Raw genomic sequence first — 67230 nt, forward strand, 5'->3', positions numbered from 1 at the left:
GCCCTCGGCGAGAAGCAGTGCAGCCGGCCCAGCAGCTCGGCCTCTAAAAAGCAGTACGTCTAGCGCTGGCTGCTGGCGCCGGGCCGGCTGCAGCGGGCGAGGGGGACCCGTCCCGGTCCCTCCTGCTTGCCAAGGCGCCGGCCGCGGCGGTGCTGCCCGCCCTGTGCCGGGGTGCTGGGCTGCCGGGCTGAGCGCTTGGCGTGGGGCACCGACAGGTCCGTGCTCCGCAAGGATGTGCCGCGGCGCTGCCAACGGAGCCCCTTGGAGCGGCTGCTCGCTCCTCCGGGAGACTTTGGGACCTGATGCTTCAGGAACGCGGCTGAACGCCTCCAGTTCCCCAGGGCAGAGCCTTTTTTCTCTTCTTTTTTCCCCTGTATACTGTAAACAAGGAAACCACAGAGAGACTTCCCCGGGCTGTATCTGTGTCAGGAGGATCCTCTGGGAGGATCGGCTGTGGGAAGCAGTTTGCCTCCAGCCCCACGGAGGCCCACAGCCACAGGGAGCACCACGTAACGGGTCCTGGTCACCAGCCGTATCCTATTTCTGTGACCCCTGGCAGCAAGCTAATGCCACCACGGCCAGCACGGTGTTTGCTGCAGGGCTGCCCCGCTGCCGGCAATGAGGGGAGGGTTAATGGCGATGCTGGCTCCAAGTGGGGGAAACTGAGGCAGCAGGCGGCTGGGTCGGCCCTGGTGACCCCATCTCTGCAGGGCCGCCCACTCTGCGGCCCTGGGAGCGCGACCCCCGTGCCGCGTCCTGTCCCTGGGCCCTTTCCCATGCGATGTGTGTCTCTAAGTTATTTTTAACCTGCCGGCCTGACGATGAAGTTTTCTGCCTTAAAGGTGCAGTCGTGCAAAGGGCATCGGGGCCCTGGGTAAAGCCGAGGGCTGTGTCCAGCCCAGGCCAGCAGCCCCTTGAGCCCTGTGGTTTTGGGGGAGGATTTAGCCTAGCAATTGCTGGTTTGGGGGGGGGGCTATGGTTTTTTTGTATTACTTTGCACAAGTCATCTCCTGCTGCAGCCGAGGTGCTGTGGGAACCTGCTCCGTGCGTTTCCCACAGGCCCTGCAAAGCCCGGAGAGGCGACTGCGGGATGGGGCATTGCTCCCCAGCGCTGTTTTGTATCCCCCCGGTAGACTCGGAACATTGCAACTTGTTAAATAAAACTGAATGAATTAAAAAGTGATGAATTGTGGTGCATTGCCGGGCCTGGTGCCTGGGGAGGGGGAATCCAGGGGGCCACGGTCTGCTCTGGCAGGGGCTGAAAGCACGAACCTCCCTGCGTTAACACCTTTCCCGCGGCCCTGGCGCCGCTGAGCAGCACAGCCCAGTCCATCGCACGGGGGCTGTAACGTGGCCCCGTCGTGCACCGCACCGCCCAGTGCAGGGCTCGGCACCGGCTCCCAGCCACCGCCGGGGCCTCTCGCCCCCCTGCCCCGGCTCCGCTGCAGATAAACCCGGTGGAGGCCGCGGAGCCGCTCGCTGCTGCATAATAGGTGGAAATGAGCCGCAGATAAAGACACACAATATGGGTTCGGGCTGTTGTTTAGTTTCTCCGGCCAAACGAGCCCAGGGCAGAGCCTGCTGCCTCGGACGAGGGCTGCTCGGACGAGGGTGTGACACGCTAAAAATACCTCCGCGTTGCTGAAACGTGGGTGACGGGGAGCCGTATCGCTGCCATCGCCTGCCGAAGGAAACCGGGAGGGAGGCGCCCGCGTGCGGGGCAGCATCCAAGGCCGGCAGCGGGCACGGCGGCCCCGGCCCTTGGCTCCCCTCCTTGCGGGGGTTTGGGAGCCGTGCCGTGCCGTGCCGCACGGGTGCAGGAGAGCAGCGGGGATCCTGCACGATCGGGGCAGACCCCTCTGGGGGTTAACCCTGCCCTGCTCCCCCGTGCTGCCCCACGGGACCCCTTTTCCCGCAGGGGCACGAGCCGAGCCCCGGGGAGCCCCGCTGCCGAGCCGTCCCGGCTCCGCGGCCTCGGACACGGGGAGGACGGGGGAACCCGAGCCCGAGCAAAGCTGCAAGCCCAGCAGCACCGCGCGGCCGGGAGGAAATGCCAGTGCGAAAGGTAACGGCGCAGCCGCCGCCGCCGGCCCCGCGGCCTGTTTACCCACCGGGCAGCACTTTGTTTGCTCTCCTCTCCGGCCCCGGGCTGATATTTTTGTTGGCGCCGGGGGAGCGTCACGCTTTTCCGAACGGCCCTGCAAGGTGGAAAACAAGACGGCCGAGAGCCCCCCCGCGCCGGGAGGCTGCGGCCGGCGGCGGCGGCCGCGCGGGGCTGCGATAACGGGGCTCCGCGTGCCGCTATTGTTCCCGTGTTGTGACAAGGCGGCTCGGGGCGCCCGGCATGACCCCCCCCTCCACCGCCGGGGCTGGCGCAGCTGGGACCTGCCGCCACCGCACGCCAACAACAACAGTGCGGAGCTCATCTGCGCCGCGGGAGCTTCCCGGGGTCGCCGGGGAGCGGAGCCGCTGGCACGAGCCCTCCCCCCGGCGGAGGGTGTGCGGCCCTTAGGCAAATAAAAGTTTGGGGCTGATAAGGCTGCTGGCTGCCCCGGCGCTGCCGCGAAGCCCTTTCGCACAGCCCGGGGGGGCAGATAGCGGCCCGGACAGACACGCACGGCCTTTCTCACAGCTCCTGAGTAAACAGGCTCCTCCGCTCGCTTTCTGGGAATCGCACCGCGGTCCCGAAGTCCGGCCCCCCCCATGCCACGACGCTGAGCCCGTGCCATCGCTGCTGCCCATTGCGCCCAGCTGCAGCCGCATTTCCAGGCAGCTCCCGTCTGCGGCATCGCGGGGGATCTCCCGTGCCCTGAGCAGGGGCGCTTTGCTCCGAGACAGTGTCCGGAGCAGCCACAACGCCGCCTTGCCGGGCCGGCCCAGGCTCTCCGAGCTCGGGAAACAGCCCGAGATGGCACGCAGCAGCCGCAGCACGTGCCGAGGTGCCAGTGCCATCCCTGGCGGTGGTGGGTGCTGGCGCCATCCTGGCTTTACCCCAGTTTCTCCCATTGGAGACGTAAAGTTTCTCATCCTGCCCCTGCTTTTATAACCCCCCCCATCACGCACCCGGCATGGCAGCCACACGGCATGTCCCACCGCCGAAATAACCGCCAAAGCAGGGCTAATTCTGCACCGATGGGTCCTGGAATAAAGCAAATGCCTGGAAGAGATGCGATGTGGTTGAATCAGAGGGAGCAAAAGAAGGAGGAAAGAGCTGGACAGACAGACAGGGGCCCTGTGGGTTGCACAACTGTGTTTCTGCCGGGTTCGTGTGCTCTGTGGGCACATCTAATGCCACCCTTGTCACCAGGAGCCCAGCACCCATGAAGCCCCCTCCAGCACAGCCCGGCGGTCCCGGCCCTCGGAGCGGGAGGCTCCCGCCTTGCTCCGAGTTGAGGCCAGTCAGAGCTGGGCTCCCTCCGCACGGCCTTGCCGTGGGCTGCCGCTGCACGTCCCGCTGCGCCCAGGAGCTGGCAAGGCACCAAGGGGATTATTTTTAAGCTTTCCCAGTGCACGGAAAAGAGCAAGCTTCTAAATCGGAGCCACTCACAGGAAGAGCAGCAGTGGGAGCAGAGCTGCCGCTGAGCGGGGAGGACGGGAAGAGGGCAGGGCAGGGACGTGCTGGGCGCGGGCACAGGCACAGCTGCATCCCCCAGCCTGCTGCAGCCCCCGTCCCATCCCGCAGTGCCCGGGGAGGGCAGGGAGCAGCTGGGGTGCTGGCAGGCAGCTCCACTCGCCCACTGGCCCCGGGGCCCCCTCCTTGTGCGGGAAGAGCAAAGCAGGCCCCGGACGCGCTCCGGCCCGTCTCAGCACCGCTGCCGCCAATGCACAATGAAGGCAAAGCGAGCCCCGACCCGCTCCCTTCCTCCCCCGGGGCCGTCCCTGGAGCGGGACTATATTTAGCACTCCAAGCATGGGGCACGCTGGGCAACGCGGCCCCCTCCCAGCGCAGCGGCCCCGGGACCCGCGTGAGAACCGCGGGGCGGGAGGAAGCGCGCTCAATAGCCGCCGCGACTTCCCGCATCCTGACATTGTCGCTCCTCTCCAGCCGCTTCCTCGCGCGGGGGGCAGCGGGCAGCGGTGGCCAGCGGTGCCCTGCGCCCTCGCGCCCACCCTGGGACCCCATCACAGCCGGAGCCCTGCTCTGCACCCGCTAGCCTGGGAGCTGGGATGTGGGGCTGCCCCTCGGGGGCAAACGCTTCCCCGGCTCCCGGCGGAGCAGCAGCCAAAGCAGCAAGTCCCTGGCTGGGAGGGCGCATCGGAGTGGCCCCGTCCTGCTCTCCTTGGTGGATAAGGCTCTTTTGCAGGGATTTGAGTTGCTTTATAACCTCAGCGCTGCTCCGGCCCCAGCGCTGAGTGGGAGAAACCTGCTCCGCAGCTCCCGGGAGCACCAGCCCTGCCGCAGCGCCCCGGCACCCTGCAGGAACCTTGGGTCCCGGCACGGAGCCCGGCGGCCGGGGTGATCCGTGGGCTTTGGCGGCCGGCAGCGGCGCAGAGGCTATGCCTGCAGGATCGCCTCCCTCCACAGCTGTCCCCAGGCCAGGGCTCGGGGGAGGCAGCGTCATTTAAGTGCTGCCCCGCTGAATAAAAGTGCTTTCGCTGTTAAAAGGCGCAGCGCCTGGGCCGTGGGGGCCTCGGCAGGAAAAGGGTCTTGCAGTGAGGGGGATAGGGCCGGGAGCAGATTCTCATGGGCTCAGGGAAAGGGCAAAAGCGGAGCCTGGGAAAAAAGCCTTGCGCACCAGGGACAGGGAGCAGGCGGTCCCCAGGGACATGCTGCTCGCTCGCCGCGCTGGTGCTGCTGGGTGAGCACGGCCCTGCACCCGCGTGCCGGGGCACAGCGCTGGCTGCCCCGAGCGCCTGCACGGTGCGGGGCTTGGTCTCAGGAACACGCGTGTCCCCAGGATCCTCCGCTCGTCCCCCGCTCCCCCACACCTCTCCCAGGCTCTCGCACACCGCAAGATCAGGGCCGTGCTGGAAAGGGACCAAAACGCTCCGAGCAGCCGTCGTGCCAGGCCAGAGCAAGGTCAGAGCGTCCCAGCGGCAAGGCCGCGCTCCCCAGCCCCGCGCGCAGCTGGCGCGTCCACGCGCTGAGCTAACCGGACATCCGCCACGGCGCCCAGGTGTGCCGAGCCTGCTGCCGGGGGATGCTCTCCGGGAGCAGCGTGGGGGACTCCGGGCAGGGGGGAGCAGGGCTCCCTCCACCACCTCCGCTCGCTCCTGCATCCTGCTTCCGGAAATAGCAACCTGCTCCTCTCACAAGCTGTTAGTGACAGATGGACAGACAGACAGTCAGGGACGGAGAGAGACACACACACACACACACACACAGTCACGGGCAGGGCATTCCCAGGGTGGCCCCGGCACAGCCAGGTGGCCCCGGTGCCAAGCTCCCCCCCTGTGAGCCACGGCTGGACGCTGGCTCCTGCTCTGCGGCAAGCAGGGACGGTGGATGCTGCAGCCACCGAGTGCGGCGTTTGGGGAACAGGACACCTTGCCCTGTAAGAGGGGACAAGAGGGGCCACCCACTCCCTGCAGGCACAAACATCATGTAGGTTTTCTCCTGGCTCAGCTTTGTCCCGCTGGTCGCGCTGGCGCTTTGCGCAGCTCCCGCTACGGCTGCCCCGCTGTGTTCCCAGCCAGAGGTGGCTTCGTTTCAGCAGCTGCAGGATTTAATCCCTTCTCCGCAGTGCACTGCAGGGGCTGGGGAGCCCACGGCAGCAGGGACATCCCCGAAGCCAAGGAAGCCCTGCCCTGACGGCAGGGAGAGTGTCCTCCCTTGACACATGCCACCGGCTGGGCCGGGTGGCGGGATTCCCTGCCCTGGGGCCAGGCTCGCCGTCGTCACGCTCCCCGGTGCGCTCGGCCTTGGCCAGCGCTGCTGGCACCTCTCCTCGCCACGCTCCTGCTGCAGCAACCGGCTGCACCGCGGCAGGAACAAGCCCAGCAGGTTGCAGACATGCCGGAACAGAACCGGTTCTTGGATCGTTGTGTGCAAGATCTGGAAAATAATTTTTGCCAGAATAGTTTATTCAATAAAGCTTCCTCTTGCACTTCATGAGCCATCCGTGGCTGCTCGTCCCGGCCCTGCGTGCTTGCTGGGCCCTATTCTTGTCCAGCGAGCGCTTCCCAGGCAGCACATTGTTGGGATTCAATGGGAGGAAGGGTGGGTTTACAGCAGCGAGGATTTAGGAGAACTGCAGCACTTTCCCGTGCTGCAACTGGTCTCTGGGAAGTGGCTTCACCCCTGCCCCAGTGTCTCCGTGGGGGATCACAGCTTGTCCTGACAGCTCTGCCGACCTCAGCCATGGGACCGGCCGCTGTCAGCACTGGGAACGCCGGGAGCCGCTAAATGCACAGAAACCAGCTGGAGGACAGCTGTGCTCCACGGCCCCTGGGACTGCGCTGCGCTGCAGCCGTCCGGGAGCCGCAGCAGGAGCCGCGGTCGGGGGCTCCTGGGGGTGGCAGCCCTCGGTGCCCGCGCAGCAGGATCCCTCGACGCGGCTTTCCCGGCAACTGCATTGTTTCAGCAAAGGGGGAGGAAGGTGCGGAGCAGCCCCCCGCCCCGAACAAAGCCACGTGTGGGCTCAGACAGAGGAAACGGCGGCCAGCGAGGGCCCAACAAAGCGCCATTGTGCCCTGCCGGCCCTGAGAACAGGCAGATCAATGGGCTATAAACAGCCAAGGAGTCACCCCGTCTGGGGGCAAACAAAGGGAGTTTGGAAGAAGTTTCCGACCTGGGTCCAGCTGGTCCCAGCTGGGGGAAGGGAAGGGCCCATTCCCACCCCAGAGCACAATAGGGAGCAGCCAGGTTGGGGCAGAAGCAGGCTAAGGCTATAGGCTACATCAGCCGTCCCGCAGGGGCAAGGGGATGGTGCCAGCCAGCCGGGGGGCCCTGGGCTGGGGAGCCGGGGGATGGCACAAGAGACGCTGCGATTCCCAGGGCAGGAGGCAGCAGCGGGGCACGGGGCACAGCTGGGACGGCCTTCGCATTGCCCCAAAACGCCTCCCGGACCCACCATTCCAGGCACTGCCGAACACGGCAAAGGTGCGGCACCTCCCCAGCTGCACCCGTGCCTCAGCTTCCCTGCCTGTTCCCTCGCAAACAGCAAGCGCCAAGGCCTGCGAGCTCTTGGCGACGAAGGGTCATGAGCCCAGCTAGAGAGCAGAGATCCAGCCCCAAGGACAGCGGGCTGAGAGAGAAACACGGATGGGGAGCGCAGGTAGTAAAGCTGTCAGCAGGGCCGGAGCTGGCCCAGATGCGGGAAGCGGAGAGCCCTTTCTCCCCAGGCGCTCGAGGAAGCAGGACGAAGCAATGCAAAGTGCTGAACTGGCTGCTGACATCAGGGCTTTGCACGAGACACAACAGATTTATCGCCCCCGGGAGGGGAAGGCCAGGCTGGGGCAGCGCCTGAGGCCTCGCAGAGAGACCAGGGGAAAAAACAAGCCCGGAGCCAGCGATAACCCGAGCTACAGCCGGCTCAGCCCCGGCAGGCGGCAGGCAGAGAGCAGCCAGGAGCTGAACACCGGGCCCGGCTTGGGCGTTGCTAGCTGGGGTTTATTCCCACAGCGCCAGCAGCGTCGAGGGGACACAAGACAGCACCAGGCTCGCTCCCAGCAGCGTTTCAGCGGCAGGTCTCCGAGGGCTCGTGGCCGGGCCCCCTCGTCGTGGGCTCTTCCCGCGCCTGCGTTTCTCCCACCTTGCAGCGCCCTGCTCAACGTCACCAGCAGCTGAGCGGGAGCCCCCGACCCCCAGGTCCCCACCCAGCGCTGCCACCATTCTGCCTTTGCAGATAAGGAAATGGAAGGCAAGCAAAGGACGTGGCCGGGGCAGCCAGGAGGGAGGCACACGGGCAGCGTGGGCTGCTGTTGCCTCCCTCTCCTTCCTGCCCCCCGTCACCCTCTGCCAGCTGTGCCAGGCCTCGCGGAGCGGGGGCCAGGCGAGGCCAGTGCCAGGCCAGGGAGGCGCAGCCTGCCTTGGAGCACGTCCAGGCCTTCTCCAGTTGTGGAAGAGGGAGGGAAGCCTCTCCCTCGCCCTCCCTCACACCCTCCTTCTGAGTGCTTGGAGCACAGGAACCTGCGGGCACAGAGGGACGGTGCCCCTCCAGCGCCACACGGACATAGCACGGCCCTGCGCCAGCACGGGAGGGAGCAGAGCGCTTCACAGCAAAGGCCGAGAGGAGCACAGCCTGCTGCCAGCACCACTGAGAGGTGCTCTGCACTGCGGAGATGTTTAGTGAGCTTCTCAAAAACACTGGGCGCAGAAACATGCTCTGAGCTGGGGTTTTGGCCCAGATTCTGCAATGCAGAAGAAGACACAGAGGCCCAAGGACTCACAATAGTTTAATCTGGCTGTTTCTGTGCAAGGCAGAGTTCTTTCATTCTCTACACATCTCCAGTCAGCCTCAGACTGGTCCAAAGTCAGAGCTGTGCTTGCAACCCCATGACAGGTGCAGAGCCAGGACCTCCACCCCCCGCACCCCCTTTCCCTGCTGCAAAGCCTGGAGGCAACACAAGGAAGAGTTCCCAGAAGACTCCTCCATCACCGTTCAGGCTCCTGCGGTGGTACGCTAGTGTGGTGCTGTGAGCTCTAGGAAGCATGTCTGGGGTTTACAAGAAGCTGATAAGCAGGATGGCAGGTCACCTGCAAGCCCTCCTCATCCCTCCTGCTGTTAGCCCAGCCCTTGACCCCATGTCACTCAGGCCCAAGCTCACTCCAGAAAGCTTTGCTCGGAAAGACACAAGTCTACTCCATTTTCGTACCAAAGAAGAAACCAAATCTGAAGAGATCTGGATGGAACCAGGCCAGGACGGTTTTGGGGCACGGGGACAGGCTGGGAGCTGAGGAGCTTTAAACACAGTCCATCTCCAGAGCATCATTCTCGTTGCAGCACGCCACCTAAGAGGAGGTCTGGCTGCTGTATACTGAGCGTGTCCGTCGGGTGGGCAAACCCTGACCAGTCACCTCTCCAGAGGGCCCAGGGAGGGTGAAGAGCAGCAGCGGGCACAGCAGATTACTCAAGCACAGCCAGGTGCTGGAGGACGTCCAGTGGAGCATGTGTAGGTGGCAGAGGAGTCCCCAGCATCAGGCTGAGGGATGCAGCTGGGCAGGCCAGTCAGCTGCAGCCCCCGGGGAACGGAGGGGCCCTCAGCCAAGCCCAGCTGGCCGGATGCTCGCTCTGGGTTTGCCCACGCAGCTTCGTTAACTCTTCTCGGCTCGGTTCCTGTTCAGCACCGCCCGGGGGGCGAACTCCAGTTTGTCCTTGAGGCTCACCACCTCGGTCAGGTCCTTGCCGGCGATCTCCTGCAGCTTGCGGTCCTCGCGCCGCTCCGAGATGCTCTTCTCCTCCTCGGCCGGCGGCGGCGGCGGGTCGCCGCGGAGGAACCACTCCAGGTGGTAGCCCACGGCGCCCACCACGAAGGCCACCGGGAAGGTGACGTACGGCGCGTAGGTGCGCAGCGCCGTCCAGAGCACCGGCCACATGGCGGCGGCGGCGTGGCCTGCGCAAGGGCAGCGACACGACGGTCACGGCCGGGCCCCGCCACCCACCCCCAGCCGCCGCCCGCCCGCCCGCCCGCCCGCGAGCGCCGGGCCGGGCCGGGCCTGCCCGTCAGCGCAGGCCGCGCAGGCCCCACGGAGGCACGGAGCCCCCCAGGGCGGCCGCCGCGGGGCCCTCAGCGGGGCCCTTCAGGGACCGAACCGCCTCGAACCGCCTCGAACCGGCCCCAACCGAACCGAACCGAACCGGCCCGCGCCCCCCTCACCTGGGCCCGCGCGCCCCGCGCCCCGCGCCGCCGCACCTCCCCCGGCCCCGCCCCCTTGCTCCCATTGGCTGCGCCGGCGCCGAGGACGCGAGCGCGGCGAAGCGCGGCCCCCCCCGCCGCGGCGGTGTGCGCGGCGCGCGGCGCTGCCCCCTGCTGGGCGCCGCCGGATCGGCAGCGCTGGAGGAGCAGCGCCCGGCGCCGGCCCGGGGGAGGGTCTGGGGGGGGCGGGCCCGGGCAGAGACCGGCCCCACGGACACCCCTCCTGCCCCACGGACACCTCCTGCCCCACGAGCCCCCTCTGCCCCACAGACCCCCTCTGCCCCACAGACACCTCCTGCCCCATTGACACCCCCTGAGCCACAGACACCCCTCCTGCCCCACGGACACCTCTTGCCCCACGACTACCGCCTGCCCCACAGACACCCCCTGACCCACGGCCACCCCCGGCCAGAGACCAGCTTCACGGAACCCCCCTCCTGCCCCACGGGCACCTCTCCTGCCCCATGGGCACCCCCTACCCCACGGACATCCCCTGCCCCACGGACATCCCTGGCCAGAGACTGGCCCCACACCCCCCCCTGCCCCACAGACACCCCCCCCGCCCCCAGTGAAGGACAGGCAGACACGGCGGGTGAAAGGTGAGCCAGGCGCCGGCCGCAGCTCCCGGCGGCGGGGAGGCAGCCGCCGGCCCCGGGGAACCGAAGCGTCGCCTTTATTAATTACGGCTGGAGGCTCGTTACAATAAAAACGGACCCAGGCGCTGCGGGCGCTGCAGCGCGTCGCCCGCCGCCGAGGACGGGCAGGCGGACGGGCTTCCTCGGCCCGGCGCCTCGACGGGAGCCGGGCTGTGCGGTGGCGGCAGCAGTGGGCACCGGCATCGGCATCGCCGCCTTCCTGGGAAAGGGCAGCGCCGGCCCTCGCCGCCCGCCGGGCTACGCGTCCCTTCTCGCCGGCAGCCACTCGCAGCGGCACGCGCCAGCTGCCTCCCGCCTCCGCGCCATTCCCGGCCGCCACGCGGTTTCTCCCCTTGCAAGGATAAAATAGACACGGGGCTGCCCGGCACTAGCGGCACGTCCCGGGAAAAGCGGGTGTCCCCCGGCCGCGGCGCCCCCCCCCCCGCGAGGTTTGGCCCCGGGGTTTTGGGGACCGGCCCCGGCGGCGGCTGCCGCTGCCGCTGCCGCTCCTGCCCCGCTGCCGGCGGCTGGCCGCGACGGCGAGCCGGGGAGCGAAGGCGAGGGGGGAGGCTCCCCCGTGGCGGGGGTCACAGTGCAGGTGGGCTCCCCGCTTGGAAGCGGAGGCGGCGCGAGAAGGCAGCGCGGGGCTTTCGGGTCTTTCCCCCCCCCACGCGGCGCCTTCGGGGGCCGCTTCCCGGGGGGGGGCTCATGGCATGTGCCAGCCCCCTGCCCGGCAAAGGGGCGGCCGTGGGGGCAGTGAAGGCTCCACACAGGGAAAAGGAGGGAGGAGAGGTGCCGAGTGCGGAGCGGCGTGCAGCCCCGCGCCACCGTGCCCAGCTGCCCTGCAGGGACCCCGGAGGCGGATAGCGGGACACGGGCTTCCCCGCTCCGCCGCGCCGTGCAATACCCTGCAGGAAGCTGCCCTGCTCCGGGGTCGGTGCGCGGAGACGGGGCAGCCGGGAGCACGGAAGCGGCATCCCGGGATGGCCCATCCTGCGGCAAGCAGGGGCAACACCACCCGGACGCGAGGCCTGTGGCCATCCCGGTGCAGTCCCCGACGGCAGCGAGCCGGCACAGCTCCGAGGGAAGGCACGGAAAGGCCGGCGTCGCGCTTCCCGGCTCACACGTCCCTGCTCTCCCCGCCGCCGCCGCCTCGCTCGCACACCCGGCGCGCAGGAAAAGCAGCTCTCACCGGCAGCGACTCGCCAAACCGCGACCGTCTCCCCCGGGCTCGCAGGCGCGCTGCGGAGGCGGTCCCGGACTCACGCAGGAACGGGGGGACAGAGAGCTGGGCGAGGAGGGAAGGAGACGGGAAAGGGTTCGGAGCAAGGCGGACGAGTGCGTCGGTGCTGATGCCGTGTCGAGGGAAGCGGGGCCGGCTCTCCGTTGCCATGGATTTCCTGCTGCTCCGGTCCCAGTCTCACCAGCCAGAACACAGCTCTGGTCATGTGTAGTTTCTGCTTTATTCCTTAGGATATATTTATATATGTATAGCGGCCGAGGCCCCCTGCGTTCCCCACGGCACCGGGGCAGGGCGCGGAGCGGCCCCGGCCCCGGGGCGCCACGGCGGAGCCGGCGGGACGGCAGGGGGGGTCCCGGAGGGGCGGCGGGGGCCTGCCTGCGGCCCCCTCCCCGGCGGGGCCGAGGGTCGCCTCTGCGCCGGACGGGACGCGGGCCGAGGAGGGCGGGAAAGGGGGGAGAGGGGACGGGAGAGCGACGATGGGGCGCCGAGGAGGAGCCCGGGAGAGGTGGGCAGGGGCATGCGGGCGGGGGGGGGGGGGGGGGCAACGGGACGGGGCAGAACCAGGTTGGCGTTCGTTCGCCGTCGGATCCGTGAAACGTCTACGATAGAAAAGAGAGAAGCTGTGAGCGGGCCGCGAGCCGCCCCCCGCGGTGTCCCCGCGGCCCCCGATCACAGTGAGCGACGGACTCTCCGTCCAGTCCGCGTAGAAAAGCCGAGGCCCCCGTCACAGCCGGGTCTGCGCCTCGGGGATGTAGATCTCGATGCTGTCGGCGCTCTCGGTGGCCGAGTTCTGGCGGAAGGAGGCGGCTCGCTTGGCCGCCAGGAGCCGCTTGCGGGCCTCCTGCCGCTGCCGGTCCACCGAGTCCAGGGAGCGCTCCTTCACCGGGTGCACCTTGGAGCGCGGCGGCTTCTTTGGTATCGGGGGAGGCACCTTCTTCTCCTCCTGCGCAGCAACGGGGGGGGGGGGGGGGGGGGGGGGAGCGTCAGGGCCGGGCGCGGGGCCGCGCCGGGCAGCCGCGCTCAAATATCGCAGCGGGGAAAAGGTCTGTTTTCCAGGCCCATTTTTCCCCGTTCTTTGCATTCCCAGCGTTTGCTAAAAACGCCTGCTGGTTTTGCCGGCGATAACTCGGCAGCGGCAATTTGGATGCAGATGTGTTAGGAGAGGAAGACGAAGGGAGGGATGACCGCAAACGGCAGCCCTCGCCTGCATCCCCTTCCGGACCGGCGCTGCGGGAACGCCGGGCCAGCTCTGGCACGGCCACACCAACCTCGAGCTCCCCTGCCCTCGGAGGCAGCCGCGCGGAGCTCGGTATCCAAACACCAGCCTGGACAAGCCCTCCCCATCTCTTGTAAAACATCCCCATGGGTCCTTCTGCCAAGCAATCAACAACCTCCAGGCCCTGGGGCGGCTGAGGGCACTTGCTCTTCCCTGAGAAGTGAGAGCCGTCCCCGGGATCGCCAGCCGGGCAGCGGCAGCGCCCCGCTCGCTTACCTTGGTCTCAATGATCTTCCACCCGTTGGCCTTGAGCTGCTGGAGCTCTGCAAACTTCATGCTGACATCCTCGATGGAGAGCTGCAGGAGGTCCCAGAACCCAGCCAGGTCTTGGAAGGTGGGCACGGGGAACGCGTTGGGATCCTGCGGGGAGGAGGACGCACCGGGTTGGCCATGTCCGCCCCGCAAGGACACCGGGGTCTGCTGGCTTCGAGCACCAACCTCCCATCTCGCCCAGCGCACGCTGCAGCAGAGGGGCCCAGCCGCCTGGCATTCCCCTGCTCTACTCAAAAATCCCCTCTTTGTCAGCTGAGGTGCCCTAGGCACAATGTCCCAGCTAGGTCTTTGCCCCAGAGCCGAAGCAGCCACCAGGATGGGGCAGTTTGGGATGCACGCCCTTTTGCACCCCTCCAGCTGAGAGGAAAATACCCACAGTCACCAAGGAGAAGTGCTCTTCATCCTCCCCAGCACTTGGGATCCAGCCAGAAAGCCTTCTCCTCCTCGCCCACATCCCCAGGCTGGAAGGGGTTAGGATGAGCCTCCAACACCGAGGTGGCTCCTCCAAAGCTGCCGTTGCCGGGTGCAGGCTGACGTCTGCAGCTCCGCTTGCGGAGCCCTGCGGCCCGGGGACGGCGCTGCGGCGGCCGGGAACTCACCATGTTCTGCTGGCAGAGTCGGTAAAACTGCTGCACCTTCTGGGACATGAGGAGCTGGGCGCTGCCCACAGCACTGCGGATCTTCTCCAGGACTGGCGAGGCCCCAGGAGAAAGCACAAGGTCAGTTCCTCCCCGGGAAAGTGGGCATCTTTCTTCCCGATTGCTCAGCAACAGCTTGCTCCATCATTTAGGAGCAGCTCAGCACTGAGCATTGCCCTCCAGCCCCCTCCTCTGCGGGAGAGCCCGGGGAGCTCGGACCCACCCAAAAACCCGCATGGGATCTTCTCCCTGCGCTGCTCCAGACCCTGCTCGTCCCAGAGGGTTTCCGGGGATCTCTTGCCACTGATCCCAACCTCTTTAACCCTCTCCGAGCCAAGCGGCATCGCCTGCAGGGGAGATGCTCCAAGGCGGCCACCCACGGGGCCATCCAGCCCTCCAAGAACCCACAGCCCGCCCCAACTCACTCTCCTCCGGCAGGTCGTAGTCCTCCGCCTCCCTCTCCATCTGCTGGCACCAGCCCTCCATCTTCTCCACCTCAGCCTGCAGGAGTTTGATGAACCACTCCCCATCCCGGTGGCAGGGGGAAGCCCTGCCGGAGTCGGGGAGGCTGCGGGAGCCCCGGTCCCTCCAGGAGTCCCGTCGCGGCACCTCCACGGTGTCGTACTGCATCTGGTAGTCCTCCCGGTAGGCCCACTGGCCCTGCGTGTGCACCGTCTTGTACACCGAGTACTGCCGGGTGGACTCGGGCTCCGAGGAGTGCCGCTGGAAGGGGCGCCCGAACTGCAGGGCCTTGTCCTCGGTGGCCACGGCCAGCCCGGCGAAGCCCTCCAGCTCCAGGTCCGCCTGTACGCCCGCCGTCACGCTGTTGGAGCGCTTGAAGCGGGCTCGCCTGCGGAGGGGAGAGCGGGAGCGCGTGGGGACCCTCGCGGGGACGGCAGGGACCCCGGCGACGTTGGGGACACCGGGAAAGCGAGGGAAGCCCCACGAGCCTGGCACCACTGCGCTGGGACCATCGCGGGTACGGGCTGGGCGCAGGGTGTCCACGGGCAGGACGGGGCTGGGGACACCAGCTCCGTGGGGTCGGCTGCTCACAGCCACCGTTCCCACATTTCCTGTGCTCCTAGCCCGTTTCCGTGGCCGCCGGTGCTGGAGCGATGCTGAAGGACGGGTGAGGAACGTGCACCCTGGCCCCGCGTCAAGGCAAGAAGATGCACATTTACGGGGCCCACCCGAGCCGCCCCGCTGCCCCGCGAGCAGGGCCGGGGCCCCGGCAGCGCCTCGGCTCGGGCCGTGCAAGCCCCGGGTCACGGCACGGCCGCCCCAGGCTAATATTCAGGTTTTGCGTCAGAAAAGCCCAAAGGTTTCATCCGAGCCTCGGCCAGGTTCAAGCCCCAGCTCAGGGCAAACAAGACCCCGGAGGGACGGGGCACCAACAGCCGCCTTTCACCAGCTTTTACCTTTTGTCTTCCTCCACTTGCACTCCGATGGAGTGGAATTCCCTCTGGCTCCGGCTCTCCGTGTCCGAGTCGGAGATGGCCTCCACCTGCCGCAGGCAACAGAGGGAGAACGGGTTGGGAAGGGCGCTCCGAGGCGCCGCGGGCATGGGCAGCTCGTGCCCTCGCGTTTGCATCAGCGGATGCACAGTTTGCATCAGCGCCCGCTGCTTTCTGCCCGGCCGGCCGCGAGGCCTCCCGCACCCCCCGGCTGCTCCGGCACCCGCTCGGCTTGGAGCATCCCCAGAGCCCGGAGCAGGGTGCAAGGGGAGAGCCGGGGCGACTAGCCAGTAGGGCCACCGCAGGGGCACGCTGGCAGCATCGGGACACGTGGCAGCAGCCCCCCGCTGCCAGCAGGACTCGGACCGACTCGGCCCCCGATTGCACCCGGGATGGAGGGCGGGAGGAGCGGGACCCACCTGGACTCCGATGGAGGGGCGCCACTTCCTCTGCCGAGCCAAGCTCCTCAGTTCCTCCCGGCCGGGGATGGCCTTGATGATGAGCGTGGAGGGCTTGGGCGACGTGCGGGGCTGGACCGGGGGCAGATCGAGCGACACGGCCGCGACCTTGGAGCTCTCCAGGCTCTCCGCCGAGTTGCAGCGGGCCGCGGCATCTTTGGACCAGGCGGGGCTGCGGGCGACCTCGCCGGGCAGGTAGCTCTCGTGGGCGGACTCGGTGCTGCTCTGCGCCGTGACGGAGATGAGGGGCTTGGCTTTGGTTCCTGGAGGGATGGGAGGTGGAGCTTTTCTGTAACTGAAGGCTGTTGTGGGAGAGGCGCATGGTGAAAAGTCGCAGGAAACAAGAGACACTTCCCCGTTCCCTCCCACGAACCGAGCACCCCGCGGGAACAGCGCCCACCTCCTCCGCCACCGCCGGGGCACGCGGCCGGGGCTGCGGGGAACTACGGACACCAGCTGCAGAGCTCATTCGTGGGCTCTCAGACTGGCCGTTTGGCCAGTTCATCCCCCAAAGGGGATCGGAAATCACCGCAGACCCACGCTGGCTAAGGCACTGCAGCGAGGGGCAGAGACTGGGAAAAAGAGAGGGGCAAAAGCAGCAGAGGGACGGAGGCGGTGAGCGGGGAGCAGCCGGCGGGACGGAGCATCCCGTGTCCAGCCGCAGGATGCCCGCGCGGGTACCGGGCGGTTTGCACGGGGCAGGGCGAGGGGGACCTGCAGCGAGGCAGGGGGAGACCGCGGGCGTCCCATCGCGGGAAAGGCGGGCGTCCCCGCGAGCCGGCAGGGAGACGCGGGGTCCCTCGCGCGGCCGAGCCCCACCACCCCGGTACTCACAGGTGCTGGGCTTCAGGATGCTGCTGGTGATGGCTGGCCCGGCGGGGGCCGACATGGAGAAGAGCGAGAGGCAGTCGTCGTCCTGGGAGCAGCCCGCCTGGATGGCCCGCAGGTAGCTGTGGCTCCGCATGCGGAAGCAGCCGGGCAGGTCCAGCGCCTCCACGGCTTGCGACTCCACCTCGCCGAACACGGACTCGCACACGGCCTCGAACTGGTGGTTGAGCTCGTCGTTGATCTGGGGAGAGCGGCGGGTGAGGCCGGGGGAGGCCAGCAGGGACCCGGCTCCTCCGGCCCCCCGGGACCTCGCCGGCAGAGCAGGGGCGGGAGGGGATGCTCGGACCCGCCGCCTCCCCCAGCCCCCGCAGCTGCGCCCACCCCGACCAAGGGGGCCGAGCCGAGGACCAACCCCGCCAGCCGGGGGGGGAGCTGGCCCCGCGATGGGCAGCCCCGTCCCCACCACGCAGACCCCCCTGTGCCCCGCTGCCCGGAGCGGCGCGGGATGTGCCAGGAGGCACCGAGCACGGCGCCCGGCCCGGCCCGCCTTACCTGGCCCGTGGTGAAGGAGCGTCCGTAGCTCTGTCCCCGAGGGAGCATTCGAGGCGGCGTGCAGCAGCTGGGACAGTTACAGATATATGAATCAGAATAGTGCCTACTTGCAAACCTAATGAGAGACAGTGGGAATAGAAGGGATGGCACCAAAAGCAACACGTTCAAGCGGAGCATTCGGAAACAGCAGCAGCCGCAGTGCTCCCGCGGGCCGCAGCTGCCGTCCCCCCTGCGGAGACCTCCTCCCCGCCGCCCCGAGCCTTCCCAAAGCTTGCCGCAGGTCGGGGCCGAGCACAGGCCTCCAAAATAGTTCTGCCTGCGTCTCCTTTGCACGCTGGTGCCATGCGTGTCAGCCCGGGGCTTTGCTCACTGTCTCGGTTGGGCGCCAAGATGCTGAGGCAGCTGGAGACCCCAGCAGCAGCCCCTCGACGCGGCCCCGGGCTGCGCGGGGAGCCGTGCTGAGCGAGGGCTCGCGGGTGGCAGGCGCCGGCACGGCTCTCTGCAGAAGCGGTTGCAGCGACGGCACCTGCGATGCCCCCGCCGCCGCACAACATGCAGCACCCGGGCAACCACATGAGCGTTGCTGAGCCAGTGCCTCGGAAAAGAGAGAGGGGCCATCGCCACCGCGGGTTTATAGCTGCCCTGGAAAGCTGTCCTGACCATCCACCAGCACAAACAAACTCGTTTGGAGAAGGAGAGTTCATAAGAGCTTAATTCCAAGACCGGCTGCCAGCGAGCAGGAAATCTGCGCCCACCCCTGGGCGACGTCTCTCACCCTCCTGGCGCCTGGTCCCTGCTCCCGCCGGCCCGAGGGAGCCCCCAGCCCCTCGCACCGGCCCCTGAGCCGGGTCCGGGAGGCAATGGCCCTTACTTGGTCCTGGCCTGGTCGGCGCTGGAGGAGCGGCGGTAGCTGTCTCGCCGCGAGGCTGCCTTGGGCGACACTTTGGCGCTGGCGTCCGAGTCGCCGCTGTCCTCGTCGCCCATGGCCTTGATGTAGCTGCCGCTGCGCATCCGCCGGCAGGGGATCTCCCCGTCCTTGCCCACCGCCGGGTACCCGCTCCACTCATCCTGCGGCACCTGGCACGGGAGGCAAGCGTGGGAGGGCGCCGCGGCCGGGGTCCCGCGGCCCGGGATGCCGAGCGGAGCCCTGGGCCGCCACGCGACACAGGCCAGCCTGAGCCTGGCGGGCACACGCGGTCCGAACCCGGCGCGTGGTTTGCGCGGTCCGAGCCTGGCGTGCAAACACGGTCCGAGCCTGGCGTGCATGCATGGCCCGAGCCTGGCGCGTGTGCGTGGCTGGACCTTGCTGCGCGTGCACGGTCGCGCCTCGGCACACGGGCACGACGGCCGCGGCGGGAGCATTTTCCCGTCCCCAGCTCAGGCTCTTTGCAGCAGCTGCAGCACCCAGCAGCGCCGCCTTAGGCATGACGGACCGCAGAAAACGCACCTCTCGCCCAGCTCCCCTCAGCACCCAGGCCTGGCCCAAGCCCCCGAGGTTGCTCCTCACCAAGCCCCCAGCCCAGGGCCGTTTGCCTCTGAGGTTTCCATCCCCCCCCTCCTGCCCCCTCCCTGCATTTCCCTGGGGACAGAGAGCTGCGATCCTGCCACTGGCCCCTTTCCCAGGACCTGGGGGCCAGGCCGGCATCCCCCGGCCTCTCCGCGCCGGGCACCGCTCGCTGCCTCCCCACAGCACCCAGCCGCCGGCGGGAGCCCCCGGATCTGCAGGGGCAGCGCCCGGGGGGCTCAGACCCCGGGGAAAGCCCCCAAAACCAGGAGGCCTGCTCCTGCCTTTACACCCGGGCTCCCCAGCACACCGCGTGCCGTGCAGGGCAGCTTCCGAAAGGCTTTCGGCCCCTTCCCGGCTCCGCTGCCCTCGGCGCTAGCAGCAGAGCCCGGCCGCCCGCGGCTCCCACCTCGCAGCCGCCCCGGCAGCCGAGGCCGGGCCAGATCCCTCCCATGCTGCCGGCGGCCGCCGGCTCTGCCACGCGCCGTGCCGATGACGCCGGCGCCACGGGGTCCTCAGCCGGTTCCGGGGGCCGGACGGCGTTCCCGGGGCCGCGCGCCCGGAGCTGAGCCCCCAGCGCGGCCGCGGCCGCAGGCGGGGAAGGTCCCTGGGCCAGCGCGGCTCTGCCTCTCGCTGTCTCCTTCCCCCAGGATAAGGCAGCGAAGAGTTAATTAGTTTTTAATTGGCAAGGGGTGACCTAGCAGGGCGCCCAGCGACGGGGCCGGGCAGCGGCACTGAGCCAGGCGCCACCGGGTTAAAAGCCCAGAGGCGGGTGAGGGACGCAGGGGCGAGAGGAGCCCAGCGCAGACAGAGCTGGTTTGACCCCAAAATCCATAGGAGAAGGGGGGGGGGGAGAGGGGGCTGTGCACGGCCCGGCGAGGAGAGCACCGGGGCTAAGCGGGGAGCCCTGGGGACGGCAGCACCGAGGTTTCCGACGCAGGGCAGGTGCCAGGGTGAGCAGGGGCTCGGGGAGCCGAGCCGGCGCGTCCCCGTGCTCTCCGTCACGGGACACGGCACCCATCCCGGCTCCCCCCACGGCATCGCTGGACGAGCTCCCGAGGGGCCGGCAGCACCCAGCGATGCCCGGCGGGTGCATCCAGCGGCGCTGCCCAGCCGCCCCTCACCTGCAGGTACTGGTAGGCTCTGTCTTTGGCCTTTGCCTCCTGAAGCATCAAGGTTTTCTCCGTGCCGCCGCCGGAGCTGGGATAGGCCTCGCGGGCCTGGCTGACGGTCATGGTGTGCCAGGCGCTCCTCTTGAGCGTCTGGCCATCCAGAGACATGGACATGCCGGCGCACGCCAGGCATTTTCCTTCCCCGCTGCTCTTTAGACTCTTCAAGGTCAAGTCTCTGAAGGCACTTTCGGGAGCGTCCACGCAGTACTGGGTGCCCTGGTCCACGGCGTGCCGCCCGGACACCATGTAGCTGCTGTCGCTGTCCAGGTTGTCGTCGGAGCTCCACCAGCCCATCATCTTGGACCGGTGCCGGGAGTCCACCTTGCGGTCCTTGCTCTTGCTCCGCTTGCCGTGGCGGGACTGGTGGTGGTGGTGGTGGTGGTGGTGGTGGTGGTGGTGGTAGCCGTCCCCGCGGCCGTCCATCTTGGTGCCGTTGTAGTCCCGCTTGGCCGGCGTCTCCAGGGAGTGCGACTTGGCGAAGAGCTTCTGGACGGAGTGGACCAGGTGGCGGATGCGGCTGGGGCTCTCGCTGCGCGGCTCGGCGGCGTTGGCCCGCTGGTACTGCAGCGTGTGGAAGCCGTCGTGGTGCAGCGGCAGCTGCTTCTCGAACTGGTCCAGCAGCGTCGGGGGCAGGCGGTTGATCTTGCTGGCGGGGTGGGCGGTCGCCATGCATTCGTCGCAGGAGTCGTAGGGCTGCTGCGCGTGGTGCATCCTCGGGAAGGTGCTGCTGGCGCTGGAGGAGGGCGGCTCGCTCAGGGGCCCGCCGGGGCACTCGCCGGCGGCCCCGGGGCTCCGCGGCGGGCAGCAGGGATGCTCCAAGGAACACGGCTCGCTGGGGCTGAGCAGATAGGGCTGCCGGCTCTCGGGGCCGCGGCGGAGGTAGTCGAGGGGCTGGCGGCAGTCCTCGGGGACGCAGCGGCAGCGGGGCGCCGGGGGGTGCTGTGCCTGGCTGCGCTCCCCATGGTAGCCTCTCATGGTGTCAGCATCCTTCCCGGAGCCGCGGCATCTTGCGGGCTGCTCCCCGCGGGGTCACCTGCGGGGACAGGGCACGCACACCGTCACGCTCCTCCCGGCACCGCCGCCGCCCCCCGGCACCTTTCGCAGCCGGGCAAAATCCCCCGGGCCCGAGGCACCCCGCTGCGCGAACCGGAGAGGAGCCGGGAAGCCACCCAGGTAGGGTCCAGCCCGGCCGGGCTCCGGCTCTCCCTGCAAACCCAGCCAGGACAGCCGGAACCCTGGCTTTGCTCGGGACGCAGGGAGGCACCATCGCTGGCACCGCCGCGCAGCGCCCAGGCGGGAACGGCGCGCGCGGGGCAGCTGGACCTGCCCGGCGCTGGCTTTCGCTCTGCCTGCTCCGAAGCGCACAACACAAAACGCAGGAATTTCAAAGGGGAAAAAAAAGAAAAACCTCGCTACAAAACAATCAAAGCGTGTACTTTGGCACCGGTGAGGGAGGACATTTCGACATCATCAGAAACTTGTTTTCTTCTCTGACACCAAATATTATGAAGCGTTTTTCCATTAGGAAAACGGTTCTGGCTGAGTTTTTCAGCCGTTTCGATTCACGGAGCTTCTAATGAGCTGGAAGAGGGAGCGGGGGGGGGCCCCGGCGGCTGCCCTGCGCTCTGATATCTCAATCCAGCCCGTCCTCCCTGCGGAGCTTCAGTCGCGGCACCCGAACGGCGCTCTTCCCCCGGAGCCTGCGCAGGTATTTATAGCAACTACCTTGAAATCTCGGGAAGCGAGCTGCTCCGCCATTCATCACGGCGCCCGCAGGCCTCCGTTCACCGCAAGCCGAATAATAGCAAGGACGGAATTGAGCACAGAAAGTTAAGCAGGATCCAGGGCATTTGCCTGCCGGCGAGGGCTCGGAACGGGCTGCCAGGCTGCCGGTCCCCGGCGCTGGCACGTGCACGAGCAGCGCGCTGGGATCGCCCCCGTGCCTCCCCTTACTCTCACTTAACTATTTCTTTCGGCACCTGCAAGAGGATCGGGTAAACCAGGGCTCTGCTGCAGCGATGCTCCCGCGCTTCCTCCCGATGCTCCGCTCTCGCTTGGAGCGGCTCAGCCCTGCTCCGACGGCAGAAGCGCCTTTGCCTCAGCCGCCCCACGGGGTCGGAAAGCCAGGTTTAACAAATCCGGTGGATTTGGCGGGGGGACGCGGGTGCCCGTCCGCCCCGCCAGCCCACGGACCGCAGCGCGGGGCCACGCAGGCGCCGCAGCAGTTCGTCTTCATTACCATCCCTCAAAGACTCCGGCTTTGCCATGACTATAAATGAGGAAATTACTTATTCTCCAGCGTAGCTTGGCTAATTAACAAGCATCATTAGTGGATCTTGTTATCATATTGAGCCAGGGTAAACCTGTCTCCAAGGTGAGACGTGAGGAAAGGTAACCTGCGCTTCGCCAAGGGGCTGCCGGGCCCGGCCGTTCCCGCTGCGGCACGGCGGCTCCGGCAAAGGGGCATCGCCGCCCGTGGGGACGTGGGACGGGCTCCCGCGCCGCCGCCGCCGGCATCGCCCCGCGCGGAGGGAGGGAAGCGCCGAACGGATCTAAATATTGCCGCCGCGTCGGCAAGAACGAGTCAAAATAGCTGAGCAGCCCGTTATTACGAGCCGCGCCGGCTTTTGTGCTCAGGAATTAGAGGAATTAAACACAGCCGGGCCCAGGGACGGCGGCAGCAAGACGCCTCTGCAATTTGCTCCTGAAGTGCTGTCGGCGGCGCCAGGGGACCAGCACCGAGCGCAGGAGCCCCCAGGCCCGGGAGCCTCCGGCGCGACCCAATTTCCCCCTGGGAAAACATCCTGCCGGCGCCCAGGGCCCAGCGGTGCCGGGGCTCTTTGCACGGGCGCCTCGGGGCCGTGCCGGGAGGACGCTCGTGTCGCATGCGGGGTCGGCTCGAGGCAACAGCGGAAGCAGCAGGAAAGCCGCTCTCCCCTCCCGCCTCCCGGCCCTGCATTCCCAACTGGGATATCCCCGGAGGAGGAGGAGGAGACGAGGCAGAAGGCTCCCGCGCGGCGCGGGGGAAGGGGGAGCCGCGGGAGCCGTCTGGAGCGCGGCTCCTCGGCAGACGGCCGCGGACGGCAGCCAGAGCCGGGTCCCTCCAAAGCCAGCTCCCGGCGCCGCAGCCCTCGCGCAGCGAAGCCGCTGCAGCAAACTGCAAACGCAAAAAAGGGGGGAAAAACCCAGCGCGGCTGAATCCTGTGCCATTTAACACCAGGGTAATTACCACCATTAGGAACCTACCGCCCACACAATTATGTGCTAGGATAAACTGGAAGAGCGCAATTACCATTACAAATAACTCACTTCTTGCCTTTATTGCATCCAAAGCCTGGAGAAACCCCCACCAGCGATTCCCCCATCGCCAGCTCCGGTCTGACTTTTCGCCGAGGGGGTCAGCGGAGGGAGGACGGGGGCCCGTAACCCCCGGGCGCTCCAAAATCCAGCCTCCCCGCTCCATCTCCCACCGGGGCACTCGGCAAAGGCGGTTCTGCTTTTCGGCGATCCCAACCGCGTGGCGAGGCCGAGTCGGCTTCGCCGTGGGGACCCGGTGCCGCCCCAGCGCCTGGCCGGGCCAAGCAGGGGAGTTTCTAGCAACTCACACCTCTCTTGGGGAGAAAAAGGCTGGGTTTGGGGTTTTCTTAACTCTTTCTGCATCTCCGCACTGGGAACACAACAGTCAAATCCCCGGAGAGAGAAGCACTGGTGGGGATGGAGGGGAGGGAGACTGGGGCCATCCAGAAACCACAGGAGCTGCACGCGGACATGGATGGCTTTCACCAAATCCTGGTTAAAACAGCCCAAACCAGAGTCCTTCCTTCCACCCACGGCACCCGCACACCCCCGGGACACCGACAATCCCACCGAGCTTTCCCCAGAGCTGGGATAACTGTGCGGGAAGCGGCCGGGGGCCACACAACGCCTCTGCGAGGTCGGGCTCCGGCAAGCCACCCTTCCCCACTGACGCACACCAAAAAGGACGTTTTTCCCAGGATTGCGGTGGCACACGGAGGCCGAGGCTCGGCGCATCCCAGGCTCGGCAGCGCCCCGGGGATGCCCGGCACCCTCTCCGCCCAGCCCGAAAGCCCAGCACGGGCCAAGAGCATCGTCCGGAGACCCTTGCTCACTTACCGCCCAGCGCTCAGGAAAAGCCTCTCCGCATGGTCCCAGCTCCGGCGGCTCCTCCACGGACAGTCGTCCCCGGGCAGCGAGGTCTGGGGAGCAGCGACAGAGAGGGGGGTGAGGCACAGGGAGCAAGAGCAAGAGCAGCACCGCCGAAAACAGCCCGACCCGAATCCCGGCTTTTTCTCCACGTCCATCCTTCCCGCCGGGCCGTGGCGGCGGCGGCATCGCGGGCGGCTAGGGGAACGGCTCCCCGCGGCCGCCGGGCACACGCTTCCCCCCGCCGAGCCCCGAAACGCCGCCTCATGCAACGCCCTGCCAGCGGGCGCCGGAGCGGGTCCAGCAGCCGCCTGGCCGTCGGCTCCGATCTTCTCCGGATGGGGCCATATGCTCCGCAAAGGCTCCTCCCGCCACCTCGGCTTTCCGGCGCGAGCCAAGTGATTTTTCACAGCCGTTTGCCCGGCAGAGGCGCGCGGCGAGCACGGCGCGAGCCGAGGCCGTTCCGCTTTGCAAATTAGCGACAAGTTTGCCAGCGAAGTTCCTGCTGGGGATCTTTATGGCTCGCGATGAAAGCGGGAGAGAACAAACACGCAGCTTGAGCTCCCGGCGCCGCGCGCAAGCTGGAGCCGGGGAAAAAAAACGCTCTTCCCACTGACGAGCTGAGCAAATTTGATCTACAGTCGTTGGGAGAAAATAAATATGGAACACTGCCAGGTCATTTCCACTGCGCTTTTAATCTATTTACTTTTTTCAAACTAGTTGTAAGCGAGAAGAACTGTAGAAAGCAAACATTTTATTTTATTACTAATTACTCTGTTATTTTATTAGGCTGCATTAGTAAAATTTACACAGCCTAAAAAAAAAAAAAAAAAAAGCGGCCTTAGTGAGGAACCACCTAATTTAATACACAACTCTGCATCAAGTAATTATTTTCTTAAAAGTTGAATTAGCTGAAAGCAGCTCACGGATATTTCATTAGTCGTGTCAGGCAGGAAAGAGATAGTGTAATTAGTTAGAAGTTTGTCATTCCCGCACGTAATTACTTTACAGGGGACGTGTAAAGGAAGCCGCGCTGGCTGACGGCGGAGGGGCCGGGGCTCGCTCGCTCGCGGCCCCGCGAGGCCCCGTCGCTGCTCCAGCTCCGGCACGGGAGCTCATCCCGACACCGCTCCGGGGGCAAGGCACGGCCTGCAAACCCGCTCCGCCACCCCGCGGAGCTCTCGGATGCATGCAGCGGACACGGTCATTGGCGCGCGCGCGGGTGGGAAGGCGCCGAGGCCGTAGCACATGGGAAGCAGTAACGGAGCAAGCGCCGGAGCAAACGGAGAGAAGGCAGGTCAGGAGCGTCCGCTCTCCCTCTTTTGTGACCGGGAGCGACAGGACACTGAACGCGACTCCAAAAAGGGAATTCGAAGCTGATCAAAGGTAGCTTTTCTCCGTCGCGGGAGCCGGAGCCGAGCCGGGGCAGAAGGGATCAGACCGGAGCGGGGGCAGCGCCGCGGCTCCCGCTGGAAGGAGCCGAGGGAGCAACGCCACCGCGGCGCGGGGCCGGGTCCGGGCTGGCACGTGCCTCCGCTGCAGCCTGGGACCCTCCGGCGCCCGGCCCCAGCTCCCCCTTCCTGCCAGCAGAGACGAGCCCCAAGAGCAGGAAAACTGGGACGCCGGATTCGCAGGATGCAAAGATCACAGCAAACGCAGATGACACAATCAGCAAATCAAAGGCAATTACTGGGGACTAAACAAAAAACGGAGGGTGGCGGATGGGCCCAGACCGGGAGAGGACTGCGAGGGGCCGGGACCAACCAGAACGGCTATAAATAAGGGATGAGACGGGACTTCAAAAAGCCACGAAGGACAAACACCAGCTGAAGAACTGCAAACGCGAGCAGAGCAAGCAGCACGCACCGAGCCCGGCGAGAGGGGCCAGGCCGCGTGGGGCACCGTGCCGCACCTGCCCCGCACAGCTGGGCACCTCTGGAGCCCGGCGCCCCGGAGGCGGCTGCGGTCGGAGCCGTCGCTCCGGCCCCATCGCAAGGAGGGCCGGAGCGAGGCACGAGACTGTCTCTGGCACCAATTAGGAGAACTGGCTCCTCTGATTACCGGGAGGTGGGATGCATTTCTGCCGGCTCAGCAGCGATGCCGCTCGCCTCCTCCCCGACCCGCGGCCCCATCCGCGCACCCCTCGCCGACCGGGGACGCTTCCCGGGCGCTCAGCCTGCCCCGGGAGGCCGCTTCGTTAAAATTCACGCTGCCGCTCCGAGCCTCGCCCCAAAGGTGCCGCATTTTCCACGGAGGCAGCTCATTAGCCACGCTTTCCGCAGAGCCCGAGCCCGGCTACCCGTCTGTGTGCACGCGGGTCCCGCGGGCGCCGGGAGCCTCGCCGCGCTCGCCGGCCTCGCCAGCACCGCCCGCTGCTGGGAAGCGCGACGTTCGGACCGCAGCATCCGTGCTCCCGGACCATCGGCATCACCGGCACCCTCCGGACGCAGCCCCGGCCCCCGCTGCCGGCCAGCACCGCCTGAATTATTCACACCCGTTTTGTGCCATTAATTGCAGGAGCGGCGTTCCGGCTCCGCTCCCAGGGAACTGCCCTTTCCAGCTCTTCGGTTACGAGCAGGAACGGCACCCAGGGGGGCCGGCAGGGCCGGGGCTGAGCCCAGCCCGCGGGATGGGAACGGGAACAGGAGCGGGGATGGGGACGGAGAGGCTGCGCTCTCCCGCGGGAAGGGCGCTGCGTGCCGTCGTACGCACCCGCCCCGCTCCTCGCAAGGGGACTCTGAGGACAGGCCGTCTGACGGGAGCTGTAGTTTATTAAGCACATGATTAATTTTGGCACCGGCAGCGGCTCCCTGACAGATCCTTCTCTCAGGGCTGGGGAGAGGGAGCGCGCGAGAGGTACTGCCTCTGCTGATGCAGCGGTTGGTGGGATGAAAAATCCTGCAATGCAGCACTGCTTCTTAATGAGCCATTTGTCTTTGAGCCTTCTTGACTCATTACCATGCCAGGAGAGGGATGGGAGTCGCCCCAAGTCCCCATCTGAGCAATTATTCCTCGAGCGGAGCGAGGAAATACTGCCACGACAGGCCCCAGCTGCCAGGGATCCCGGCACGTCCGAGAGCAGCAGGACTCCCCGCCGCCAGCCAGGTGCCTCCGGCTGCCGTTCCTGGGAACGCTGCGCCAAGGAGGCCCGCGAATGCAAGGAACGTGGCGCACGGAGCGCGCCGGAGCCCGGACACAGCCGGCCGCGGAGCCGATTCCCTCCGGAACAGCCGTGCTCCCGCCCCGCGGCCCGTCTGCAGCGCGGGCAGGCGCAGGGCTGGCCGGAGCTCGCGGCGGCGCCGAGGACGCACGGTGCCCCCCGGCAGCCTGCCCGGGCTCAGCCGCGCGCCGCCGGGCCCGTCCCCGCAGCGTCCCCCGCGGCCGGACCGGGAGCGGAGGAGCCCCAGCAGCAACCCGGCTGCCGGCGGCTCCGGTTGTAACCACGTGGCTCCGGCAGCAGGCAGGTGAATTGGCGGAAAAGCGACTTCTTCCAAAGCAGCAAAGCCCTTAAAAGGGGGGGAGAGGATGGGGCTGGAGCCCCCAGGGAAGCGGGCTGGCGCGGCCCGCGCGGAGTCGTCCCGTCCCAGCCCCCTCCCAGGCCAGCGCTGCCGGGGAATCCTCGGCATCTGGAGCGACGCTCCAGGAGACACTCAGCCAAAGGAGCTGGGGCACCGGGAGACACGCGGGTCTGTAGGAGCCAGGACGCTGCGCAGGATGGAGCCGGACACCCCCGGAGCTGCGGGGAAGGCAGGACCTCCCGCCCGGGCCCGGAGATTCAACTCCTGCTCCTTCCCCGAGAGCCAAGGCGCGACGTGCCAGCAGCAAGGGAAGGGAGAAAGGGGTTATCCCGGCGTCTGCTCCGTGAGGCCGGTACCACGTGGGGCTGGCACAGTCACACCAAGGGAGAAGGGCCACGACCACGACTGCATCCCCCAGGGCAGCTGCCTCCCTTCCCAGGACGGTCCAGCATCCCAACGCTCCGAGGAGAGGGTGAAGCTACTTTGCTGACCAGGAAAAAGCAGGACCCCAGCTCCTCCTCGGGCCAAGACGGCGGCACCTGCGAGGCCCTGGATTCATGCAGCGAACCCCGCTGCACCCCCCAGCGCCCGGCTCGCCCCGGGAGCCTCCGTCCCACGGCATCGGCCGCCCCGGAGCGGGTGACGGCTGCAGCCGCCGGGGTCCCGCTGCCTGCAAGCGGCTGCTCGCCGCTGTGCTGCATCTAGTAGGGGTACAGTGGCCTTCAGCTGGGTGGCCACGGGGACCGGATGGGGCCGCGGGGACGGGGCCAGGGCCATGGGGACCGGGACGGGGCCGTGGAGCCACCTCCCAGCCTCCTGCGCTGCTCCCACCCCGGTGATTGATGAGACGAGTCTCAAGGCTGCGAACCTCCGCGTGATGGATTAACACACGCCGACGGCACGAGTGTCCTCAGGGCGTCAGGATGAGCGAGTAATTAGGGCACGGGCGGCCGCGGAGCCTCCCTGCCGGTTAGCAACCCGCCCTCCATCGTGCACTGCCCGCCCGCGGCCTCCCCGCCGCCGGCACCGCGGGCGAGCGCGGTCCCGGGGGCAGACGGGCTCCTGCAGCCGGCGGCGGCAGTTTCGTCCCTCCCTGCGCCCTCGGCTTGCAGCGAGGGACCCCGCAAGAGCAGCTTACATCGGTTTAAGTTGGTTGGGGGCAAACCAAAGCCAGACGAAGCCTGGCTCGAACAGCATCCGCCCAACCTTCAGCATCCAGGGGAAGGGGTTGGACTGGAGCTCTGCCTCCAGGCATCCCCACCGCGGGGACACCCAAAACATCCCCCCTTTCTGGGCCGAGAACGGCAGAGCTCGGTGCACCCAGCAGAGCGCGGCTGGGCTTTGCAGCCCGGTTCGCTCGTCCCACGCAGGGAGGTGCCGGTTTTCACCGATGCCGGGGGAAGTTTGCAGGCTTCAAACAGGCACCGACAACCTGCTCCGGCCAGGCAGGACCCTGGCCCCGGGTCCCGGTGGCGGTGCGGCACGGCGCGGGTCTGCGGGACCCCGACAGGCGCAGCCGCCCCGCACCCTCAGCCCGCGCCGGCTGGTGCTGCCGGGAGCGCCGACACGTGCCTCATCGCGGACAGATTCCTCCCGACGGATGCGCTGAGCATCTGCTCCAGCTGCCCCCGGTGCCGGGAGCAGCAGTCACGCTCCCCCGCCAGCCGGTGCGAGGCGAGGACGGCAGCCGGCCCCCGCTCCCGCGCGCCCTCCCGCTCCCCGCGCAGCCCCGTTCGCCCCCGCCGCGAGCGGAGGAGCCGGCCCCAAGCAGGGTCACCGCTTCCCACCAACGCAGCCGTCCCCGAACCCCCCGAGAGGCCACGGCAGCCCGGAGCAGCCGGCAGGACCCCCCCAGCGGTGCCGCCGCGGGGCGGCATTAGTCCCGCTTCCCACCCGCTCCCGCCGGCTTTGCCGTGCCGCCCTCCACGTCCGCGACGCCGCTCGCTCCGTTTACAACACCGCAACGTGCCGGGGCCGCTTAGAAACCCCTCATCTCGCCAGCCACGCGGTGCAACGGCTCAAGCCGGGGATCGTTTCAAAGCTGCTTTCGCGAGCTCCCGGTGCCAACGCGCCAGTGCCGGTCCCCGGCTCCGGGGAGGCCGGCGGGCACCGACCGGCGGCAGCGCTCCCCGCCAAGGCCCTCGCGGGAAGGGGCTCCCGGCACGGGAACGGGGAGGATGCCGAGAGCCCCGCACGCCTCTGCCGGCAGGGATGCTCCAGGCAAAGGCGCCCGTCGGCGGCTGCCGGGCCCCGCCGGCTCCCCGGGGCGCGGGATGGGTGAGCGGGGCCCCGCGAGCGGCAGCGGTGCCGCGGGCGCCGTCCCAGGGAGCTCGCGCGCGGAGGAGCCGAGCTGCCTTCCTAATCGATGGGCTTAATTTGCAAAGCTGATGAGAGCCTAAATATTTAAATACATAATTCCGCACGGCGCTCGACGCCAGCCCAATAAAGGGGCAGCGCGCGGCGGGGGGAGATTAAGCACCCAGCAGCAGCGGCACAGTGTGTCCTCCGCTCCCGCTGCTGCCGGTGAGCGGGGACAACGTCGGGGACACGTCGGCAGCCCAGGGTGCCCCCGTCCCCACCACACACGGCGCAGGCATGGCACAGGGACAGCGCCTGTCCTCGTCCCCCAGCAGCTGCCCAGGCAGAGCGCGGGGCCGTGGGCGCCCGGGGTCCCGCTCCGCCACGGGGGTCCGAAGCGTCCCACGGCCCCGGAGGAGACGCGCGGGAAGAGGAGAGCGGTCCGAGACGCGGCGCTCCAAAGGCCCCCGTGGGGATCACACCGCTGACGTTCCCGCTACATGAGCTTAGAGATAGAAGAGATTCATAGGATTTGCCAGCAATACAAATTGGGTATTTAATTTTAGCTGCAAGGGGGCGAGCCGGGGCTCAGCACCCCCGGCCCACGGAGCCGCGCGTGCCTCCCTGCCTCCAGGGAAACGACTTTCCAGCTCTCAGGAAAATAACACTGCGGGGACTGAAGCCAGGGGCCCCGGGCGGCCTCGCGCCCACCGAGCGAGGGGCACCGGGCCCCGGCTGCCCCCAATCCCGGCAGCCACTCGCTGGCCACGATGACCCACTGTCTGGCAGCAGCTTCCCCCCGTTACACGGGAATTAATGCTGGGGGGGCCGCCAGCGGAGACCCGCATTTCCAGGGCAGGGCTCGGGAGCCGAATCCACCGCGCCCAAGCCGGGATGCAGAGCGGGCACCCGGCTTGCCCTCCCTCCTGTGCCGGCGTGTCCCGGCGCGGTGCTGCGGGAGGGAGCGGGGGGCACGGCACCGCCGTGGCACCGGGCCGGGGGAGGACGGCGGAAGATGAACGAGGGAGTCGAGAGGCTAATGGCATTGTCTGGAAAGTAGGTCGTGCGCTGAGCAAGGAGATATTTATATCGAAGCTCGTTCCCCCGCAGAAGCCGGGCAGCGAGCGGGGCGCAGGCAGCGCCGCCAGCCCTGTGCGCCCCTCCCGGGGTCGCCGGCCCCGCTCCCGCAGCGCCAGCACGCGCCCCAGCCACGCGGTCCGTTGGGCTGGAAATTACGGACGTAAAATTATCCCGAATTGCACCGGGTTATTTTTAACGTAACCTCCGCTAACGCGCGACGGGTCGCAAGGCCGGTGCCGGCGGCGGGTCCTGCTCCCCGGGCTCGGCCCCCCGCGCCAGGCGCCTCTCCCCCGCGGCAAACGGTGCCTCTTCCCGGCGCCCGGCCCACGCCGCGGGCCTCGCGCTCCCGCCTCGCCCCCCATCCGCCCCGCCGAGCTCATCCCCGTCCCGAGTGTCCGCCCGGTCTCAGCCTGGCCACCGCCCCGGGCGCCCCCTTCCCCGCAGGGGCGAACACCCCCGGCGGCAGGCGCCCCGCGCGCGCCGGGCTTCGACCCGCCGGGCCTGCGCGGGAGCAACTTCGTTTCCCGTAATAGCTGTGTCGGCTGAATTTACAGCCTCACTTGGAGTTATTAATAATAATAGCCTCACTCTTAAGCAGGGCTTTTCATCTGTCTCGAAGCCCTTTCCGAAGGACGTCCGCGGCATTAGCATCGTTTTATTGCCGCGGCAGCGGGCAGGAAAGCGAGACGGAGGGAGCGGAAGGGCCGGTCCCTCTGCGGCCACCCCGGCTGCAGGTGCCGCTTTCCTCGCTCACCTCGCACCCGGGACGCGCCCGGACGCCGGGCCGGGAGCTCGCGGCACCGCCGAGGCTGGGAAGCGGCACGGTCCCGGGGGGAGGCTGCACCAGGACCCCCCCGGCCATGCCACAAAACCGAGAAGAAAGACACAAAAGCGGTCACCCCGCGGGTGCTGGTGCACCCCGGGCGCCTGGGCAGGGCCGGTCCCGGCTGCGCTGCCACCCGCCTCGGAGAAGCCGCGCTGATTTACGCCCGCGGCACGCCGGGGCCCCGCCGCTCGGATAAATCCGCTCCAGACGGCCATAAAACAGTGTCGCCTCATCGGTAATCCGCAGCGCGCCCAACTCGGCGAAAAACGCGGGGGCACGGAGCTAACTCCGGCTGCCCAAACATTTGCACAAGCAAACGCAGGTCGCACGCCAAGGGGACGCAGGGGCAAATGCCCGGGCGTAAATCCTCCGCCTCGGAGCAGGGCGCAGCACCGGGCGCCCGCGGGAGACTCCGGCCTCCTCCAAAGGGCCCCGCGCGCTCGGCCGGCCGCGGCTCCCCGCCGGCTCCCGCGGCTCCCCGCAGTCCCCCCACGCCGCCCGCGGCCGCCCCCGCGCAGCCTCCCCGGCGCACACGCGCGCACGCACCCACTCCACGCGCGCTGCCGCCTTCCCCCTCCCGAGCCTCCCTGGGGCTCTGCAGGCAGATTTATTCCCCTGCAAAAGCGCTTTGATCCCAAGTTATTTTTTGTTTACTAGCAACAAGGTATTGTAAATACATCTTCCCCGATAATTACAGAGTCTGGGCGCGCACCTTAATCTCCATAAAATATCAGATGCTACAATTTGCCTGATTTAATGAGACCGGAGGCTGATAGGCCGTTGAGGTAAGCTGCAAAACGGGGGGGGGAGGGGGGGACGGGAGGAGGGATCGACGGCAAACGCGTTAAAACCTCTGTCCTCCCGCTCCTGCCCCCGCGCCCTCCCCAGCGCCCCGCGGCTCCCCCCGCGGCGGGTCCGCGCTGCGCGGCAGCGGCTCCGCGCAGGGTTGGGCATTTAGGGCGAACGGAGCTTTTCATACCATTTACCTTGTTTAAACTCCAAGAGCTCCGAGCCGGCTCCCCAGCGCTCGGCCGTGGCCAGCCGCCCGCCCCGCCGCGGCCACGGGCTCTGCCTTGGCCCCAGCGCCGGCGGGCGCGGGGATGCACGTGCGCCGCGTGTGCACGCTCACACCTGTGCACGCTCACGCATGTGCACGCTCACACGCAGCATGGACCGGCCCCGAGCACGGCGCGCACACGTGCACCCGGGCGTGCAGGCGGAGGCGCGAGGAGAGGCAGCGTGCCGGGACGCGGCGGCGGGTGCTGGCCGCCCATGGGAGTCCCCGGGGTGCCCGGCATGTGTCCGGAGCGCATCGCGTGTGCAGGCCCACAGGTCACGCCACGGAGGAGCTGGGGCGCCGGGAGCCCCACGACCCGGCCGTCGCCCCACCGCAGCCCTCCCCGTGCAGGGGCGCCTGGAGGCAGGCACCAGCGCGGGCCCAGGCGTCCGGGCGAGGGTGCCCATCCCCGCGGCGAGGGGGGACCTGCCTGGGAAGCAGAAGGCTCCTCTGCTAACGAGCACCGCGGTTACCACAGCAACCTTAAAGGCCTAGAGCTTCCGCCTCCCTAACGAAGCGGCGCTGACGGCTTTCCCAGAGGGATGCGCAGCCCCGTCCCACTGCCCGTCACCCTGGCCTCGGGCCGCGGTGGCCTCTCCCTGCCCTGCCCCGTCTCCCAGCTGTGCCAGTGGGCACCCGGCGCTCGCCCATGGCCCCTGCGCCCCTCTGCACCCCGATGTCGGCAACGCGGCCTCGCTCGGGGCGGGCACCAGCCCCGCGGGACAGCTCTGTCCCCACGAGTGGCACCCCGCGCCCACCCGAAACGGCGCCGGGAGCCAGCGCTGACCTACAAATGTCAGGCTGACGGGTTAATTAATCTCCCTCTTCCTTGGGCTGTTATCAGATGGAATAAGACATCACCTGAGACTGTTAATTGGGCTAATTATTCCAGTTTCAGATTTTTGAATAATTAGTTACTGTTGTCTCCAACCTCCCTTCCATCCTTTTTTTTTTTTTAATTTAAGATCAGGTGATTTTAAGGCTGGGGAAAGGAGCCAGGCACGAGGCCGAAGGGCTCTCCGGCGCCTGCCATGGGGGAGCCAGGGACGGCGGGATGGGGCAGAGGCGCTGCCGGCGGCGCGCTGAGCCCCGCGGGAACAGCCGTGATGCCGGGGCCGGCGCGAGAGCCCTCGCTCCCCTTCAGACGCCCAAAATTCCCGGGGTGCCTGAGCAGGTGGCCCCAGGGCCAGCAAGGGCAGGAGATGCCTCCCGCTGCTCCTACACCGCGGCATCAAACGCGCGCCCCAGACCCCACTCCCCTCGCCGCGGCAGAGCCGTTTCGGACTGTTGCAGCCTGGCCGGGAAACAACGGATAGGAAATTCTCCCAAGCGGCTGCACAGGTCCCCTTTGGGTATCTAATTCCTCATTGCTTTAAGTTAGGATCCCCAAGGGTAAAATCGCAACCCTGGGTTTTCAGTAAATGCGATTTCCCTGGGGGGCTTCCCGTTGGTTTGGCACCGTTCACACAGGACGCTGGGGCGCAAGCGCAGGCGCACGGGGCAGCGCCGGCCGCTGGCTGTGTCCTTCCGAGGAACACCACGCTTTCTCGCAGCCTCGTCCCCGGCTATTAATAGCCTTCCCGAGGAGCCCATTTGCATTTTTGATTGCACTCCGAGGCGGGGCAATCAGCCGCTCCCCGCAGCCTCATTTGCATGGCTTGGCATTTGGCACCCCGAGCCCTGCCACCCTGCACGGGGCCCCGGCTCCCGAGGCAGGTGCAGCCCCCGGGCGCCCACCTGGCCCCTCGCCGTCCCCCCTCGCCGTGCCCGTCCTGCTCCCTTCCCGTCGCGGGCGCGCTGGGTCGGCCGCTCTGCGCCCACCCCGGGGTCCGGGCACCAAGCCGAGCCTGCAGCCTCTCTCCAGCCTCCCTTAAGCACTGCAGGGCGAGACGGAGGCTCCGGCGGCCTTCTCCCGGCGCCGTCTCCGGCTGCCCACGTCCCCAGTCCCAGCCTCGTTTTCCAGCCCGACTCGCGCCGCGCGGCTCCCGTCCCCGTCCGACCCGTCCCGCGGGTAATTAGCGGCGCGGAGCTGCGGCGCGCAGGCCGTGCCCGGGGCCGGCGGGCGGCTCTTTGATGTCGCTCGCATGCAAAGGGGAGCTGAGCTGCCCCGCCTGCCCGCCCTGCCTGCCCGCCCTGCCTGCCCGCCCTGCCTGCCTGCCTGCGGCCGCCGCTCATCAAAGGGCGCTCGCCGGGCCGGGAGCAAGCGCGCGCGGCCGCCCGAGGGGACACGCGGGGCGTTTTGCGGGGCCCGGCTGGGGGAGCCAGTCCCCGGGGGAACCCGGGTCCCTGAGCCACCGTGCGCCCACCCGCAGCGCACCAGGAGCCTCGGGGAGGGGGACGGGGGGGTCGGGACGGAGGGACAAGCCGCAGCTCGCCAGCGCCGGACGGGCCGGCGCGCGCAGCCGGCTGCTGCTCAGCACCGCGGACAGCTCCCGCGCGCACCGCCACCGCCGCGGCCACCACCGAGGCCACCGCCACGGCCACCACCGCGGCCACCACCGCGGCCACCACCGCGGCCACCCTCAGCACCAGCCGCAGACACCATCGCTGCGGCCCAGCCACCCCGCCACCACCCCCGCGGCACCCGCAGGCCGGGGAAGCGCCGAGCGGCTTCGGAGGGCCCGGGGGGACCCGGCCGAGCGCCGCGGCTCAGCTGGAGGCTCCATCCCGGGACGCCCTCGCTCCCGCCCGCGCTGGCGGCATCACGGGGCGCACGCTCACCCGGCAAGGGAAAACCAGCCGGGGCTGAGGCGTGGGATGAGCCTGAGGACAGCTGGGCTCCGGGGAGGGCTCTGGTACTGCCCTCCCTCCTGCCTCAGTTTCCCCTCCAAGGAGACACACAGCAGAATAGGGGCTCGTCTCACGGAGAGGCAAGGTGGGGAGGGAAAAGCACCGAGACGGTGCAGCAAAAGCCGCCGGGAGGCGACGGCAGGTGAACGCACACCTTCCCCACCCCGCGCGGGCCCCGACTGCGGCGCCGGGTCGCCAGCACAGGCGCTGCTCTCGGCTCGCATCAAAGCCCGGCGCGTGGTCACCAGCCCCAGCGGCACCTCCGAGCCAGCAGCAAAGCCTCCCCCGCGCAGCCCCCTCCTCCCGAGCCCCCGCAGCCGGCCGAGCCCCCGGCGCCGCCGCACAGCTTGGCGGAGGGACTGGAGCCACGGGGCCTCGCTTCCTTCGAACGCCCTCGCCGAGGCCGCTGCACCCCCCCGGCGCAGCACAGGGACCCCTGGACCTGCGGCCCCCGCGCCGTGCGGAGAGAGCAGAGCCCTCTCCGCTGGGCGCTGCCGGTCCGGGCAGAGCGAGCGGCGAGGCTGCGCCGGGGGCTCGTCTGGGCGAGCGCTGGCCGGGAGCCGCCTGCCTCCCAGCCGCCCTGCTTCCCGGGCACCGGGAGGAACCGGCCACGAAAGGGTTAGGGCCCGCTCCTAAGGACGCAGCCCCCCCCCCCCCCCCCGAGCATCCGCAGGGCTGCGAGGTGCCGGCACCGCCGGGCGGAAAGCGCTGCCCAGCCGCCCCGCAGGGCCCCCCCGGCGCGCGGCCCCCGCGCACGGAGCCGGGCCTCCGCTCCCCTTCCCCGGCCGGAGGCACCGGCAGCGCCGGCCCGGCCGCCCCCACTCACCCTGCGCCGCCGCCGGTGCGCGAAGCGGCTCGCCGGTGCTCAGCACGAGCCGGCGGACGGAAGCGGCGCGGCGGCCCAATTCCCCTTCTTCCTGCCGAGTGCCTCCGGGCTCCCCATGCCGCGGCGAGGCGGGGAAGCAGGGCCGGGCTGCGTGGGAGGGGAGTCCCCCGGGGGGGCAGGCGCATCAGCGGGGAGCGCGGCCGCCGGCTCCTGCGCGCGCGGGCTGCGAGCGGCGTCCTCCACCCGGCGAGAGGCGGCCGCGGAGCCGGGCGCACACGCGCACACGGAGGCACTCCCACGCGCTCGCACAGGCACTCTCCGGACGCCCCCGCGCAGAGCCGAGCATCCCCGGGCACATGGGACTGCACATGCCGAGCAACACCCGCGCGCCCCCGCGCGCAGCCACGCACGCCCGCCGCTCCCGCACCGCCGCACACCCCGCGCTGCACAGCCACATGCACTGCTGCACCACCGCACACAGACACACGGCACTGCACACATGCACCTGCACCGCTGTTCCTGCACCGCCGCACCACCGCACACCCCGCACAGACACGCAGCCCCGTGCACAACCACACGCACCTGCACCGCTGCACACCCCGCACAGACGCACGGCACTGCACACATGCACCTGCACCGCTGTTCCTGCACCGCCGCACCACCGCACACCCCGCACGGACACGCAGCCCCGTGCACAGCCACATGCACCTGCACCGCTGCACCACCGCACACCCCGCACGGACTCGCAGCCCTGGGCACAGCCACATGCACCTGCACTGCTGCACCACCGCACAGACACGCAGCCCCGTGCACAACCACACGCACCTGCACCGCTGCACACCCTGCACAGACACACGGCACTGCACACATGCACCTGCACCGCTGTTCCTGCACCGCCGCACCACCGCACATCCCGCACGGACACACAGCCCCGTGCACAGCCACATGCACCTGCACCGCTGCACACCCCGCACGGACACGCAGCCCCGTGCACAGCCACATGCACCTGCACCGCTGCACCACCGCACACCCCGCACAGACACGCAGCCCCGTGCACAGCCACATGCACCTACCTGCTGCTCCCACACCGCCGCACACCCCGCGCGGACACGCAGCCCCACGTGCAGCCACGTGCACCTGCTGCTCCCACACTGCTGCACCGCTGCACACCCCGCACAGACGCGCAGCCCTGCACGCAGCCACGTGCGCCCGCCCACTGCTCCCGCACCGCCACACACCCCACACAGACACGCAGCCCCGCGCGCAGCCACACGCACCGGCTGCTCCCGCACTGCTGCACACCCCGGCTCACAGCCACGCGCGCCCCACTGCTCCTGCATCACCGTGCACCCCAGCTCATGGCCCCGCACACCCCGCTGCCCCCACACCACTGCATCGCTGCACGCCCCAGCTCGCAGCCACGTGAGCCCCTTGCTCCTGCACTGCTGCGCACCCCACGCACCCCAGCTCGCAGCCACGCCTGCCCCACTGCTCCTGCATCGCTGCACACCCCACACTTCTCTCCAGCCCCCCCCAGCACCCCCCTGGCTGGGCACCGACACTTGCTCATGCAGCTTTCGCCCCCCATCCCACACGTGCACCCACGCACCACGAACCCTCTGGCGCCTGCCGGCAGCTCCCCTCGCCGGCGCGCTGGGCCGTCTCTGCTCCCAGCGCCCGGGAGAAGGGGCCCAGGGGAGCTCAGAGCAGAGGCTTGTTTTGCTAAGAAACGCCGAGACCTTTCCTTTAATCTGCAGCACGGAGGCAGGCCCCGGCCCCCGGAGCCGCGGTGCAGCCTGCTCCCCGCTCCGCTCCAACCCCGCACCTGCCCCAGGGGGTCCCAGCCCCCGACCCCCGCGGGCCCGAGGGCAGCACGCCTCACTCCTCCTCCAGCCCCTCGTCTGCCTGGCCCCGGGGGGACCCTGCCCCGACCAGGCGGGCAGACCCCAGCCCGGCGGTGCAGCACGCTCCCCAGGGTAGGGTGATGGGGGGGGGGGTCACCCCAGAGCCACGCAGGATTTTCCCCAGTAACAACCACTTCAGCATCTGCAGGGATGAGCACCGGCAGGGCCCCGCGCCGACGGGCACCCAGCGCCGCGCTGCGATTCGGGTACCTTCGGCTTCCCCAGCGCTGCAGCCCCGAACCGGCCCCCGCACTCCTACGGACAGGCTGTTTGCCGAGCTCGACTCTGCCCACTGCAAACTCCAGTGAATTCCCAGCCCAGGCATCTCCCGGGGCAGGCAGAAAGGAGGGACGGCCAGCGAGACCTGCTCACCTCGCACCACCCGACTCCAGAAGCCGGCATTTTAAGGCCAAGCAGACCCTCAGTGAAATGGTGAGAGCTGGCAAGCACATTGCAAACATCTGCTCTTCCAACAGCATCATGATTCACAGGTTATTAATTGGGGCTTGGCAGCGCCAGCAAGTGTTTGCATCCACTGGCTTCGCTCGCAGCCACAACTCGCTGCCGAAGAGGTTTCGGTCCCGGAGAAGGAGCCCAAACAGGCTCTGCCTCTGAGCGCAGCGGAGCCAAGCCGGGTGCCGCGGCTGTGCGCAGGGGGTCCCGTCCGTGGGACCAGCACCACCAGCTGTCGGAGGCCATCCCGCTCCGCGCAAGGGGCTCGGCACCCAGCTCAGGAGCAAAACTCCCCCCACCAAGGCACAGCTGGGAACGGGACCCGGCTGCGCCGGCACTGCTGCCAGAGCCCACGCGCCCGCCCCGGCGCAGGGGAATCACGCCTGCGGCAGCATGGCAGCCCCGGCCCCCATTTCCCCCAGGAAATGACCCATTTCCCCCATGTTAGCTCCCGCGCTGGCCGCTTTTGGCAGGATTTCTGGATGCTATTGATGCGTTCTTGCAAGTTGCCCACTACAAACACCACTTTGCTTTCGTAGGGTCTCCCGGTTGCTATCGCAAGCACTTCCGAGCTATCAGCTCTCAAGGGCTCGGGCAGGCGCCGCTATCGAGGCTCAGCGCGAGCTGCAGAACAGCACTCTGTGCCTGGGCAGCGGCAGACAAAGGCTTTGAAAAGCCTCCGCCAAAGGGAGCCAAGAGAAATATGAATTCAGAAGCTGATTAGAAACCATGTCATGGCTCGTTCCAACTCCAGCGTTTGGGGAGGAGTGAGATGGAGGGGGGAGTGGGAGGGGGGGGGAAAGGGAAAAATCTAATTAGGATTTGGGGAAGCTTTTAGAGGAGCCGACACAGAGAGATGCTGGAGCACATCTGCTGGCCAGGCGGGGGCCCGGGGCAGGCTGCGCCCAGAGCGCCCGATGCCGGGCATATGTGGAAAGTACAAATTAATTCACCTTAATCTGATGGGCGCCAGCTCTCCTGCCACGTGCTGCAGCCGTGGCTCGCAGGGAGCTGACGCGCGGCCCGGCCTCCCTGGGCGCGCTGCTGTCTCGCGCGGGCTCCGAGACCCCCGAACGGCTGCGCCTCGTCCCGGGCGCCCCGGGGTGCTGCCACCTTGCAGAGGGACCCGGCGTTTAACCCACCGCGGGTGGCAGAAAAAGAGGGAAGCGTGACATCGCAGCAGGCAGCGCGGCGCAGGGCCAAGGGCAGCCACGGCAGCCCAGCCCACGCGGGGACCGGCATCGGGGCTGGCGGGGCCTCGCCGCGCGCCCCTACCGCCGTCGGCACGGCCGCGAGAGCAGCACTCGGGCGCTATTCTTAGCTCCCCGGCTCTGCGCTCTTCCAGGCGACAGCGCAGCACATTACTATTATTACTCCTTGCCAACGTCTTGCAGCAGGCAGCCAGCATCGTGGTGGGGTTTCCACACCCCTGTTGACCTGTCATTCGGTCCCTGCCTGGGTTTGGTCTTCAACAGGCTATTTCGGGAAATCCAATTTTACGGGCAGAAGGAGCACAAGCCATGCATTCAGCTCCGGAGCCGAATCCAGGCTCCTCGCCTCGTTCAGATCTGGATTTTTGTCTCGCCTATGATGAAAATAAGGGCCAAGAGTCGCTTTTTGCTCCCGATCCAAATTTCTGGCTCGTTTGGAGCCAGGCTTTCAGTTCAGCTTATTCGGAGACAAGCCGTTTGCAAAACCTGGATCTGGAGCCCCGCTCCCAGCCACAGGAGCACCATCATGGGCGCTGGGCAGGCGGATCCTCGGGGATCCTCCTGCTCCGAGCTCGCGTTGGGGACACTGGAAGAGCCCCCACGTGCACCCTCCACGCACGCGCCGGGGAAGGACGCCCCCAGGCTGGGCAACGCCACCGCTCTTGACCCCCCTCCACAGGCAATTGCAATTTTTTGCAAAAATGCAGTCTTTATCTCGAGGCCACGACCAGCTAAGAGGGACGGGCGCTGCCGGCGGCACGTCTTCGGAGCTGCGCTCTCCCAGCCCCGCTCCTACAGCCTGGTGCGGCCCCGGTTCCGGCCGCTGGGCAGCGAGACTGGGGCGGACTCGGAGCTGGGGCTCAGCACCAAGCCTGGACTCATCCTGCCATGATGGACAGGCCACGGACACGACAGCGCAACACGACAGCGCAGCCCAGCCGCAGCCGGGACACCCGGAGCCAGACCCAGAGCTGGGCTGGCGGAGAGCGACGCCGGGGCCCCGGCTAAGGCCTGCTCGCCCCCGCGCCTCCCCCTTGCCAAGGCCCTCGCGGCCCCCTCCAGCTCTGATGCTCCGCCGTCACTTCGGTAGCTATTTTTTTCCCGGCTGGCTCTGCCGGCGCTCAGATAAATGCTTGGAAAGGGCTGAGCCGCCTCCCCGCAGCAGCCACGCGCATCTCCTCGCAGCCAGACCTCCTCTCGGAGGCGAGGAAAGACCCCGAGGAGGCGCCTCGGGGGCTCCGGCAGCCGGACACACACCCGGAGGCCCGGAAGAGCACGGAGGGGCCGCGCCGAAGGCAGCCAGCGCCACGCGGCCCAGCTCGCCCCTCGTCCTGCCAGCTCCGGGCTCGGCGCTGGGCCTGCAGCAGGTGAGACCCGCCGTGAGTGGCGGCAGCCCCTGAGGGCCCACGGCGTGCTGGGGATGCAACGCGCGTGCTGGGATCACGGGCCGGAGACGGACGGGAGGTCTCGGCGCCAACTCGCTCTGCAGGTTGAGCGTGGGCTGGAGGGAGCAGACCCGGCTCCCTCAACAAACGCAACCGTCTGGGGGCAGCAAGTCAACGAGAGGAGAGGGACGCCCAGAGCCCCATCCCTGAAAAAGCACCCGCTTCTTGCCTGCGAGGATTAATTGTCTCACGGTTAATCCTCTCTGCCCCAAAGGCCCGCTCAGCCGGGAGGTGGGACGCGCTGGGCCCCTTCTCCTGGCTGGCCTGCCCCACGCCGCCGCACGCCGCACGCCCTGCCCAGCCACGCTCGGCCAGGGAGCCCGACCAGCCCAGCGCCGGCTTCGCACCTCAGTGCCAAGGAAATGCCCCATTTTGCAGTCTCCCCCCAGCCCCCACCGCCACGACCAGCTCGGCCCGCGGGGCAAGACAGGGAGCGCCAGGAGCCCCACGGCTGCTCTGCACCCACCGGCCCGACCAGGGGCCCGAACAAGGTCCCGACCACAGTCCGCACACGCTTGCACCGTGTCCCGCACCCGCTGCAGCCTGTGCCCCGAGCCCCACCAAGGAGCTCCCGGGGCGCCCTGCCCCGCCGGGGCTCCCACGCATGAAAATAGCGTGACTTGTCCCGGGAGAGAAAATCACCGGCTGCGGGAAGGAGCCGGAGACTCCAGCTCAGCCCAAGCCGTGCCCGCCCTCCACCCGCCAGGCCCGGCTCTGCCCTCGGGGGGCTCCGGGGCGCCACGGGAGCGGCCCCGCCGCCGCCGCCGCCCGCCCCCGGGGCCCGCGTGGGAACCCGCCCCGGGACGCCGAGGCGCCACCGGGAATCGCGCACCGGCCCCGGCCGGGACACCGAGGCGGCGGCGGGATCGCACCGCCCCCGCTGCCCGCGGGGAACCGGGGCTCGGCACCCGCGGGGCCCCGGGCGCCTCCGCCCCCAGCGCAGGCGGCGGCCCCGGGACACCCCCGCGACCCCCCCCCCGGGTCCCGGTGCGGCCCGATGCGCCCCGATACCCGCCGCCGCCCTCTTACCGCGCTCCTGCCCGCCTACATCCTCCGGCCGGTGCCGCTCGCCTCCCGCGGGGCGGCTCCCCGACGGCTCGGCTCGGCTCGGCTCGGCTCGGCTCGGCTCGGCTCGGCTCGGCTCGGCTCGGTTCGGCTCGGCTCGGCTGGGCTCGGCCGGGTTCGGCTGAGTTCGCCTGGGTTCGGCTCGGCTCGGCGCTGGGTTCGGCTCGGCTCGGCTCGGTTCGGGTGCGCTCGGCCGAGCGGCGGCCCCGCAGTGCAGCGCGGAGCGGAGGGGAGCGGGGCCGCCCGCGGCCGCGGCGCAGCCAAAAGGCGGCGGCGGCGGCGGCGGCGGATCCTCCCCGGAGCCAGCGCGGAGCGCGGAGCGCGGGCGGCGGCGAGGACGCAAAATGGCTCCGGTGCGGCTCTGCCGCCTCCTCCCGGCCCGGCCCCGCCGCACCGGGACCCCCTGCCCGCACGGCGCACAGCGCCGCCTGTCACGAGTTCGTCGGGGCTCAGCCGGCGCGGGGGGCAGCACACGGGCGGACACGCGTTGCCCTACGGCCCCCGCTCTGCTCCTCTGCAGCCGGGTCGGACCTGCTGGCCCGGCTGCCTCCGGCCGTGCCCCCGCCCCAAGTGCTGGCCCAGGAAAAAGCTGCTTCCCCGGAGCGGTCCTGGGATGTCCTGGGTGGGGGTCCCACTCCCCGGGGCTGCCCCGTGCGCGGCCCTGCCTGCCCCGGCGGGCCCGCCGCGGCGCTGAGCTGCCCTTGGCTCACGCAGCCCCCCTCGCAAAATGCAGTGTAATTTGCTAATAATAATAATTAAGGCACGTGCGAGTTGGAAGTGCAGGGGAATAATAACCTGGTTAACACCTCGCTGTGCGCCGCGGAGCGGGGAGACACGCAGAGCGGCACGTGCCTGGCCGCGGAGCGCTGCCGGCTTCCAAGCGGCCCGCGCCGCAGAGGCTCCCGAAACGCCGAGGAGCCGAGCCCCGCGGGGGCGGCGGGCTGGCCCCGCGCCGGCTCCCTCCTCCCCTCGCCAGGTGCCGGCTGGATCGTTGGCGCGGGGCCACTCGGGCGCATGCGGTGCACAAGGGCTCTGTGTGCCGGGTGCGGGGGAAGAACATGGCCCGGACATGCTGCCTGGGGCTCGTTTTTAAGCAAACCTATCCCCCGTTTTCACGTGCTGTTGAACACGAGATGGGCAGGGTGTAATTGCAGCAGGAGCAGCGGGGAAGCCTGGAGACGGCGCCCCAGCTTGCCGGGCAAGCGGGGCCCGAGCGCCATCCCGGGGCCCCCTCGCACCAGCCCCGCGCCGTAGCTCGTTGTTGCAAGGATGCTCGTGGGCAGGTGTCCCCAGCGGTTCCCCATCCGTCACCCAGCAGGAGAGCCGGGGCCAAAGGCGACGCCTGCACTTCGCCGGCTCCCCGGGCGAGGGCTGATCCTGGCTTGCGCGGGTTTGGCACCGAGCGGGAGGCTCCGCGCTGGTGGCACCCGCTCTCGGCTCCCTGGGGGCTGCCACCCGCCGAGCAGCGCCAGGTCCCGCCTCGTCCCGCTCCGCAGGGCGCTGTCCCCCGCGGCATCCGCCCTGTGCTCATCCCGCAGCATCCGGCGGCTCGCAGCCCGGCGGGAGCCACCCAGGATCCCGTCTCCAAGGAGGAGCCCGGCTTTCTGCAGCAGGGAGCAGCACCCTGCCCACCTCTCCGAGAAGTTACGTAAAAGGATTAGAATTTCATACAGACTTTGAAAGGCAGCTGTGGCGGGACAGGCTGCTCCGTGGACCGTGCTCCGGCCGCGTGGCCGGCGGCGTAGCCCAACTTCCCGGGTGGCCCGGGGCTCCGCAAGCCCCATGCAGGCCACCGGGAGCGCAGGGCCGTTTGGGGAGCGGAGCCGCGGGAGGTGGGACATCTGTGCCCAGCCGGGCCGGGCGCCGACGGGAGCAGGGTCCCGGCACGGGGCTTCGCTGCAGCAGAAGGAGCCGCTGCAGCCCGGCGCGAGGGCACGACCGCGTCGAACCCCCAGCGCACCCGTCGCACCCCCGCGTCCCATGGGCTCTCGGCGCCCTGGTCTCCCTGACCCACGGATCAGGCACGTTTCTCCGGCTCACGGAAACCCCTTTCCCATGGGGCCTGTCCCTCGCCCTGCGGCTCCTCCCCGGCAGCCTCGACTAAGCCAGCATCTGCCAGACAGCGGTGCCCCCCGGGCAGACCCAGCCCTGTCCTCGCCCTCTGCAATTCCTCCTGTTCCCGCTAAAAGAGCCGATTAATCAGAGCATGCGGAGAGCCCTGTGCCAGCGGGCGAGGAGCAGCCCGGCCGGGGGCTGCCGCGGTGCGCAGGGGCGACGCGCTCCCAGACCCCCCCGGCTGTGCCGCGTCCCCACGCGGCCGCTCAGCCCCGCCGCTCGCACGGCGCCTCGGCTTCGAGGCTGAGGAGGCCAGAGAAATGAGACCGGGCCGGGAAAACACCGCCTCGCTCCCACGCAGCCTCCCCCGGCTCTGCGCCGGCCCCGCAGCCCCCGGGCTCCCGGAGCGGCAGCAGGAGCAGGCGGGCTGCAACGCGCCGTGGCACGGCGCCCGGCCGGGGCTGCGCTGGCAGCGTGGGACACGGGGGCAGAGGGGAGCGGGAGGCACCAGCATCCCCCCGTGCCGCCGGCGTCGCAGCTCCCCTGAGCCCCGGCGCGGGGGGCGGAGGGGGGTCCCGCTCACGGCCGGCGCTGGGGCCGCGGGAGCAGCCGGTGCTGCTTGGCATGCGGCGCAGGGAGCCCCGCGATCAAAGAGACTCGCCGAGCCTTTGCCTCGTTCATTTTTAATCCCCGGCAGGCAGGAGGCAGCGCTGCCCCTCGCCGGGCCGCCCCGGGGGGGGGGGGGGGTGCTGGCCGGGCAGCGGCTGCCGGACGGGACCTGCCGCGAGCGCCCGACCTCCGCAGCCTCCGGCGCGTTGCCCCGCTCCTCACTTACCCGCAGCAGGTCAGACCCCCCCTTGCCACGGGGGGCCGCCCGCTTAAGCCCTCCGGCCAAACCCGGCTCGGGGGCAGCCGCCCCCTCGCTCCCCCCTTGCGCAGCCCCAGCCGGGCAGGGCAGCGGCGGCCGCGGGGCTGCTCCGTGCAGGGCGCCCGGCGCGGGCAGGGGCAAGGGGCGCGGAGGGGCCCCGCTACGAGGAGGTGGCGGAGGAGGCGCGGGCGCGGGGCGCGGGCCGGGAGGGGGCCGGCGGCGGGCGGCAGCGGCGCAGGGCACCGCCGAGGTCGGCGCGGAAGCGCTTGATGGCGAAGCAGTAGACGAGGGGGTCGATGCAGCTGTTGAGGCTGAGCAGGGCCACGCTCAGCGTGTGCAGGGCGTCCAGGGCGGCGGGCGGCCCGCAGCCCGGCGCCAGCGGCCGGCTGCCCACCCAGGGCGCCAGCGTGAGGTGGTAGGGGGCCACGCAGAGCGCGAACACCAGCAGCATGCCCAGCACCATGGCGCGCGCCTGCTGCCGGTGGGAGCCCGGCGAGGCGGCGGCGGCGGGCGCCGAGAGCGAGCGCGCGATGGAGGCGTAGGCGCCCAGCACCACCAGGAAGGCGCCGGCGAAGAAGCCCACCATGGCGTAGGCGTAGGCCCGCTGCCTGCCGTACTGCTCGAAGCACTTGGTGCCGCCGGCGCCCGCCGGGAAGGTCTGCCGGGCGGCCAGGGTGGGCACGGCGCAGCCCAGCCCCAGCAGCCAGGCCAGGGCGCAGGCCAGCGCGGCGCCGCGGCGCCGGTTCAGCAGCAGCTCCCGCCGGGCCGCCCGCACCGTGCAGTAGCGGTTGACGCTGATGAGCGCCATGAAGGTGATGGCGCTGTAGGTGGCCAGGTAGTAGGCGGCGCCGGCCAGGCGGCACGCGGCCTCCGAGAGCAGCCAGTCGCCGCCGGCCAGGTAGTAGGGGATCCAGAGGGGCAGGGTGAGGTTGAAGAGGATGTCGGCCAGCGTGAGGTTGATGAGGTAGATGCGGATGGCCTTCCTCACCTTGCCGCTCTGCAGGAACACCAGCAGGGCCGCCAGGTTGCCCGGCAGCCCCACGCACAGCACCAGGCAGTAGACCGCCGGCACCAGCACGAACTGCAGCGGGTCGCTGGGCACGCACTCGCCGGGGCGCCCCGTGGGCCCCGGCGCCGACAGGTTCATCCCTGCAAAGACAGCGGTGGGGGGTCAGCGGCAAGCGGCTCCCCGGGGGCCGTGCCGAGCCGCCGTGCATGGGAGCCGCAGCCACATCCCCACCGCAGGGCAGAGCCACAGCCCGGCGCCCGCCAGTCTTTTTCCCCGGGAGAGCTAGAAAGGTTCGCTGCCGCGGCGTGCGGCTGGGAAGCGGCCGGCCGGCTCAGCGCTCCGCAGAAAGAGCCCGCAGCAGGCTCGGGCCGCTCCCGGCTCGGCCATCCTGGCCACAAACCACTTTCCCTGGCAAATCTCCCTATCCCGGGGCTGCAGCTGCTCCACCCGGCCCATCGCTGCCTTCCCGCACCGCACCGGCGGCACGGAGCCACCAAGCAGGCAGCTCCCGGAGCCAGCCGGGCCGGACTCGGCACGCGCAGCGCTGGAGCAGGATGCGGTGGGCAGGGGCTGCCGAAGCTCCCGCGGGACCCTGGCTCACCGGCCGCCCCCGGCTCGGCTGCTCCCACCCCGGCCCCACGCGGGGCCCCGTTCCTCGGCCGGCGGCGGCAGCCCGAGTGGAGGTGCCGGCAGGTCCTTACCCTGGGCGGCCGCGTCGCCTCCTCGCCGCTCCGCGCCGTCTGCCGCAGCCAGTGCCCGGGAGCCTTTAAAGGGTCGGTGTGGGCTGCGGGGGAGGCAGGGGCCGCCCGGGCGCGTCTCTCCCGAGGGTTAATCCGGGTGGGATGGCCGGGCCGGGCGGCAGCTGGAGCAGGGCAGGCACCTGTGCGTGTATGTAACCAGGGATCCCCGGCACGGAGCCGCGCTAAGACCCCCGCGCCGCCACCGCCGCGCCGCCCGGGCCCCTCTCCCGCCCCCGCCATCCTGCCCAGCACGGCGGCGCGGGGCCGGCGGCATGAATAATCCGCGTGTGATGTCCCGAACAACGGCCCCTTTCAGCCCCTCGGCCTGCGCCGCCCGGGAAGCCCCCCGGTGCCGCCGGGCTTACGGGGCCGGCACAGCACGGAGGGGGGTCCCTTTCCTCGGCAGGGCCCCCACCGCCGCCCTTTGGCCACGGGTCTCCCGCGATCGTGTCCGGCCCCGTCATTCCCGCCGCAGCTCCTCATCCTGCCTCTTCCCACAGAGGCCAGCCGAGGCTGCAGCTCGTCCCTCCGCCATCTCCCCGCTCCCGCGCTGCAAACGCCCGGGGACGAGGGACCGGGGCCTCCGCCGTCCCGCAGAGACCGAAATCGGCCCCTTCGCTCCCCCGAGGGCCCGGCCGGAGCGCGGAGGAGCGGGACCCGGGCGCATCCCGCAGCCGGGCGGGCGGCACGGGAACGGTGGCCCCCGCCGTGGTGGGAGCGTGGGGCCGGGTTGGCAGCGCGGCGGGCGCCCGGGGCCGGCGGGACGCACATGAAAGCAGCACAGCGTCGAGTTTCAGCGCTCGGCAGCTGGGGGAAGGAAGGGGCGACGGGAGGGAGATCAAAGCCGGAATCCGCCTCCTCGCCGGCCTCGCTCCTTTGTTCGCCTCGAAGCCGGAGGGAGCAGGAACGCGGGGAGCAGCGGGCCAGGCCCCCCCCCCAGCCCCTGCGTCCTCGCTGGGCACAGCACGAGGAGAGCGCTGGGCACCAGGGACGCTCACCGCGGCGTCGGCAAGGCGGCTGGCGAGCTGCGCCTCGGCGGCTCTGCCTCCCGCTCTCGGCCGGGCAACGCACCAGCTTCAAACCCCGTCTCGGGCTCCAGCCGCAAGCAAAACAGGGGAGGCAAGACGTGAAAAACAGAGGCTTTATTTAAAAATACAAGAGCCCCCGTGAGAGCAGAGCCAGCCCCCGCTCGGCCTGGCCGAGCCGCGGGGAAGAGTCGCTTGCGCGACTTCAGCGACGGAGCTGCCGCAGCGGCCGCGGTCCCGCGCAGGGCACCGGCCCGCAGAGCCGGCCCCGGTCCCGGCAGCGAGGGGCGCAGGGAAGGGGAACGGGCGCCCCGGGCACCCACCCACCGGCACCGCTTCTTCGCCGGCGGCGCGAAAGCACGTACGGCACGTTGGGAGCAAACCACCTCGTGAGAAGCGATGCCATTCCCCAAATCCCCTAACGGCACGGCTTCCCGCGAGCAAACCTCCCCTCCTCCCTCCCCGCCTCCCCTCACTCGAACTTGGGCTTGGCGGGGGCCGCGCGGCCGCGGATGTTGAGCAGCAGCAGGAGGCCGAGGCAGACGGTGGCAGGGGCGCACATGGCCACGGGCTCCTTCAGCACCAGCAGGGTGTAGATGGCACCTGGGGCGAGGAGAAGAGCGGGGCCACGTCGGCGAGGGCGCCGCGGGACGAGCACCGCGTCCCGGAGCCGGCGGATGGGGCCTCCCCTCCCTCCCGTCTCCAGCTGCCTGCAGACTCGGGCAGACCCTGAGCTCGGGGAAGGGGGAGAGCTGCACTGCCATGCACAGGTCCCACGGGTCCCTCCGTTCCTGGCCAGCCTCGGCGCGGGCCCCTCCGCCACTGGTTCCCACGCCTGCCCCGCGGCGACACGAGGGCAGAAGGGACACGGAGCCAGGCACGGCGCCGCGGCGGATGGAGGCAGCGGACGCTGGGTGCCCCAGGGGCTCAGGAGCCCGGAGGGCTGCCGGGGTCAGGGATGACAAGCCCAGTTACACCAGGTGCCTGGTGACTCCGGTGCTGGCAATTTCCGGCCGTTTGGGCTGTTACCAGCTGGATCCCGCTGCGGGGATGAACGGGGGGACGAGGGCGGGCGATCGCAGCCTTTCAGCGCCAGACCCTGGCGCCGGGGCTGGCGGCTGCGCGAGCTGCCCCAGGGACGGAGGCGGCAACGCCAGGGCCTGGCACAGCGCGGAGCCGGGCTGCAGAGGGACCGCGGCGGCGCTGGCTCGGGGGCCCCGGGGACCCCCCACCCCGGCACCGCTCGCTCTCACCGATCATGACGACGGTGAGCACGAAGTTGCTGATCTCCTGCAGGAGCTGGGGCCCGACCGCCAGCAGCAGCCCGGCCACCACCTCGATCCAGCCGACCGCCTCCAGGTACCGCCCGGCCTCGGGCTTGTAGCCGAACTCCTTCAGGGGGAAAACGTCCGCGAACCGCACGAACTGCGACTGCTGGAGGGACGGGGAGCGGCCGCCGGTCAAGGGCCGGGGGGGCTCCGCACCCCGGAGGGCTCAGCTCGGCCCCCCTCGCTCCCGCAGCCCCCGGGACGGGCCCACCGCGGCGCCCCGCTCACCATGTGCCGGTGCAGGTCGGCCGAGAGCCGGTCCGAGAGCTTCGCGGCGCCCGTGAGCAGGAAGAAGAGGCCGAGCAGGACGCGCAGGGCGGCAAACACCGCCGCCATGGCCGCGCCGCGCCGCGCCGGGCGGGGCCGCGCCCGGACGGGACGGGGATGGGCCGCGACGGGGCGGGCGGGGCCAGCGGCTCGGATCGGCTCGGATCGGATCGGCTCTGCAGTGCTCGGGGCCGCACGGCTCGGCTCGGCTCGGCTCGGGTGCCGTACCCGGCCCCTGGGTCCGCTCCGGTCCCGGTCCCGATCCCGATCCCGATCCCGCCGGGACAAGACAGAGCAAAAGCAGGGCAAAGGCAGGGGCAGAGCAGAAGGGCTGGACAGGCCCTCGCCCCCTCTGGGGCCACCCCGCGGGGTGCTGCTGGGCAGGGGGCTCCGAGCCGCGGCTCTTCCCAATTCCTGCTGAGCCCCCCCCCCAGCCAGCACCATCCTCTCGACAACAGGGGGGCTGAAGAATTTGGCTAAAACCGGGGTGGCCACCGAGGTGGCAGGTCAAAATCCTCCTTCAGCCATTTCCACGGCAAACCAAGCAATCGCCCGAGGCTGGCAGCCACGGCCCTGGGGGCACAGGGTGTTTCGAGCCGGCGGTCGCTATCAGGCCGGCAGGGCCCACGGAGCCAGCCCCGCGCTGGGCCACGCACAAGCAGCCCCCAGCCCTGCCGGTCCCGAGCACCCCAGGGCCAGCAGGACCCGAGGTGCACAGTGCTGCTCCGGGGTGGGTGCTGGCCCAGGCTGGCAGCGAGGGCACGGCCGGGAGAGCGGCTCAGGGAAGAGGCACCGGCAGCCCAGCGGGCAGCTCACCTCCCGCCTGAGCAGGCAGCAAAGCGGTTAATAACACAGCTACTGCAGGGATTTTCTTCTGGCAGCAGGAGAGAGGCCCTGGGGGAGCAGAGGAGACGCTCCCTCCCTCCCTTCCTCTCTCCCTGCAAACGCAGGCCTGCGTCACTGCCTGCGCCGCCGCTCGCTATCGGATGGGCTCCGCGGCCAGCATGCTCAGAGGCTCCCTAGGAAAAACGCGGCCTCGGATTCGCACGAGCAAGGAGCCGCGCTGCAGGGCATGCGCTGGCCTCCACTCCCAGCGGAAGCAGCCGAGGGGAACTGGCAGCCGCCCCGGGGGGAGCTTATCAGGCAGCACTCGGCAGTTATTCTAAATCAAATGGAAATGTTTTTTAACGCCAGTAAACCATGAAAGAGCATAAACCCTTTCCCCAGTACCATGAAATACCAATCACTCTGGCAGGCAGCTCTGGGCCGGATCCGCACTAACCTGCCCCGCGGGGACCCCAGGTTGCAGGGAGCCTCACGCACCAAGTGCCCAGGGGAGGCGCAGGTTTGCACAGCTGGCCGCCTTTACGGGGTGCAGCAGAGGCCGATACCTGTCCTATCTTTATTTCTGGCTGTACATCTTTCTCCAGGACTGTTTGGTGCAAATGGCGTTGGAAGAGCCTGGAGAGAGCGCGGCCCCATTCTGCCACGGGTATTTTCTCCTGCCTCCCCTCGCTGCTGAAGAGCTGCTCAAGCTGTTTTTTGTAGAACTTCACTGCTCTGAATCACAAGCTAATAAATGATAAATAGCAGGCAGAATTCAGCCCTTATTGTCTAGGAAAACCTTCTGGAGGAAGAAGAAGAAAAAAACCCAAACCCTTTCTGAATAATAGATCCCAGCAGCTCCGTGCCCTCGCACTTCCCGCACAGGGCTGTGTGTGCCGCGCGCCTTCGTCACTGCATGAAACATTCAGCAGCTCCCCAGATCTATCGCTAAAGCAAGCAGGGATACAAGAGCGTAATGAGACACCCGCCTGGAGAAATCACTCTCCACTTTTTCAGCTCAGAAAGAATCAGTTCCTTTCTTCAATAACGAGATTTCACCCTCCGCTTTTGATGGGAGAGGGAGGGTCGAGCCGAGCCGCAAGCTGGGGCAGCCCCCGAGGGGGACCGGCCCTCGCTGCACCACAGGATGGGGCTGGAGGAGCAGCACAGGGCGACATTTTGGGCCCTTATTTTGGAATAAGGGACCAGGCCGATTCCAAGGCTTCTTTAGCAATCCTCCCGCGTCATTTCCAGTGATTAATGCTCAAAGCTCGCTGCCACTCACTTCAGTTCCCTCTGTACTAGAGGGGGGTGGAGAGGAATAGATACCTCAATTCCTTAGTGCAACCCTTTTGCCCTAAAAGGGAATTATCTGTAGACAAAAATATAGCTCCCTTTAACACAGCTCTCCAGCCCCACCTGGGATTCTGCTGTCTTTAGATTTACAGCTTCTCACCCAAGTCGTTCATCATTTGTCAGGTGTTAAATAAGAAAGTGTCCTCCTGCATGGCAGGAGCTTCTCCTCTGCTGGGCACGGGTGGACCACGACAGCTCACCCCAAGCTCATTCATTTCTCATCCTGTAAATTCAGCAAACAGTTTATTGTCCAGCTCTCCCTGGTCTCTCCTCCTAGCGACACGCGGGCCTGGCTGTCGTCTCCCCCAGGGATGTAGACATGGATTTCTCTCCCCAGACCGGGAGGGGCAGGTGGTGAAGGCTGGGCTGCCCCAGGCAGGGCTAGGGAAGTCCCCCCAGCCACCAGCAGCTCCTCCAAGGGTTTCAGTCCCAGCAGCTGTGAATTGCTCCAGGAGCATTCATTCTCCATTCGCAGAGGCCAGTCATTCCCTCGAGGCAGTGACATGCCAGGAACCAGCTGCCCCACGGGAGCTCGGCGAGGCCGTCCTCAGCCGCACGCAGGAGGCAGCATCAGGGCCGGCAGCTTGCCTGTGCAGCGCAGCATGCTCACTGCTCGCGAGGAAGGAGTTGCACCTGCTGGAAAGGTCAGACAGGTCCCCAGCATCAAACTGGGACCAGCTCCAGAGGTCAAACCTGGAGCCAGGTCCTGACCCACGGAGAAGCCCTCCATCAGGGTGCAAGCCCCTGCCTTCAGGCTGTGCAACACAGGCCAGGTGCCCACATGGAGGGAGATGGGCTTCCTGTGAGCCGGTTAATTCCCACCCTTTACAAGGTGTCCATAGCATGAAAAATAGTCTCATTAAAATCTACTGGGGTGGTTGGGCTTAGTATTTTCCAGGCTTGGCTAATCTTAGAGTAATTAAAAACGCCGTAGTCATGCTGCCCATCTGGCTGCAGCAAGCAGCTAGCAGCCTGGGGGAGCAAAGGCTGCAGAGAAAGTGGAACACGCACCTTGCTGGGTGCCCATCTCCGGAGAGATGGAGAAGTACTGCATTTTTCTTCCTCCCTACAGCTTTACCCCCTCTCCTCCCCTTGGGCGGCTGCCCTCCTCCCCCAGCTGCTTCCCAAGCCCCCCGTCTCATCCCCAGGGTCACTTGTGCCCCCATCCCCACTTCTCATCCTAGCACCATCTCACTGCAGGACCAGCCAGGAATCCTGGTCCCGTTAATTGCTCTCCAGCTGCCTGAGGTTATTTTATTACACCATACAGCTCCTTCCTCCCACACTGCTTTTCTGCAGCTCGCCCACACCGTCCCTAAGCCCTGCCGCAATGCCCACGGGCGCAGGGAAGCCCCATTTCCCCACGCACCAGAGGCACAGGGCAGCAGTACTTCCAAGTATCCAGGGCGCCGCAGCTGTATGTTAGCAGCATGAAATGGCAAAACAGCAAGACCAGCTGAAGATGCAGATTGCACAGAAAATTACAGCAGATAAATGCATCCTTTGGGCTGGAATAGGGCTCCAAGCACCGCCTGTGTGATCCGTATCTGCTCTCAGCCTCTGGTTTTTATTTTTATACAGGAGCTAGAGTAATGAAACATTTGGTAGAACCAGGTAATCAGCTTTACCAGCCAGAAAACAGTAGCCTACTGGCATAGTGCCCAGACATTAAAGAAAAAATGCTTTATGCTAGTCATCCATCAGATGATGATACAACTAATGGCCTACACTGAAGAAAAGAGGTATTTTTGCAATTCTTCTTCCCCAGAATATGTACAATTTCAATACAGAAAGTGAAATGTGATTTGCTTATAAAAAGAGTTGTAGGAGGTTAACTCCATCACTTTGAATGCTAAAATCACATTTAGGTTTAAACAATTTCACATAGGAAGCAGTAGAAGCTGCAACAATGGAAACAAAATTAAGACAAATTATTGGAAAGTAACAGAATTTGAGAAAAAGGTATGCAAGTCTGCATTAGCTGTGGAGACAATACACTGAAACTCACTTTCCTGCCACTATATGCCCCTATGATTTTTACAGACCATGTTGCCCTCCCCCAGAAAGCAGTTAGACATTTCCATGGGAGAGCAGAAGACTCACCTTGATCCAAACATGTCCTGGAAGCATGATTTCCAAGTGCTCTGCTGCTGCGCAAGGCACCTCCCCGGCAGCTGGGGGAACAAAGCACCACTGCCAGCACCTGGGAAGGGACTTGCAGGAGAGTAAAGCATTTGATGAACAGACCCGACTTTGCCCGTCCAAGCTCAGGGCAGGCGAGCCGCTCAGCCTCCAGGGATGCTTTGGCGTTGCTGGGTACAACGTTCTTCCACCATCAGTCATTTCTGTGGGTAACTGACCACAAGGCTCAGTTTCTTTCCTGAAACCTCTTCCTCCTCAGTTAAGGTCTCAGTTAACAGATAAATAATTCACTTGAACTCTGTGCAGTATTTACTAATGATGATTACAGCAGAACCTAATTGTCATTGAACCTGGGATGGGGAGGTCAGCTTGTTGACAGCACATAATACACCACCTTTCCTGCAGTATTTGCCAACAGCTGCAGCATAGTTACTCAGGAAATAAACATTTCTTTGAAGCCCTTTTCAGAATCAGGACAGTAATGTAAAATAGTCAAATCAATGAGTGAACTTTTTTTCTCTGATTATCCTGTACCCAATTGCTTGATTTCACAGAAAAATGAAAACTAGCCATTAAGAGCTTTTAATGCAGCAAAAAACACCTCCTCTACTATAAACTTCCCAGCCACTGTCAAACACCTACGCTGCTCCTCTCTGCTGCTTCTGACTAGACTAACACCAGCTTGCAACCCTGTTACTGCTGCTCAGATTGTTTTCCTTTAACCAGACCCAAGAGATGTTCATGATTGGCATGAAGCCACATGATTGACTTAAGCTCAACAAAAATTGTTCTCTAACCAAATGCCCCAATCCTGTAACGCATGGTGAACAAAGGTGAGCATCAAGGATTCTTAATCTACACATCTTGCCATAAAACCAGCTCTGAGACAGTACCAGAAATTTAGGTATAGCAGCTCTAACCAATATTGTTCTGTTTTGTTCAGGGATAAAACAGAGAAGAAAGTAAACAGAACATTTAACACAAACTCTATTATAGTCATGGCTGATATTTAAAGCACAGATCAGTTCTGCTCCATCCCTGCACCAATCCAAAGAACACCCTGAAGTATCTGAAGTATTTAATGTGTCTTTGCCACATTAAATCCAATTTATTTTGGCCTCAATGGTCCAGCAACACATTTCCTAGCCAAATGTTCATGGCTTCTCATGCTGCTGTAGGGGTAATCTTGTTATAATGCAGCAGTACGAACAGAGCCTGCTGCTGGTATATTTTAACACACTAAGGAAAACTATTGTATACTTAAACATAGGATTATATTTAATAAATGACAGCATCAGCTACCTACGTGCACAGAGTAGCTTTAATGGATTACAGCTGTCCTCTTTAAGAATCTCTTAAGTAAAACAACTTGAACCATGAACACTTGTGCTGCAAGTGCTAAAATTGTGCTTTCCTGGCTTCTAAACACAGCTCTAACCTTGGAATCTTAGGGCTAATTACACAAGTCATTATTTGAGTAAACCATACTAAAACAATTGAGTGTTACTATTTAGAATTCTAAGACCTGATACGTAAAACAGTATTTGGAGCACTGAAAAACACTGGAGATTGGGAAAGGAACGGGTGGAAACACTTCCAGAAGAGCGTGGGGGAAGAGTGCTTTAGGTGCAAGAATAGTTTATAAAAAAATTAAGCTTGAGTCATTTAGTAAAAGCACATATGACTGCAAACTGGTTAGGAATAAATCTAGACTGAAAAGTGGAGCATTCTAACCACAAGAATGAGCCACTGGAGTAATCCCAGCAGAAATAAAATTACTTGCTTTTAGGAGAAACCTTGTTATATTTATTAGTTATGAGTGGTTACATATTTCATGTACTTGTCATAGTAGAGAACAGGATTCAATCACTCAAGCCCCTCTCACTCCAGTGCTCCAGTCACATTCTGCATCCCCTTCTACAACCTCATTTATGGCAGTCTCTCAAATTCATTCATACCATATTACGCTAAATGGCTGGGTTACTCATGGAATACACTCTGAAATAAAACAAAAGTCATTTATAAGAAAACTTAAATATTTTATTTTTAAAAATGCTATTACGTTCCTTGCTCCTCTTCACTGCATTTGGACTCCATCTTCTTCTGCAAGTGCAAAGCACAAAGTTAACGAGAACATTAAAAACGCCACCAGAAGTCACAAACAAAATGACATAAAAAGGGGTGTCAGCACATCACAAAGTAAAGATCATGTACCTTGTCAAACATTCCCTAGCACTTTAAGTTCCTGTCACAGACTTAAGATTAAACAAATAGCATTCACATTTTCATCGACTTCATAAATTTTAAAGATCTGAAATTGCTTTCTATCTTAATACCCTAGAAACAAGAGCACTAGTTGTGAATTACACAAAATTCAGTAAGATTTCACCAAGTGAGTCTTACTGGCTTCATGTCCTACATGTTCAGTTGTGGTATATTTGAGCTGTTACTTGTCCATCACTCATGTATTTAAGGTATTTTGCATGTTGCCCCTCACTCACATAAGACTAAGCATTTTAAGTTCCCCTTTGTACTTAACCTCTAACTTGCCACTTACATTTAAGTTTCATTAATTCCAGTTCTGCAGGTTAGTTATTTCCCTAAATCACTATCTCCTTGTGTTCCTGTGTATATTTATCTCCAAAGTTATTTTGAAAACTTAATATTTAGGAAAACATTTTCAGAAAAAATACAAAATACTTCAGAAAAAATAGCTTTTACAACAACTTTTAGTTAGCTTATCATTTGAGAATCATCTGGGACAGTCATCCCACCCCTATTCACACCTTTTTATGGTGTTTGAACTTAAAAGCTTATATCTTGTTTAACCACCTATAATATTGAGAAGACAGGATTTATCTGACATTGCAGGGCTGAAAGCCTCAAACAATAGTTACATCTTGGCTCTACAAAAGAAAAATTTGTAAGTTTTATATAAAACCAAGATTAATCCAGGGAAATTTTCAGGCAGAATCTACTTGATAAATCACTTAAGGTGATATACTGCTATAAGAACTCAATAGCCAGAAACACTACCTACTCACTTGTTCACTTGTTATTTTGGTCCCTCCACACATCACTGGACATCATGCTGGATGTGCTCATGCTCAGCTCCTGAACTAGGGAAAGATTCAGAAGTTATGTCTATAGCAATTTTGAATTCTTTTGTACAAACACACCCCTCAAAAGACTTTTCTGAACCACTGTTGTCGTGGTATCAAGGCAAGGTGGAACCCAAGTCTACAGCTTGGCAAGAAGAGTATTAAATTCCACCCTACAAATCTCATGTATTCACATGCATTCAGCAACTCAGTTACTTGGAGACTGAACATTAAGTGTCCAAAGCCCTTTATTTCACCCATTCAGAACAGAAAAATTAAAATTTATGCTTACCTCCCATGGATGAGCACACTGGTTTCATTCAGCTTGCATCTTCACCTAAAGGATAACAATTGAAGTTATTATAATAATACACAGAAAATTCTGACCATTTCAAAACTAACTTAGAAGTAAGATTTTAAGATACATGGACTGATTAGTTATGAGGGGGAATTTACAAATTACTCCAAAATATTAGGTGAAAGAATAAGGGGCAGAAATAGGCTAGCCTAAACACTTGTAAAGAGGTGAAAGAATATGCAAGTAGTTGACTGAAAAACTGCACCTTGTCTGAGCACAAACCGTAAATCACCAGTCTGAGTACAATGAAGTTTGATTGCAGCCAGAGGTATACTATCCCTTATGTGAAGGTATGTAACAATTTTGTCAAGCTATTTCAGTTATTTTACCCTAGTTTGTCTCCTGTGGTAATGCCCTCTTCCTTCCCCTTCATGAATGAGTGGAATGTCTCCGATTCCTAACAGCCCTCAAGTTCAATAGTCCTAGAAGTGCTTCAAAAGCCAAAAGGAAGACACTAGAGATTATCATTAACAGTCTGTTTTTACTCCAAGCAACGGATTCTGAAGACCCACCCTTTTACTATGGCTAAGTTGAGGGCAAACTGCAATGGTCAGCAACTAGGGATGCAGTAATACAATGTTCTTTGCACACCTTTAGTTGGGAGGCAAATCACACCGTGGTCACAATATGATTTGGCCAGGCCAGAAAGGGAGAAGCTCAAGTTTAGTCTCAAACCCACCACTTGGGTTTTATCATAGTCCTCAGGAGCAGGAAATATAGTATGCACATTTTGTTTTCTATGCCATAGCAACAAACACCATGCATAAGGGATACTATATCTTTGTGCATCTTTTCAACACTCCGGATCATCCACTTATAGCCACACTCCTCCCAACCCTCCCCAGTTAGCTCTTCAGTACTGGTGTTCAGAAGCAACATTTATAGAGATGGGGTATTCACAGACCACTGCGGGATTGCACAGCCAAGTCCTAACTTGTCAATCATTATCTAGCAGCAATGACAGAAGTGGGAGAAGGCCAATCCTCCCCTTTTTTTTCCTTTTCCAGTAAGCAGCTATTTAAGAACCCCACTAGCTGGTATGGAGAGAAAAATCTGAAGCTAATCAGCTGGTTCCAAACTTGCTAGTAGTGGAAGAAGCCAAGTCATGACCCAGAACAGCATACTTTTTATGCATCCTTTCCAACATGCTTAGCCTCATTTAACATAATGTAACAAAACACTGGCCTTCCTGATCATGTCACTGCAGCTGGCAATGATTAACAGACACATGCAACCCCATTACTGCTCAAGTCCTAAAACTACTCACAGGCCTCAGTGTTTAGCTATGGGGAAAACTGCAAGCAAATCAAGACTTTGTATGCTTAATGTTACAGTAAAGCCCCCATTCACGCTATGCTGTGCTCTCTCCTGACAGCACCAGTATCTGGATCTGAGGGCCTAACAGGTACGCATATGTATTCTGACACCACACTTCTGAGCTTCAGATAAACTTTTGAGAAAAAGTGTATTTCACAGAGAGAGAAAACCAAGATGAAACACAATGCAAGCACTTTAATGTCATTTCTTGTACCCACTTGTTACAGACTAACTTAGAGCAGACATTGACTATTTGCTTTTAAGTCATCTACCACACCAAGTTTCATTACTGCAAACAATCAAAGCTAGTATGAAACCCATGATTCAGTCACAATTTGCTTGCTCTAGGAGTGTCAAAAAAACTATTAGTTCGAGTATGTAGAACAAGGCAGATGTGCCAATAACCCCTCCACGACATTCTTGCAGGTAAAGTCACATATCCAGAGCATACTGGAAAAACTGGTTAGATCTGAGCACTGGTTTAAAGATAACTAATAATTCATTTTTGCTATATGACAGTATGCATACTGCCATCAGTTTTGTTACTGAATTCTATTCACAGGTAAGATTAAGCCATCACCAAAAACCAAACTGACTTTGTGACAAACGGTGTTACTGCTGGACTAGCTAGAGTTCAGCTACACTCACTGTGGTGTAACCAAAGACCTGTTGTTATGATCTTGAGTTTAAGGTGCAGATGCGACTTCAGGTTTTCAAAGGAACATGAAAAGAAAGCTATAGCAGGGGGCAAAGCTGTCCAGTAGATCATCTGTTTACAGTAAGAGTCCTTCCTGGAAGATAATACAGAAGTATCCAAATATGACAATAACACCAGAAACAAGGATGCAAAGCAGAACTTTGCAGAACAAGTGGGAAAACACGTTATACCACCTCTGAAATATATTCTTGAGCATCAGACAAGATCTAGATCAGGTGCTGAAGTAAGGGACCTTGAAATTCAGGTTCAAGAGCTAATAAAAAAGAGCTGGAGATCAGCATATTTGGAAGTCTGGAAAGGTAAGCATGTTAATCCTAAAACACTACATTCAATATTTCTAGTAATGAAGAGTTTAGAATTACATCCTCAAAGACTGATGAAAAATTAAATTCAGCATTAACTACCCAGATGACTACTAGAGGCAGAAATATAGATTCTCCATATTGTCAATTAAGGCAGCTGAATGTATTATGACTGTCAATCAAGGCTTAAAACAATGGAAATGTCCAACAAGCTCTGTGAAACTCTTCATGGGGATATTCATTTAAGCACTCATTTGTATGTCCTGAAAAATACTCCAAATCAGTCTTAAAGCTGACTGTATTAGCAAGCTTTAAGTTACTATCGCATTTAGCTCACGCAAGGCTAGAACAGTGATTATCAATGCAGTTCCTGCTTAGCCAAGACTCTACAAAAGGATGCACTGCCAATGGGTCATTTTGTCACTACAGAAAGTTTAAACGGTCCTTTTCTAGGCACTAATAGCACCTAAAAGTGAGTTAAGATCACATTCCCTCTTCCCCACCGAGCTCATCTAAGAATATCTTTGTTACGTTGTAACTAAAAAATCCACACAAGCCGAGTCAATATGTACAAAGGAATCGGGTCTGAAAATACTTATCTAAGAATCACAGTAAGTTGCTTATTGATTCTGAACAAGACAAAGCTCAAAACCGAAAGCCACGCAGCTTTGATGTAAGCTTAGTATACAGGTATGAAGAGTGCTGCACTGTAATTCCACAGTCAGAAGTGTGATGTCAGAATACCCACAGTATAAGATTACATAGAAAGTCACCAAGTTATATTATATTGCTTGTTACCTACCTGTATGCAGTCGGCAATGAGAATCTTGGAGCAAGCAGGAATACTACATCCGGGTCCTAATGTCCATTGCCATTTGTGGTACTACGTTCCTCACAGTTATGAACTGCAGAAATGCTGGCTAAGTGCAGTTACGTAGCAGGCCACTAGTTTTAAGTGTAAATTGCAGTCTCAAAAACTCCAGCAAAAATTTGCTGCCACAGTAAATGGTTGCCAAGGAGAAGCCAAGAATTCTTTCTACCATAAAAATACCACAAAATCTCAAAAGCAGTTTCAGTTTCTCATCAGCTGTATATATAATTAGGTAGTGTGATGTGTCTACACCAAAAGATAAGATTCTGTATTAATTTATGAGAAAGTGTGAAGATAAAGATACCAGTTTCTACATGCTGCAGAGTTTTTAAGAGATATCTGTTAAAAATGGGCTCAATTTTGTTAAAGCAAGCTAAATTGCAACAGCCAATGTCCTCCAAGTCCAGTACAAAAATGTAGTGATCCAGACCATCCAAAAATGGGTCTGACCAACCAAGCACTTTTCTAAATAGTTTTAAAAATTCAATTATATAAATCTAATTTTATGAAAAGGTCCAAAACCTCATAGGAACAGATCAAAGGAACATAACTGTCTCACCTCCCCCATTTAACAACTTTATCAGATTTTAACATTGATATGTTTGCCAGCTTTTAAGACACCACCTTTAGAAGGTCTTGAAATCAAGTTGGCTAGTTAATAGTATACCTGTTTAACATATGCAACTCAAAGCAGAACTTGTTTGTTTTAGAAATTCTGCTTATGCAGCTACCATGCTAGATTTAACCAAACTTTCAGATGTTTTGAAAACTGCCAAATCTTTCAGTAGATTTACTAATCACAGTTTTACAACTAGTCTATTTTTAATACCTAGCAACAATAGCTTACGTACAAACAGGGGTACCAAAAGACAACCTCTGTAAGGTACAAGGACATCAGCATCCTTCACTCTTCAAAGTTACAGAACTACAAAAGAACATACTTTAGGATATGCACCAGCATCTCTTTAATAAAGAATGACATGTAATCTGAAAAATAAACTGAAAAAATTAATGTAATGTTTACGTTCAGAATTCCCCATCTCAGACACCTTCACCTTTTGTGGGTGTCCCATGAACACCCTCCAGATAATATATGCATTATTTAATCCTACTTAAATAAAACAAATTGCAGCTGGACTGCTGATTTTTAAACTAAGTATCCAATACAAGGACTCCCCAATACTTGGTCTGCAGTTTAGGAACTGCCAGTTCAAAATTTCCTGAGTAGCAATTCATTGTGGTAGCGTGTTATCTACCCCCAAACTTTTCTGGGAAAATAGAAACATTCACCAAACCAGCTGAGTCACTATTTAGTGCACTTCATATTCAAAGTCAGCGTTACCTGGTATCAACATTTCACAACATGCTAGTATTTTTACATTTAAGGAGTAACAGCACTTACAGCAAGTACTTCAAGAGGGATCATCTGCACTCTAAGATATTGCAAACTGACACTAAAGTTTTAACCACAGAGAAAATTTAACATAGAATTTAGAATTAGCCAATACTTAGCACAAGGAATGGAAAGATCTTCAGAAGATTAAAAGCTATTCACAGAATGCTCAGCAGTTGGGGAATTGTGTGAAGGTACAGCCAAACTAAGTTTACCTACTTTGTGCCAAGCAGGTTGAGGTATCCTGCATTAACACCAAGGCATTTTACACTGGGAAGTCAAGTTCCCAGCTTTTTGGTACAAGGTAATAAAAAGCAAAGTAACTACCTTATAGCAATGAGTCCAGAATACTTTGAAATTCTTCTGGGACTTAATGAAATTGACAGCAAGCTAACAAATTCATCCAATCTTCTACAAAAGAGCCTTAAAGGGAGTTTATTTGTACTGTGTAATATTAACTCTTAAACTCCAGATTTAGATACTACTTTTGATGCATTTTCTCCAAACATCAATAATAGTGATAACCATCGTGCAAGAATGCTAATTTCTGTATTTTGCATAGAGCTTTTTAGAATTTACCCACAAGCGACAAAGTTTAAGACTAGTTTCTACAGCCCCCTTAATAATACAATTGTATTCTGAACTATGCAAATTAGTCCACTCAATTAGCATGAGGACATAAGCAAGTTAAGAGTATAAAATTAACAGATTCTCCTCTATTCGCTAAAGTAACACTTCTGGTCTTTTTGCCAAGCGATTTCAGGTAGGTATACAATACTGAACAAGGCCAGATCCTGTAATCTCAGGCAGCTTAATAGCAGATAAATATCACATTAACAATCCTTTAATTAGGAAGTCAGTCAATACAAGGCATTCTACGGATTTATTTTAAAATAACCATTTCTAGTCTTCTGCTTAAAGTCTTTAGAAGATTTCAAGCAGTCAATGCCAAGGTGGTAAGTGCTACCATCCCACCACCCATTATCCATGGCTAAAATCTGAAATTCACTACAGGACTGCATCATCACTTGCAGTGTAGCTTTCATTACTGTATCTTACAGCACTTGCAAGATTTCCATTTGCTTCCTTATTGCAGCACAATTAATGCTCAAAAATCTGTACCTACTGGAAAATTAGGCTACTATTTGACCCCATCTTGAACTAGAGGCAGAGGATTATGGGAGAAGATTTCACTCTTCACTACTTTTCCACACCCTGGTCTAATTTGACCTCAATTGCAAGACTCACTTGGTTTACTGCTGAAGGTGTGGTATTTAGCCTCATATTTTTAACCATGAATGGCAAGAAGAATTACTACATTTAGTTTTCTATTTATTTGAAGCACAGTAAAAAAAAGTTGGTACACTTTGGGAATTCAGTGGCACAAGGTACACTGCCATCAAGTTAGGGACGTTATACATCAAAAAAACAGCTAAATTTCTTTTGAAACACTGCATTACATAATTAAATTGTACTCGCCCAAACAGACCACTTACAAATATTAGGTCAGTAAGTTTCTAACATCCATAAAAACGTAGCTTTCTTACTAAAATGCAAGAATTAAAAAGTTGGTGTCTAAACAAGACAGACAAAAACAAACTGGAATGAAACTACAGGTCACATCTAAAATCGGGGCTTTTTGTTTGGGCCTTCATATTCTTCTCTCCCTCTACCATATCCTGTTGGTGTTCCAGGCCCCATTCCTCTAGGACCCTGGCCACCCACAGGCCCCGCACCTCCCTGCCCAAAGCGTTCAGGACGCTATTGGAACAGAATTAACAGTTCATTATATGTAGTTGATGTCCATGTGTGTTAAGTATATATTTTTAGAAGGTTCCGTAGTCAAGGTTCGTCGATACAATCACCATTGAGCCGATCCACAGGTACCGGGAACATAGAAAGGAAAAAAGGGTAATTTAAAAATTAGTTTATTGTAATACATGCCTTGAGGTATGTTCCCACTTGATGCATTCTCAAACATCTGTTACAAAGAACAGATCCTCCCTGCAGTGCTAGAAATGTAAGCATTAGTGCAGATGTGAATTAACAACTTTTCACATTGATCTCTAGCAATTTTCAACCAAGTTAATGCAAATAGCTTGCAAATTTCTCACCTTTAGTGCAGTAAAAGTTTAGCTTACATCACTGTCGTTTCCCAATAAGCCTAGCCAGAGACAGTAAGTTCAGTTCACTGAAGTATGAGCTGACATTCATAAAATGTCATTGTAAACAGAATGCCTACTCACCAGTTAATGGCATGTGCTGCAATAGAGACCATGTGCTTTTCAAGATGGGGTTAAGACTACGGTCTGCTGACTAAACTGCAGAGGCCTTAAGTAGTAATCAAAAATGTGATAGTGAGCACTACTGGATTACAAGAAGAAAAAATGTGAAAAGCTAATGACCAGTGATTTACCTAACCAACACAACAATTGCTGGATCGAAAGACTTGCATTTATTAAGCCCCACGTACTTCAGAACTGCTGCTGTATAATATGCAAAATGTGTTCAAAGAACTACATTTTATTCAGTGTTTCAAGCTAGAACTATGCACAAAGGCTTGTGTGCATCCAGTAAATATCTCCCTTCCCACCCCACCTTCATCACAAGCTCTTGGAAAATTGACTACAACTTTACAGTGTTGAAAGGCTTCATATACTGAGATGTAAAAGCTAGATTACCCTGCAATGAAGCAGAGACTCCAGATATCTTTACTAGTACCTCTATAGTTGCATGTACTTCATTCAGTTACTGTATCAGTAGATGTGATCAGCGTTTGATCTACAGAACTGACAAATTAGAAAGTCAAAGATAGCTTTAAACTTTCATTTCAAGTAAGTTTTCCACTACCGAGTAACAGAACAATGGTAGGCAGGTTCAGTTTGTTACAAAAGGTATCTGCAACTGTAGTAATTCACACCTCCAAGTTCTTGGCTTCTGAAAGTTAACTTCAATCCTTCCAAGAAAGGAATTTCAGAAATAGTACTTAGCTTCATGACAGCTTGTGTCTGCCTGCACTTCTTTTTAAAGATATTAGCTGAGGAACTGGGACAGTACTGTGTAGCAGAGATCCCTGTCCTAAGAAACTCAAGACAGTTAAACCATCTTACTGTCACACATTTTGACCATATCACGTTTTCAGGTATTACACAAGTTCAGCATGCACCTGTACCATGAATTTCAGAAGGAAAAAAAACGTACACAGCATTCACCACAGACTGCCTAACTGGTCACTGGAAACTTACGAACTGCTTAAATATATCAGTAGATTATAGATACATTAAGGCCACCGGCACTGTCTACTGAATCAATGATGCTCTGCAAAGTTATGATTCCAAAGATATGGTTCCCAAAAGCAGAAGATACTTGACAAGCTACTGTGGTAGCTTACCACATTAAGCCAGAGGCCTAAACCCACCCAAAAATCATTTACTTCAGCTTGTGCCACAGAGAGTACACCCTTTATAAGGAGGGTGGAAGCACACTAGTATCACGACCTGAACCAACAGATTTCCATCCTACCCATTAAGCATTTCTTTAATCTATCAGTATTGCTTCAGTGTGATAACACCAAGCAGGCTCAAAGCCCTTTCACACATGTAGTGTGCCAAAAATGTACTGTTTGGACACATACCTCTAAAAATGAGATATGCAGTACTTTAAGAAACTCTACCTGTAGTCATGCCCAACAAGGAGGAAACAACAAGAACAGGCTATCATTCCTGTATAAGATAGGAACCACAAAATGGCTGCAGTCAAGGAACACTGGAACGTGCTAAAGCTAAAAAACTGCATTTCTGCTCTTCTATGGCAAACATCAGCATACAGAATAAACGATATGCTGTTTACCATTGATTGCTTAAGTTAATCTGCTGCTTAAACAGACATGAGTACAGATTTTGAATTAACAGCATATCCATACCAAAGTGCATCAACTTTAACTAGGCTTGGAAGGGCCAAAATAAATGTAATGTTATACTCTGAAAAGGAGAACAAAGTTCTCACCTGGTCATAAATATAGAATGCCAAATTACTTAAGAACTACTACATAATTATGTATTTTAACTCTGCAATTTGTAAAGTTCTCTAACCATATCAGAAAATAGGCAATTTTTAGAAGAAAATTGTATTCTGAAACACCAATTTATGAAAAACCCTTCCAAGCCTAACTGTGATGCAGAAATTCCAAACTCCAATAAAATCAGTTAACTGCAAATATGCTTAACAGCACATTTGAATTTGCTTACAAACAACTTCCAACTGTGTAAGCTACCATAATGGTTAAGAGCTAAACTAGTACTACATATCGCCAAACTAGTCCTCCACGTTAAATACCTGACAAGAAAGTCAGCAGTTAGAAAAGAAGTTTACACAACCATCCAAAAACCGGTAAAGAAACTCAATTCCCAACTGCAACATTTTCCTTGTGCTAAACTAAAGCCACCACAGGATACGTTACCATGTCACTTCCCATCATAGAACCACTCATGGCTGCTTGGCCAACTCCCGGATTAGCTTCATAACCTATGCCGCCACCACCTCCGAGAGGTGGAAATTTCTGGGCTGCAGAAGCATAAGGATCTAAGAAAGAAAAATATATAATCATATTCTGACAATTTCTAAGTTAACCACATAAAGTTATTATTAAAAATTTCTTTACCTCCCATGTTCATTGTGGTGGCACCACCCATTCTCATGTCTCTCTCTCTCTGCACAGAAGAAACAACTTTTAGCATAGGGAATCAATTAAATCCATACCTTTCAGGAGATAAAGCAACTATAAGCCAATTACTATTGTTTCATCTATACACACAGAGAAATCCTATTACCTAACTGAAGGGAAGCAAAATGCACTAAATATTGAAAACACATCCAAAAAATTCTGGAAATCCCTGAACATAGTAATATATCCAGGAAACATCATAATTTCACTTACTGGATCCATGTAACCCATTCTACTATAATTCTCTTCCCTCTGTCTTCTCATTTGTTCTTCCATTTCTCGCTGACGTATCATCATTTCCTCTTCCCGTCTGCGACGCTCTTCCTCCTGCCTGATCATTCCAAAATAGGCTGTTAAAACTCAG

At 62.4% G+C, this 67230-nt stretch overlaps 6 protein-coding genes across 12 annotated transcripts in view; 1 reads left to right on the forward strand and 5 right to left on the reverse strand.

The window, feature by feature from the left end:
- GJA4 (gap junction protein alpha 4) overlaps nucleotides 1–1163 on the forward strand; it is a 3368-nt gene extending 2205 nt beyond the window's left edge. For both annotated transcript variants that reach the window (XM_067311463.1, XM_067311464.1), the window contains exon 2: nucleotides 1–1163. This exon is cut by the window's left edge and continues 990 nt beyond it. In XM_067311463.1, coding sequence (XP_067167564.1) covers nucleotides 1–63 — 63 coding nt within the window. In that variant the 3' untranslated portion in view covers nucleotides 64–1163.
- A 7155-nt stretch (nucleotides 1164–8318) lies between these two features.
- On the reverse strand, nucleotides 8319–9799 carry SMIM12 (small integral membrane protein 12). Its single transcript, XM_067311434.1, has 2 exons — nucleotides 9760–9799; nucleotides 8319–9495 (listed from the first exon to the last, which is right to left on the reverse strand). The coding sequence occupies exon 2, from the start codon at nucleotides 9476–9478 to the stop codon at nucleotides 9197–9199; it is 282 nt and encodes a 93-aa protein (XP_067167535.1). The 5' UTR covers nucleotides 9479–9495; nucleotides 9760–9799; the 3' UTR covers nucleotides 8319–9196.
- A 2464-nt stretch (nucleotides 9800–12263) lies between these two features.
- DLGAP3 (DLG associated protein 3) lies at nucleotides 12264–42526 on the reverse strand. Its single transcript, XM_067311314.1, has 12 exons — nucleotides 42433–42526; nucleotides 23966–24048; nucleotides 19784–20864; nucleotides 18027–18232; nucleotides 17156–17222; nucleotides 16610–16844; nucleotides 15737–16077; nucleotides 15282–15367; nucleotides 14289–14713; nucleotides 13825–13916; nucleotides 13169–13312; nucleotides 12264–12619 (listed from the first exon to the last, which is right to left on the reverse strand). The coding sequence occupies exons 3-12, from the start codon at nucleotides 20804–20806 to the stop codon at nucleotides 12401–12403; spliced, it is 2838 nt and encodes a 945-aa protein (XP_067167415.1). The 5' UTR covers nucleotides 20807–20864; nucleotides 23966–24048; nucleotides 42433–42526; the 3' UTR covers nucleotides 12264–12400.
- Nucleotides 42527–45551: 3025 nt separating this feature from the next.
- On the reverse strand, nucleotides 45552–46538 carry LOC106486353 (platelet-activating factor receptor-like). The gene has a single exon (XM_067311762.1). It carries the CDS (start codon nucleotides 46536–46538, stop codon nucleotides 45552–45554), a length of 987 nt encoding a protein of 328 aa, XP_067167863.1.
- Nucleotides 46539–48267: 1729 nt separating this feature from the next.
- On the reverse strand, nucleotides 48268–49874 carry TMEM35B (transmembrane protein 35B). The gene is made up of 3 exons (XM_067311519.1): nucleotides 49722–49874; nucleotides 49419–49599; nucleotides 48268–48768 (listed from the first exon to the last, which is right to left on the reverse strand). The coding sequence occupies exons 1-3, from the start codon at nucleotides 49827–49829 to the stop codon at nucleotides 48638–48640; spliced, it is 420 nt and encodes a 139-aa protein (XP_067167620.1). The 5' UTR covers nucleotides 49830–49874; the 3' UTR covers nucleotides 48268–48637.
- A 6227-nt stretch (nucleotides 49875–56101) lies between these two features.
- Nucleotides 56102–67230, reverse strand: part of SFPQ (splicing factor proline and glutamine rich) — a 15864-nt gene continuing 4735 nt past the window's right edge. Inside the window, exons 7-14 of one of the 6 annotated variants that reach the window (XM_067311571.1) lie at nucleotides 67080–67197; nucleotides 66804–66852; nucleotides 66603–66724; nucleotides 61602–63904; nucleotides 60682–60996; nucleotides 57477–57521; nucleotides 57128–57202; nucleotides 56102–56186 (exon numbers count right to left, since the gene is read on the reverse strand). In XM_067311571.1, coding sequence (XP_067167672.1) covers nucleotides 63767–63904; nucleotides 66603–66724; nucleotides 66804–66852; nucleotides 67080–67197 — 427 coding nt within the window. In that variant the 3' untranslated portion in view covers nucleotides 56102–56186; nucleotides 57128–57202; nucleotides 57477–57521; nucleotides 60682–60996; nucleotides 61602–63766. Of the gene's footprint in view, nucleotides 56187–57127; nucleotides 57203–57476; nucleotides 57522–60681; nucleotides 63905–66602; nucleotides 66725–66803; nucleotides 66853–67079; nucleotides 67198–67230 lie in introns of those variants that run through there. The other 5 variants (XM_067311572.1, XM_067311570.1, XM_067311574.1 and 2 more) reach the window with 5 other exon arrangements.

The sequence above is a fragment of the Apteryx mantelli genome, chromosome 27 (genome assembly GCF_036417845.1).
Source record: "Apteryx mantelli isolate bAptMan1 chromosome 27, bAptMan1.hap1, whole genome shotgun sequence".
Lineage (NCBI taxonomy): Eukaryota > Metazoa > Chordata > Aves > Apterygiformes > Apterygidae > Apteryx > Apteryx mantelli.

Coding starts and splice junctions, on each gene's coding strand:
- LOC106486353 (XM_067311762.1), bottom strand. CDS start 46,538: ATGAACCTGTCGGCGCCGGGGCCCACGGGGCGCCCCGGCGAGTGCGTG.
- TMEM35B (XM_067311519.1), bottom strand. CDS start 49,829: ATGGCGGCGGTGTTTGCCGCCCTGCGCGTCCTGCTCGGCCTCTTCTTC. Junction 49,600..49,721: donor CCGACCTGCACCGGCACATG/GTGAGCGGGGCG, acceptor CCGTCCCTCCAG/CAGTCGCAGTTCGTGCGGTT. Junction 48,769..49,418: donor GCTCACCGTCGTCATGATCG/GTGAGAGCGAGC, acceptor TCCTCGCCCCAG/GTGCCATCTACACCCTGCTG.
- SMIM12 (XM_067311434.1), bottom strand. CDS start 9,478: ATGTGGCCGGTGCTCTGGACGGCGCTGCGCACCTACGCGCCGTACGTC.
- DLGAP3 (XM_067311314.1), bottom strand. CDS start 20,806: ATGAGAGGCTACCATGGGGAGCGCAGCCAGGCACAGCACCCCCCGGCG. Junction 17,223..18,026: donor GCCGACCAGGCCAGGACCAA/GTAAGGGCCATT, acceptor TAACTGTCCCAG/CTGCTGCACGCCGCCTCGAA. Junction 16,845..17,155: donor GCTCCTTCACCACGGGCCAG/GTAAGGCGGGCC, acceptor CGCTCTCCCCAG/ATCAACGACGAGCTCAACCA.